The 72,089-nt window shown below is 39.6% G+C and overlaps 2 protein-coding genes and 1 pseudogene across 3 annotated transcripts; all 3 read left to right on the forward strand.

Moving 5' to 3' along the window:
- Nucleotides 1-256: 256 nt before the first annotated feature.
- Nucleotides 257-31,690, forward strand: LARP1B (La ribonucleoprotein 1B). Its single transcript, XM_080929502.1, has 10 exons — nucleotides 257-937; nucleotides 8,460-8,518; nucleotides 8,990-9,049; nucleotides 10,769-10,943; nucleotides 12,289-12,429; nucleotides 20,651-20,794; nucleotides 21,211-21,376; nucleotides 24,645-24,789; nucleotides 28,482-28,656; nucleotides 29,160-31,690. Exons 1-10 carry the CDS (start codon nucleotides 409-411, stop codon nucleotides 29,177-29,179), a joined length of 1,614 nt encoding a protein of 537 aa, XP_080785628.1. The 5' UTR covers nucleotides 257-408; the 3' UTR covers nucleotides 29,180-31,690.
- Nucleotides 31,691-41,673: 9,983 nt separating this feature from the next.
- LOC308430447 (RNA-binding protein 8A-like) lies at nucleotides 41,674-42,700 on the forward strand (annotated as a pseudogene). The gene is made up of 2 exons: nucleotides 41,674-42,180; nucleotides 42,625-42,700. The product of its transcript is annotated as an RNA-binding protein 8A-like (transcript).
- An 8,767-nt stretch (nucleotides 42,701-51,467) lies between these two features.
- On the forward strand, nucleotides 51,468-51,881 carry LOC308430361 (riboflavin kinase-like; the record flags this gene model as incomplete). The annotated part of the gene is made up of 1 exon (XM_080929503.1): nucleotides 51,468-51,881. One exon carries the CDS (start codon nucleotides 51,468-51,470, stop codon nucleotides 51,879-51,881), a length of 414 nt encoding a protein of 137 aa, XP_080785629.1.
- Nucleotides 51,882-72,089: the final 20,208 nt, after the last annotated feature.

Genomic DNA, 72,089 nt, shown 5'->3' on the forward strand with positions numbered 1-72,089 from the left:
CCTCGCCCTCTGCACGCCCCGCCCCTGGCTGCCTCGCCCTCTCCACGCCCCGCCCTCTGGGGCAGTTACCGGCTAAGGCCGCGCGCGCCTCCGCGGCTCGCCAGATCCTTCAGACTGGCTGGAGCGCCGAGTAGTCGCCCGCGCCCGCTGAGGGCTCGCGGCTCGGGCGCGCCCGGCGCGTGTGGCGAGCTCCGGCCGTGCGCTGCGACGAGGCCGGGCGGCGGGCGGTTAGCGCTCCGCTCGGCGGGCGGGGAAGACGGGCACGCCGGGCGCTGCACGCCTCGGCGGGCGGGTTCCGCGTCCCAGGACCGAAGCGGGTCGGTGCCCCCGTGTGGAGAGAGGGGCGGCCGGGCTCCCTGGACCCGGACGGCCCCGGGCTGGGCAGGAGGCTGGGACCAGGGGCCGGCCATGTCCGCTCGCGCCCCTGTTCCCGCCGCTGCCCCCCGGGAGGATCCGCCCGCCGTGGCCGGAGACCGGGACGCGCTGTTGGCAGCGGCGAGCCGGCGGGCGGAGCAGCCGGCGCCCGGCGAGCGGGAGGGCAAAGAGGCGAGGGAGGAGCGGGCCGCGGCCGCCACCAGCGCGGGGGCGCGGGGAGAGCCGTCGCCGGCGCTCGTGCTGGGACACAGCGTGCCGCAAGCGGCCGTGCCCGTGAGGCCGCTGGCGCTGCACCTGGCGCACAAGGCGCGTGCGCCCGGGGGTCCCTTCGGCGGGGAAGCCCCGCCGCCGCCGCCGCCACCACCACCACCGCCGCCGCCGCTGCCGCCAGCACCGCGGGACCCATCGGAGGACGTCCGCGAGGACCCAGTGGCAGCCGGCTCCGAGGACAAGCCGCCGCCGCCGCCGCCAAAGGGGAACCCGTGGACCAAGAAGCTGCCGCAGCACCTGTCCCCCGTGGGCACCGGCGTGCCGCCGCCCGCTCAGGACTCCCTGGAGGCGGGTGAGTGCGATCCGCGGGAGGTGTTTGGTTCTTAGGTGTCATTCACCGAGCCGATTTACATAAATGGACATCTGGGAGAAGGAGCGACAGGAAGAGGTGGGACCTCAGGTTCTCCTTGACGGGTAGGGGCACGGCGTGGGTGACTGGGCAGCGCGGCGGTGTTTGGCTCGTGCCTTCACGTGTCGGCGGCCTGGACGCGGTGAACACTGTGGAAAAGTTTCCGCGAACTTGCCACAGAGTGGAAGGCAGTCGGGACGAGTGGGTTTGTGAGTAAGTGGAAAGGCGATCGGGCTCGCTCCTGAAGCAAAGTAGTGAAGCGAAAGTCTCAAAAAGCTGCAAGGTAGATGTGGCCCTGATGGCAGCTGGTATGAGGTGTTTTTCGGTTGTGGTTCAGAATGCCTGAGATAGGACAGTTTATTCAGAGTCTGGATCGCACAGCTGGTCCCACGGTAGCCGGCGCGTTAGAAATTGGGTTGTGCCATTGCGTTCGAATGCTGACCAATGCAATATGGCCCTTGGGGCTTTATTTGGGTCGCAGGGACTGCAGTTTAAAAAATAAAACTGGCTTGTATTTGGTGGCAAATGCTTACTGGTGTAAAGGATTAGACGTTCAAAGCCAGACTGAGCAATTTATTTAGTAAAGTCTTTCAAAAAGAAAAAAAGTTAGAATGGAAATGCTGAGTAAAACTCTCCATTTGTTTTTAAAATTAAACTGCACTAAAATAACTGGGCTTTTTCTGTGGAAATTGCGGCTGTTTTGTTGGCAAGTTTTCGCTGGTCTGGGGAGAGTCGTTGGAACAGCCGAAGTTTGAGTATGTTTATGGGATTGTGAGGGTCAAAGGCAGGGAAGGGATCGTGTACAATTGTGATTGTTTTATCTCTCCTGTAGGGGGAGGTAAATGTTGAACCAGTTTAGTTTCTTAGCTTTTTGCACGGAGAAATGCTCACTAACTTATTTGTTTTTGCTATCTTGTTTGGTTTTTAAAACAATTTCTACTTGTGTTGCCCAAGAGAGGGCTTGGAATTCTTGCTCCTCCTGTCCCTGCCTTCTTCCAGTTGCTGGGATATAGGCATTCGGCTCTCCTCATTAATTCTTACTAAATTTTGACAGTTTCCAGAGAAACAAAACAAAAGCAATGAATTTTGCTCTCATCTTGTATTAGCATAATTCTGGTCTGCTCATAAGAGCTGTTTACTAACATTGCTAAGTAAAGAGAACATGGTATACCTAGTCTTCCTAAAACGTACTAGAAAAACCTGTTGAGCACTTTATTGACTGTCCCTCCATGTCTAGATTTACACATATATCATCAGGCATTAGAGTATCATTAATTACTGCCAAATATTAACTTAGTTTTTATAAACCCAGTTTTTTAGACTTTCAAAATGAAACTGGAGATGCTTTTACCACCACTCCCCCCCATAGGATAGGGGTGAGCACAGGGTTTTGCTTGATGGGCAAGTGCTTTATCGTTACGCTATATGTGCAGATTTTCTACCACCACCCCCCTCAAATTTTACTGCAAATTACTTGGAAAAATATTTGACAGTTTATCTTGTGCTTTGGTTTTCCAGTCCTTAGATTAAGGATCAGTAACTTAGTGGAAGTGTGACCCACACCTGTAATTCTAGCAGGAGGATTATCAGTTTGAGGCAAGCCTGGATTACACTCAAGACCAGGGTCTCAGAAAATCAGAAGTCAGGCCTTTAATTTCAGGGAGTGGCAGTGGATTTCTGAATTCAAGGTCAGCCTGATCTACTTAGTGAGTTTCTGGACAGCCAGGGCTCTGTAGACAGACCTTTCTCAGAATTAAAAGAGCTCAGCTCCAGTTGTACCAATGCCTCTGTATTGACAACTCCTACAACCTGGAGTCATTGCAATATTAAGGATGCTTTTCTTCAGGTCTATAGCAGGGTGGCAATGCTGACTCTAAGCTGTTCCTCTTAGTGTCTAATGGGTAACTCAGAGAATTTGCTGTAGGAATGTACTGCTGAAAGAAATGGGTGATAATGTAGTTATTACTAACTAGCTAGTTGAGTTTTGGCAAGTTTATTGGTCTTGTAAATTAATGACATGGATGGGTTCATATCTTTTATGGAAACCCAGACCTTCCTCTTGACCTTCCCAGTAGCTGAGGTAATGGGCATGAAGGAGCTTCTGCTCCCAAATCTTAACGTACTTAAACAAGAATGCTTTCTATATGCAAGCTAGATGCCATAGCCTCCCTGTTTTCCTAAGAAAAAATGAATAGGGTGAGCTAGAGCTTTGACAGATAGCTCAGGAGTTACAAGTGCTTATTGTTTTTGACAGCACCCACATCTGGTTCACCCACTTCTAGAGGATCTATTGCCCTTTGGCCCCTGAGGTTGGTTCACAAATGCAAAAATTAAGATAAGAAATCTTCTAAAAGATGAAATGTTTAAGGGGGGATAATAAGTTGTTCAGTGGCACATGCCTATAGTCCAGCTGAGACTGGAGGCCAACTACATATAATAGTTTGATTAAAACCAGTCAAAGCAATATAGTGAGGCAGGGCTGCTGAGGTGGCTCAGCTTAAGAACACATAGTGCTGTTTTAGAGGATATGTGTAATTCCAGCTCCAGAGAAGCTCAACACTCTCTTCTCACCTCCTTGGCCACCTGCACTCACAGACATTTACACACAGATAAACACATGATTAAAGTGAAATAAATATTTTAAAAATATAATGAGGCCCTATATCAAAAAGAAAATAATAGTAATGAAAAAAATCAAATATGCCTAGAGATCATTTAGGATTCAAAGAATGTAGATTGAGCTATATTTTAGCAGTCAATTGATAGGATGCTCATAGAATTTATTCAACAAAGTAGGATGTATGCTCTTGAGAAAAAGAGGATTTTAATCCCAACCAAACTATTCAATGAAGAGAATAAACTATATCTACAACTTTTTGCTATAAACATTATCAGGTAGGTGCATCATAGAAAGCATTGAGAGTTTTTTTTTAAGGATATGATTCTGGGCTTTATTCCTTACATTTATTTGTTTAGTACATGTGCTTGTACATGCAAGAAGATCAGAGAATAGCTTTCAGGGAGTTGTTCTTTTCTTAAATCATGTGTGTTCTGGGATCAAACTCAGGCCAGGCTTGGTAGTAAGTTCCTTTACCTACTTAGTCATTTCAGCAGCCTAGCTTTCTCTAGACAAAATGAGGCAGATTCTTGATGGCTCCCATGTTTTGAGACACCCTCCTCCACTTTTAGGATGACTCTGTTATATTGCTGTTTTGGGGAAACTAGATAAACACTTCAGCCAAAGTCAGGCCCACCTAGGAATATCTTCAGATCAGTATTAAAACTTCTGACCTGACATTTTCCCAAACCAACTTAAGCTTGTGTTAGGTAGTTTTAATTATTTTGTAAGCTCTTCTTTAAATAACAGTCTAAGACATACTTGGGCTTGTAGCTGTGGCTGTACAGTAAAAAAATCAGTCTTGTATAATTTCTCAGAAACACAGAATATGACAATATTAATATTTTGTCTAGTTTTTAAATTCTATGAACCCTATGTTTTGAGAAAGGATCTCACTATATAGCCCTGGCTGTCCTAGAATTCACTATGTAGACTAGACTGGCCTCACAGTGATCCACCTGCATTTGCCTACCTGGTGCTGGGATTAAAGGTGAGTGATACCATACCTGACTATGTTGCTTTTTATCAACCCACTTCCTCCCCCTTTTCAGAAACCATAAAAGTTTTCTCTTAGTGTCCTTAGTGTCTTTAGATGAGTCTTGCTGTATAGCTCAGATTGACTTTTTTTGAGTTTCTTTCTTCAGCCTTCCCAGTGCTAGGATTATAAATGTGTGTCACCAACCTGGATTTTTAGGTATATTTTTATTTCATGTGTTTGGGTGTTTTGCTTACATGTATGTCTATACCACCTGTGTGTATGATGTCTTCAGAGGTCAGAAGATGACAGTGGATCTCCTGAAACTGGAGTTATAGTTGGTGACCCACCATCTGAGTGCTGGAAATTGAACCTGTGTTTTTTGCAAAAGTAATCAGTGCTTTTAATTTAACCAAATGACCCATCACTCAGGCCCCCAAATAATTTTATTAAAGATTTTGATTTCTTTTCCCATGGCTGCCCCTCCCCCTTTTGTCCTATACTCTTTTTTCTTTTTAATTTCATGGAGTGCTTTTTTATTCCTTTATTTTTTAATTATACTATAATCACCTCATTTCTTCCTTTCTTCTAAACCCTCCTATATACCTCTCAATGTTCTTTCAACTTCATCACTTCTTTTTTCATTATTCTTATGCATTCATTTTCCTAGACACAGTACAACCTGCTCTATATCATGTTATTGTATGTATGTTTGCAGGGTTGGCCATTTGTTATTGGATAACCAATTGTGTTCATTCCTCTCAGCTCACTTTTGTAGTTTGTAACTGTGTAGTGGTTATTCCCTCTCCACTTTGGCATGTCTATTATAGGCATTGTCCTTTTTTTTTTTTTTTTTTTTTTTTAGGTAGTCATATTGGTAAGACCTTATAGCTGTAGTTTCTGACATTCCTGTGAGACCTGATCTCAAGCAAACTCTGATCCTCTGGCTCTTACTATCTTCTGCCCCCTCTCTTGAAATATTCTCTGAACTATAGGTAGGTTGGTTGTATTGTAGTTATATCCAATAGGACTGGGCTCCCTAACTCTGCATTTTGGTTGATTGTGGTTTTCTTAAAGAAAAGTTTCAAGTTTCCTAGATGAGGAGGGAAAGGTGCACTTGGGTATAAGGACAAATATTTAAAATATAGTTAGGGATTATGCTGGCTCAGTAAAATGCTGGTTGTACGTACTCCTCTGAGATCTATGGCTTCACTAACCCAGGATAGTTGACTTAGTTTCCTTTCCAGGCATGGTTTCCCTGTTTGTTGTTGAACAGATCTTGGGTCTTAGGTCCAGTTAAGTGTTGATATACTGCCAAGGTATATGTTTTATGGCATGATATGTTTTATCCATCCATACATGTAAGTGTGCACATACACATGCTATCTGTTCCATGGATTTGTAGATTATTACAGGCACATCCCACTATGCCATGTTACCAACTTTCTTTGATAAATATTTTTTTTAATGTTATAGTTAACTGGGCAGTGGTGTTGCCTGCTTTTAATCCCAACACTCAGGAGGTAGAGGCAGAGGCTCATATATTACAGCACATACTGATGGTAGACTCTCCCAGTGACAGGCTACTATGGCTAGTTGTGGTGGCTTACCCTGTAATCCCAAGACTAGGTAGGAAAGCAAAGAGGGGAGGGAGGATCACTGGAAGTTTTGAGACTAGCTAGTCTGTATAACCAGTTCAAGCTGGGGCTACAACATCCAGGCCCTGCCTCAAAATGTGAATGAATGAAGGAGTGGATAAACATAAAAAACACAACTGTAGTTTAAGCGCCTTGTTTAAAGACAATTTTCTTATTCTTTTAAAAATTTTTTATTGATTCTTTTTGAATTTCACATTGTGTACCACAATCCCAATCATCTCTCCATCCCTCGTCCACCAAAATTAAAAAAACAAAAACAAAAACAAAAAAACCCTACAAAAAACAAGTCTCTTTATGGAAACTATAGTATGTCACACAGCATAACCCTTTGCCTACACATTTTTACTTGCAAATGCTCATTGTATTGCGTCATTAGTTAGGTTCCAGGCCTCCAGCTTCTGCCACACTATCAATACTGGATCCTCAAGGACTATCCTGTTGCCCCATGTCGTGGAGATCCTTCAGATTTGGATCTATAGGACTGGTTCCTTCATGTGCTCCACCAGCTGGAGTAGATGTTGAGTTGGGCCAGTTTAAAGCTCTGAATCTGGGCTTGGGTGGTAGCTGAGTTGGTCAGATCGACAGCTCTCCCACACCATCAGGGCCAGCTTTCCCATATTGCCTTGGTTAGCTCACTCAAGGCCATATCAGGCAAGGGGCAGGACCAGCTAATACCCCCAGACCCCCCACTTTCACACCCTCAGGGCTAGCTCATCCTCTTCCCCCAGCCCCAGGATTAACTCTACTGTGCTGCCCATGTGAGGTAGTAGGGCCTGCTCTCCCGCACATGACCTGGGGGCCAGTTTTTCCTGGATCACCCATGCCCCCCTAACAGGTCCAGCTCTGTTGTGGTATCCAGGCAAGGTGCAGGGCCCCCTCTCCCAAGTGCTTTAGCTAGTAAGGAATGGGGCCAGTTCTGTACAACTTTTAGACAGACATTGATATGGTCCCAGCCGGCAACCAGAGTAGGGAATTTACATGGACTTTGGTGGTAATATGACCCATGTACATTGACAGACCTCTGCTGATGCACGGTTATGGACTCAGACATGGCCTCAGCACTGGCCTAGACTTCACTATGGCCGCAGGGCCATCTACTTATATCAGACTCTTCCTCTCCACCCCCAGTGGCCAGTCCTCTCTGCACAGTGCTCAAACCATCCCACTTCTCGTTCTTTCCTGTTCCCCACCACCTACATTGCAGTAGTTCCCACTGTAGGTTGGCCCTGTGGCTGGGTTATCTTCTACTGGTTTTTCCTTTTTGTTAAAAAAATATTTATTTTTATCTTTAATTTTGTTTTTTTCTCAAGACAGGGTTTCTTTATGTAGCCTTGGCTGTTCTACAACTAGCTCTGTAGGCTAGGTTGACCTTAAAGTCACAGATCCATCTGCCTCTGAGCTATCACCTGGGTTAAAGACTGTTGGGGTTTTGTTTGGTTTGTTTGTTTGGTGTGTTCGAATGTGTGCGTGCATGCCCACTTTGTTTTTTTGAGATACGGTCTTTCTGTAAAGCCCTGGCTGGCCTGGAATTTGCTCTCTAGACCAGGCTGGCCTCCAACTCTGCCCATCTCTGCCTCTCAGCTGCTGGAGTTAAAGGCATTATGACCTGCCACATGCTTTCTATAGAGAATGGCAGGTGAATCAATGGTTGTTGTGTTGCTTGTTTGGGGCACTGACCTTGTACATGTTGAGTAAGCTTTCTACCTTCCTTTGATCTACAGCCCCAGCCTATAGATTTCTACAGAGATCAGTTACTTTCTTTTATGTGGCTGGGTTCTGGGTGTCTTGGTTAGTTTGTTGTTTCTATTCTGTTGTATTTCATTAATAAAAGGACTGGATTGTCATTTTAGGGTAAATTAGTATTTTCCAACTTTTTTTTTGAGATAATGTTTTTCTGTATCCCTGGATGTCCTGGAAATTGTTCTGTAGTCCAAGCTGGCCTTGAACTCAGAGATACACTTGCCTCTACTTCCAGTGTTGGGAGTAAAGCTGTGTGCCACCACTGCCCAGTTAGTATTTTCCACTCCTAAAATGTGGGTAACATTTAAATTTGAGTATTACAGTGGATGTCTTTCTAGAAATTTGAGAACCAGAAACTTGGATTTTTTTGGGGGGGATGGTAACTATGCTAACTTGCTGAAATTGAAATGTTTATTCATTTATTACGCTTGTTAAATGAAATGATTGTAAAAACAATTTTGTATATTTTTTTAGAGCTCAGTTCCCCCAAAATTATAAAAGCGGGAAAACTCAAGACAAAGAAATCCAACAAGGTATGCTTTTACAGAAAGTACTTTTTAAATGGTTCTAAAACAGTGCTTCTTGAAGTCTGATTCTAAGATCACTGAAGTTTTACTTCATAGTGGTTGAAAGTCTATATATAAATATATAGGTAATTTTAACAATTACTATTGCTTTATTTGATTTTGTTATTTCTTTTTCCCCTGTGGTTGAGACAGTCTCACTAAATAGCCTTGGCTATCCTGTAACTCAAAGAAATTACCTTGCTGGGATTAAAGGCATGTGCTACTATATCTAGCTTGTTGCTTTTGCTGAGACAGGGTTGTAGCTCGGGTTAGCCTTTTTCACCCATGGTTGGTACTGAATCCCTGTTCCTCTTTCTAAATGCTAAGATTGCTAGCATGTACCACCATGCGTGGCTACAAAAATTACTTTTAGCAATTGTTTTTTCTGTTTAAAAATTCTGAAAATCATTTTCAATTGTAACACTTATTACCTTTTAGGCTAGTGACTTCAGTGATATGGCAAACTGGCCAACACCAGGTGAATTGCTTAACACGGGGGTAAGTGCTTTGTTTTTTTTGTTTTTTTTTTTTTTAATTCTGTTTTAAAAAGAAAGTTCTTATTTCAGCATTATTGGGATGGGTATACATAAAGATGTGGCTTATATCTGTAAGATTATTTTTACTTGCAGCATCCTTTCCTACAAAGTAATGTTAGTAATGAAATTGGTTTATCATTTACCCAAGAGTGCATTTTTGTAATAATAATCACCTATAAGTTATAATAAATCAAATTTGGATTTTATAACTATATCTCTTATTAAGAAGATGATCCAGACTTGACAGTTCTCCTTTCTATAGTTTTACCCAGTTATAAGATACTTTCATTTACATTTCCCTATCTGGCTTGTATCTTTAGGAGTTGGGGTGAGGTATTTTGTTTATGATTTCTTTTTTTCAAAAAGGATTAAATTATATATTTTTTAACTAAAGAAACTAGATTTACTTAATATGTTTAAGTATTTTGCCTGTATAGTCACTACGTGCATAATTGGTGCTTGTGGAGGTCAGAGAAACTGCCTGGAACTGTAATTAAAGGTGGTTGTGAGAAACTGAGTGCTGGGAACTGAACTCAGGTCCTTTGTAAGAGCAACAACACATGCTTTTAACTGTTGAGACATCTCTTCAGCCTGAATCATATTTTTGCAGGGGAGTTTGTTTCTTAATTTTGAGACAGGGTCTTTATAACTCTGGCTGTCTTGGAACTCACTCTGTAGACTAGGCTGCCTTCAAATTCGTGATCTCCCTTCCTCTGCCAATAAAATACTGGGATTAAAGGCGTATATCACCATACCCAGCCCTAATGTGATGGGTTGTTGTTATCAGACTATATGTAAGCCCATTTCCTCAACTAGAAAATGAATTTGGCTCCTGCTTGCTAGTGTTGCAGCCATCCCACCATCTAGCAAGTCCTGATAAGCGTCTGCTACTATACACTATTTCTGCGCCTGTGGAACAGTTGTAGGAAGCGCTGTTTGTGTCTTACTCAAGTACTATTGTCTTAGGATTGTGCTTTGTGTGGCAGTTGTAACACTGTCCATTCACTTATTTTGGTGGACATTTGAATTATTGTAAAATTGTAAATTATTGTAAAAAAACTATAAATTTTACACAGAAATTTTCTTTTTTCCCCACAGTAGGTAACTAGGGAAAAGAATCGCAAGATCATAGACTAGGTATTACTTAGTTTGTTAAGAAACTGCCAATATTACTTTCACTGGTATCTTAAATAAGAACTTCAGTTACTTCACAGTCTCAGTACTGTTAATTTGGCTTGTTTTATTTTTTAGAAATGGTTTATTTTTATTTTATGTCCATTGGTATTCTTCCTGCTTGTACATGGATGAGAGTTTCAGATCTTCTGGAACTGCAGTTATATAGACAGTTGTGAGCTGCCATGTGGGTGCTGGGAATTGAAGCCAGTGCTCTTAACCATTGAGCCATCTCTCCAGCCCAAGATGGTCAATTTTTGAAAACTGTATCTATTGTGGTAAATACATTTGTGGATGATTTGTACTTTGACTAGTGATGGCAGCATACTCATAAGTTGGGGATCCAGCCCCTTACCTTATGCACACTCTTAGACAAGTGCCCTATTCTCCAGGTTCTTACTTTGGTAAATTATTTGCTTTTGCATTTTTAAGCAACATTTAGAATAGGTATATTGACATTTCTAGTGAGATGCCAAAAATTCTATTCAGAACACTTTTTTTTTTTCAGTCTCAGAGTATTATCGGCCAAGGAAATAAAAAGCCACAAATTAGAAAAGAAAAAGAAGAGAAGATTGAAAAAAGAAGCAACAGTGAGAGCAAAGAGAACCGGGAAGCAAAACTAGATGGTCCTATTGAGAATATCAGCGAGGATGAGGCTCAGTCAAGCAGCCAGCGGAAGAGAGGTGAGCTGCTGCACTGTAACCTGAAGTTTTGAAGACTGCATGGTGACAACTTTTAGTTACGTGTCTCTGGCATCACATGTCCAACCTCCTGCAGTAGTAGTAACTGACTGGCCTATTTGGTCTTCTGGTCTACCCCCTCCTTCAGTTATTTTTGCATTTAAACTCAATTCTGTACAAAACAAATGGAGTGAAATTCTTTATAGATTTTCTTGCAGATATATTCTTGCAGATATATTACAGTATTTTAAATTCACATTGAAATTACTTCCTGCAATTCTGAGAGAATGGTTTTCTAAGAGAAAAAGTGAAGACAATATTAGTCAGTGTATTGAGAGTGAGGGTTCCTTGGCCTGTGCCTCCTGAATGCTGGGACTAAAGGGATAAAGGTGTGCACAACCATAACCAGCCGAGTGTTATATTCTACTAAACAACTGGAGCTGCAAGAGTTAAGGACTAGGTTCCTTTGATCCACTAAGCAAATCTTGACTTAGAACAGAATAAACAATTGTTAAAAATTTCTCCCTGTTCCTTAGCTGCTTTGTTTTGCCACTTAACATTTTTCCTGCTTCTTCTATAATATTCTTGGCTGTCTAGAATTCATGCATATGAAACACCTGTCATTTTGCTTTAAAATTTGTTTTTGTTGCTTTCTTTGAAATTGATTGGCTAATACTAAGTTAGGTGTTTTATATATAGCCAGATAAATTTAATTCATATTTAAGCCATGAATTGTGCACCTATTGCATATATGCTTTTTTCAATGAAGATGAGAATATTAACCTATATATATATATATATATATATATATATATATATATATATATATATATTTTCTTTTTCTTTCTTTCCTTTTTTCAAAGAGGAAACATCTTACTTTATTCCTCACATGCTTTTGAGAAACTTGTTAGTAGTAATATTGGACAAATGACTACTGAATTCTGAAGCCAAAGTTTCTGGGCTTGTTAAGATTTTTGTGTGTTTATGTATTTATGTATGTGCATGTGGTTTGTGTGAATACATGAGTGTATGGAGGCCAGGTGCTCAGTTTTATTTCTCTTACTGAACCTGAAACTTGCTGACCAGCAAGCCCCAGGTATTTACTAATGGCCATCTTCCCATTTTTTTTTTTTTTAAATTTACTGGCTTTTTACTTGATAGTGAGAAATTTGTACAAACTAAATCAAAGATTGGTTTATAATAATGAAAAGAATTCTTTTGGTACTCTACAGACAATACATTCAAAGGAAGACCGAATCTTTAATTAAAATTCTTAGTATTTTTCAGAGCCTTAATGAAAATTGTTCATTATCATGAAATGATTTTGTTTTGTTTTTTTTCCTTGAAGCTAATAAGCACAAATGGGTACCACTCCACTTAGATGATGTGAGACCAGACAGCCAGGAAAGACCTGGGTCCCGGAACAGCTCTAGATGTCAACCTGACGCAAATAAACCAGCTCACAGTAACAGAAAGAGTGACACACGAAGTAAGTGCCTTTTCAGCAGTCCCATGAATGTGGACAACTGGAGCTTACTGTGGGGACTGTAGAAATGGCAGACACATTTCTTTAATTCTATACATTGTCTAAAGAGTAGTGCAGTTACGGGATTTAACAACAAGGCTGTATGTTAACACAGTAACTGTCCATAATCTTATTCCAATGTTGGTGTTTCATCTTTTTGGTTTTAGGAGATGGGGTTTCTTTGTGCAGCCCTGGCTGTCCTGAAATTCTCTCTGTAGAGCCAGGCTGGGCTCAGATTCAGAGATCAGCTAGTTACTTAGTCTCTGCCTTCTGAGGGCTGGGATTCAAGGTATCTGCCAACATCTCCTGGCTTAATTTTATATCTTATTTTATATTTTGAGACAGGACATTGCATATTTAGCTTAATAACTAGCCAGGCACTTATTTATCTGACTTTATCTTCCAGCCTCAGCCTCTTGTGCTAAGATCACAAACAGGTGCTGTTGATTCCTTAATCTTCACCATTGTCCTAACAGTTCCTTTGCTTTGACTTCCTTACTTTAATTTTTCTTAAGATAATTCTATGATGGTGGTGATTGTGACTATCTTTTTGTCTGGGACTCACTGTGTAATACAGGCTGACCTTAAACTCAGAGATTGGCCACCTATGCTTCCAATTAAAAATTTGAAATTAAAGCATGAACTAATTCCCTGTAAGATAATAAGGTTTTTAAACAGATATTCTTTACTTTGAGTTATGTTTTGGATTATGCTTCCTTATGATTAGTTTTTAATTACAAATTTTCTTTTTTTATTTTATATTTTAATTTTAATAATACAAAATTAAGATGAGGAGAAAACATATAGAAATATTATAATAAATAACAGAAGGAAATAGGATTTTCTTGTGACTTGTCATATAGGAAAACATTCCAAGTTCAATCCATCTAGCATGGTGAAAATTGCCAATTTCTAATTTATATATGTACAGAAAAATATTAATTATATCAATTCAGGAAAAATGTTAACTTTTAAAAAACTGTTAAAATTTGTCAAATCTGTTTTCTTTTTTTTTCTTTTTTTTAATTGAGCAACTTTATTTTAAAAAACAAAGATAAATGTACAGATTTTAAATGCATTTTTGCATAAAAGTATATGAATACATTTTTGTTAGTACTTGATTTTTTTAAAGGTTTGATAGTATGCATTAAAATCTTAACTAGTTACAATGAGCATAAAGTACATGTAAAACAAGATGTAACCTGGAAATAGTCAAAGTTTGCTTGGTGTGTAAAGATTAAACATAATGATTATTCATATTTTTTTTGGCCTTTGTTTTTCTTGAACTTCATATAGTCTGTAAGTTGTTTCTGGGGTTTTTAGAGTTTTCTGGGGTTAGTATCCAATTATCAGTGACTGCATATAATGTCTGTTCTTTTGTGACTGGGTTACCTCACTCAGGATGATATTCTCTAGATGCATTCATTTTCTTTTTTTTTTTAAACTTTATTTTAAAACACAAAGATAAAAGAAAAAAATTTTAAACATTTTTGCATAAATGTATACAAATACAATTGTGTCAGTGCTTGGCTTTTTTTTTTCTTTTTTTTAAGGTTTGATACTCTGCATTAAGGTCTTACTAGTTACAATGAGCAAAAAGTACATGTAAAACAGGATGTAACCTGGAATTAGTCAACGTTTTCTTGGTGTGTAAGGATTGAGCTTGCCTTTTTTTTTGTTTTGTTTTGTTTTGTTTTGTTTTGTTTTGTTTTCTTGAACTTCACACAGTCTGTGAGTTATTTCTGGGGCAGTCCGAGCCTCTGGGGTTAGCATCCCACTATCAGTGACTGCATATTATGTCTGTTCTTTTGTGACTGGGTTATCTCACTCAGGATGATATTCTCTAGATGCAACCATTTTCTTATGAATTTGGTTAAGTCATTGTTTCTGATGGCTGAGTAGTACTCCATTGTGTAAATGTACCACAATTTTTGTATCCATTCATCTACTGAAGGACATCTGGGTTCTTTCCAGCTTCTGGCTATTATAAATAGGGCTGCTATGAACATTGTGGTGCATGTGTCTTTGTTGTATGTTGGAGTTTCTCTGGGGTATATACCCAGAAGTGGAATAACTGGGTCTTCAGAGAGTACTATGTCCAATTTTCTGAGGAATCGCCAGACTGATTGCCAGAGTGGTTGTACCAGTATACAACCCCACCAACAGTGGAGAAGTGTTCCCCTTTCTCCACATCCTCGCCAGTATCTGCTGTAATCTGAGTTTTGGATCTTAGCCATTCTGACTGGTATGAGGTAAAATCTCAGGGTTGTATTAATTTGCATTTCCCTGATGGCTAATGATATCGAGCACTTCTTAAATGCTTCTCAGCCATTCGATATTCCTCAATTGAGAACTTTTTGTTTAAGTCTGTACCCCATTTTTTAATAGAGTTCTTTGATTCTCTGGTGTCTAGCTTTTTGAGTTCTTTGTATACCTTGGATATTAGGCCTCTATCAGATGTGGGGTTGGTAAAGATCTTTTTCCAATCTGTTGGCTGCTGTTTTGTTTTCTTGACAGTGTCCTTAGCCTTACAGAAACTTTGCAATCTCATTAAGTCCCATTTGTTGATATTTGACCTTAGAGCATGAGCCACTGGTGTTCTGTTAAGGAAATTTTCTCCTGTGCCTATGTGTTCTAAGGTTTTCCCTACTTTTTTTTCTAATAGTTTCAGTGTACCTGGTTTAATGTGGAGATCTTTGATCCACTTGCACTTGAGCTTTGTACAAGGAGATAAGAAAGGGTCTATTTTCATTCTTTTGCATGCTGAATGCCAGTTGGACCAGCACCATTTGTTGAAGAGGCTGTCCTTTTTCCATTGAATGTTTATAGCTCCTTTGTCAAAAATCAGTTGGCCATATATGTGAGGGCTCATTTCTGGATCTTCTATTCTATTCCATTGATCCACGTGCCTATTTCTGTACCAGTACCATGCAGTTTTTAACACAATTGCCTTGTAATATAGCTTGAGGTCAGGGATAGTGATTCCCGCAGATGTTTTCTTGTTGTTGAGGATGGATTTCGCTATTCTAGGTCTTTTGTTATTCCAGATGAAATTGCACATTGGTCTTTCCAACTCAATGAAAAACTGGGTTGGAATTTTGATGGGATTGCATTGAATCTGTAGATTGCTTTTGGTAAGATGGCCATTTTTAAAATGTTGATCCTTCCAATCCATGAGCATGGGAGAGCTTTCCATTTTCTGAAATCTTCCTTGATTTCCTTCTTTAGAGATTTGAAGTTCTTGTCATACAGGTCCTTCACTTGCTTAGTTAGAGTCACACCAAGGTATTTCATATTGTTTGTGACTATTATGAAGGGTATCTTTTCCCTAATTACATTCTCCGCATGTTTGTCCTTTGAGTAGAGGAAGGCTACTGATTTGTTTGAGTTAATTTTATATCCAGCCACTTTGCTGAACTTGTTTATCAGCTGTAGGAGTTCTCTGGTGGGATTTGTGGGGTTGCTTAAGTACACTATCATGTCATCTGCAAATAGTGATGTTTTTACTTCTTCCTTTCCAATTTGTATCCCTTTGATTTCCTTTTGCTGTCTAATTGCTCCGGCCAGGACTTCCAGTACTATGTTGAATAGGTAGGGGGAGAGTGGGCAGCCTTATCTATTACCTGATTTTAGTGGGATTGCTTCAAGTTTCCTATCGTTAAGTTTGATTTTGGCTATTGGTTTGCTGTATATTGCTTTTATTATGTTTACATATGGGCCTTGGATTCCCGTTCTTTCCAAGACTTTTAACATGAAGGGGTTTGAATTTTGTCAAATGCTTTCTCAGCATCTAGTGAGATGATCATGTGGTTTTTTTTCTTTGAGTTTGTTTATATGGTGGATCACATTGATGGATTTCAGTATATTAAACCATCCCTGTATCCCAGAGATGAAGCCTACTTGATCATGGTGAATGATCATTTTGATGTGTTCTTGGATTCGGTTTGCAAGGATTTTGTTGAGTACTTTTGCATCAATGTTCATAAGGGAGATTGGTCTGAAGTTCTCTTTTCCTTGTAGGGTCTTTGTGTGGCTGAAGAACGAGGGTATTTGTGGCCTCAAAAAATGAGTTAGGTAGTGTTCCATCTGCCTTTATTTTGTGGAATAGTTTGGAGAGTATTGGTATTAGGTCGTCAATAAATCTCTGATAGAATTCTGTACTGAACCCATCTGGACCTGGGTTCTATTTCTATTTCTTTAGGTGTTAAGGAATTATTTAGACGGTTTACCTGGTTCTGGTTTAGCTTCATTATCTGGTATCTGTCTAGGAATTCATCCATTTCCTCCAGATTTTCCAGCTTTGTGGAGTATAGGTTTTTATAGTAGGATCTGATGATTTCTTGAATTTCCTCAGTTTCAGTTGTTATTTCTCCACTTTCCTTTCTGATTTTATTAATTTGGATACTCTCTCTTTACCCTCTAGTTCATGTGACTAAGGGTTTATCAATCTTGTTAATTTTCTCAAAGAACCAGCTCTTGGTTTTGTTGATTCTTTGAATGGTTCTTTTTGTTTCTATTTGGTCTATTTTTGCCCTAAGTTTGATTATTTCTTGCCGTCTACTCCTCTTGGGTGTATCTGCTTCCTTTTGTTCTAGAGCTTTTAACTGTGCTATCAAGTTGCTAGTGTATGCTCTCTCCAGTTTCTTTGGAAGCACTACGAGCTATGAGTTTTCCTCTCAGTACTGCTTTCATTGCATCCCATAGGTTTGGGTATGTTGTGTTTTCGTTTTCATTGAATTCTAGAAAATCCTTAATTTCTTTCTTTATTTCTTTTTTGACCCTGCTATGGTTTAATAGAGCATTGTTTAGTTTCCATGTGTATATGGGCTTTTTGTTATCTTTGTTGTTATTAAAGACCAGCCTTAGACCATGGTGATCTGATAGGATGCATGGGAGTATTTCAATCTTCTTATATCTATTGAGGCTTGTTCTGTGACCGATTATTTGGTCAATTTTGGAGAAGGTGCCGTGAGGCGCTGACAAGAAGGTGTATTCTTTTGTTCTGTAGATGTCTATTAATTCCAACTGGTTCATAACCTCTGCTAGTTTCACTGCGTCCTTGTTCAGTTTCTGTTTCCATGATCTGTACATTGATGAGAGTGGGGTGTTGAGGTCTCCCACTATTATCGTGTGGCGTGCAATGTATTTTTTGAGCTCTAGTAGGGTTTCTTTTATGAATATGGGTACTCTTGTGTTTGGAGCATATACGTTAAGAATTGAGAGTTTCTCCTGACAAATTTTCCCTTTAATGAGTAAAAAGTGTCCTTCCTTATCTTTTTTGATAACTTTTGGTTGAAAATTTACTTTATTTGATATTAGAATAGCCACTCCAGCTTGCTTATTGGGGTCGTTTGCTTGGAAGGTTTTCTTTCCCAACCTTTTACTCTTGAGATAGTGTCTGTCTTTGTCTCTGAGACGAGTTTCTTGTAAGCAGCAAAACGGTGGATTCTGTTTATGTATCCAGTCTGATAGCCTATGTCTTTTCATTGGGGAATTGAGTCCATTTATGTTAACAGATATTAAGGAATAGTGGTTGCTGTTTCCTGCTATTTTTGCTTTTAGAGGTAGAATTGTGCTTGTGTGTCTTTCTTCTTTTGGTTTTCTTGCTTTAGGTATTTTCTTGTTTTTACTAGGATGTAGTTTCCCTCCTTGTATTGGGTTTTCCACCTATAATTTGTTGTAGTGCTGGGTTTGTGGTCAGATATTGTGCAAATTTAGTTTTGTCCTGGAATATCTTGGTCTCTCCATATATGGTGATTGAGAGTTTTGCTGGGTATAGCAGCTTGGGCTGGCACCTGTGCTCTTAGGGGATCTGCATGATGTCTGTCCAGGATCTTCTAGCTTTCATAGTCCCTGTTGAGAAGTTAGGTATGATTCTGACTGGTCTGCCTTTATATGTTACATGGCCTTTTTCCCTTACGGCTTTTAATATTTTTTCTTTGCTTTGTGCACTTGGCGTTTTGACTATTATGTGTCGGAGGAATTTCTTTTCTGGTCCACTCTATTTGGAGTTCCGTAGGCTTCTTTTATGCTCATGCTCATCTCATTATTAAGGGTAGGGAAGTTTTCTTCTATGATTTTGTTGAAGATATTTACTGTGCCTCTTAGTTGATATTCTTCACCCTCTTTTATTCTTATTATCCTTAGGTTTGGTCTTCTCATTGTGTCCTGGATCTTTTGGATATTTTGGTTAGGAGCTTTTTGGCTTTTGCATCTTCTCTGACTATTTTGTCTATGTTTTCCATGTTCCCTGAGATTCTCTCTTCCATCTCTTGTAGTCTGTTGGAAATGCTTCCATCTGTGATTGTTGATTTCTTTTTTTAGGTTTTTCTACCTCCAGGATTGTTTCTTTTAGTGTTTTCTTTATTGTTTCCATTCCCATTTTAAATTTCTTCAATTCCTTCATCTCTTTGGTTCTGTTTTCCTCTAGTTCTTTGATTTCTTTGAGTGTTTTTCTTGTTTCCTCTTTAAAAGCTTCTGTTTCTTTATGCTTTTCCTCCCATTCTTGTTTAAGGATCTCTATCATCATCTTGAGGTATGATTTCGGGTCTGAGTCTTCTTTTTCTGGAATGTTTGGTATTCCGCTGTTTGTTGTGATGGGAGAACTGGGTCCTAATGTTGCCAGGTTGTCTTGGTTTCCATTGGGTAAATTCTTTCACTTTCCTCTTGCCAGCTTGTTGTCTTTGATTATAGTGGTCTTGTTGTCAGTGATTGGTTCCCGTCTTTCCTGTGTACCTTGCTGTTCCGGGTGGCAGATGGCCTGAGCGTTTTCAATTACAGATTTTTAGTAGAAATAGTTTTCCCGTTTAAAGACAGGGTCTCTGTATAAAGCAGAGATCCACCAGCCTCTTTTATTTCCCAAGTTTTGGGAATGAAAGTGTGTGCCACAGTGCCTGGCATCTAAATACTCTTTAATGTGACATTTATGTTTAAATAACATTTAACTTTTTGAGTTTATTATGATATAATGATTAAGGAAGGACTATTTGGTTTAGCTATTTTAGATTTCATTGAATATTGTTGCCCAGACTGGCCTTGAACTCAGTCCTCCAACCTCAACCTCCCAATAACTAGGGTTGTAGGTGTGTAACCAGTTTTAGCAAGAATATTTTAGGGGTTGGAGTGATAGCTCAGTGTTTAAGAATGTTTTCCTCTCTTGAAGATCAGTGTTAGGTTCCTGCACCTGGAAGACAGCTCACAACCACCTGTAACTCTTGTTACAGGGATCCAAGAGTATCTTCTAACATCTGTGGGCCCTTTATAAATCCATACACACAAATTACAAAAAATTTTAATTTTTAAATGGCCTTGGATGTCCTTTCTGAAGAATGCGTAGATGCTAGGGGTGTTGGGTGTTGTCTAATGAGAGAAGTGATGGAAAGCATCTGAATATCACATAATTCCATCTTTTGTCTAACCAGCATCCAAAGGATGATGTTAACTCCTTGTTGCAGGCCATGGTGGCCCACACCTTTCACCCTAGCACTCCCAAGAGGTAGAGGCATAGCCTCTTGTCTACAGAGTGAAAGTGGTAGATACGATTCCTCTTGTTCTGAGTCTGAATTTTTTATGTGATTTCAATTTCTCCTTTTTTAAAAACATGCCTTTTATTTGAATGGTAGTATTTCTTCCTTACATGTTTTAAATAAAGTATTTTTAGGAAAGTTTTACATGCAGATACAGTAGTGGAGGAGAATTGTAAATATGTATATAACAGCATATTCTTAGCAGAGGACCTCTGTCTTTCTAGTATGTCATTTTTACAGAATGTTTTGTATATGCTCAGCACCTCCTTCCCCACCCACTTTTTATGCTAAAGATATGGCCAGTCTCCTTGAATATCTTGCTGTTTAAATATAGCCTGACTACTATCAAGTAGGATGGAAGGAAGAATGTGGTAGCTCCTGCCGAGTAATCTCTTCACTATGGCAGGTTTATGTAGAAATTTCTAGAAGTTCAAGGCCAACCTGGGCCACCAGATCAAAAACTACCTACCAGAGAGGTTGGTAGTAGGTGACTAGAATCAAAATACATTGTAAACACGTGAAATTATCAAAGAATAAATGAAAGGTGCTTTTAAAATTCAAAGAGAAAAGAATGGAGGATAAAGTAGTTACTATATTTTTATAGAGCTTATTGTATTGTTTTATTGTAAATTTAAATGTATTAAATTTTTTATTTGAAGGTTGGAGACGGGATAGAGAAAAGAGAGATGATCAAGATGAAGTATCCAGTGTGAGAAGTGAGGGTGGTACCATCCGAGGTTCCACTAGAGGCCGGGGAAGAGGCCGGGGCCGAGGAAGAGGCCGAGGTCGAGGAAACCCTAGATGTAAGACATGCCATTTTTTTGATTTTTGTTTTTTCTGTTAAATTAGATGAACTTTGGGGGGAAAAATAGCAAATAGTCTTTTCATGTTACCCTATATTATGTTAATTTTTTTTACGTTTTTATTTTTATGTATGTGGTTTAGGTCAGGGTGTCATGGTGTGCATGTGGAAATCTGAGGACACATGGCAGGACTAGGTTCTCTACCATGTGGAACCTGGAGCTTATATGAAGGGTATTAGCTTGGTGACATGGGGCTCTCCCTGCTGAGCTATCTCAGTGGTCCTCTGGCATGATGGGTCAGCTAATCATTTTAGTTTGACAGTAAATTCAGTTCTTCATTTTGGATTTCTCTTTGGGTTATTGCTTATTTATTTCTTTAATTGTGCTCAGCTTTCTTTTACTTTGTTTGTATCCAGTGAACTTTGATTATTCATATGGTTATCGAGAGCCAGGGGAAAGAAGTGAGCAGCCATTTCCTACAGAGCTTAACACCAGCATGATGTATTACTATGACGATGGCACAGGTGTACAGGTGTACCCTGTGGAAGAAACCCTGCTTAAAGAGTACATTAAGCGCCAAATGTAAGTAGATGTCAGACAAACACAGGGCACTGCAGTCTGTTTCTTTGGCAAACTTATTATCACATTCTCAAAGCTGTAATCGTAAAATTACAGAATGGGAATATTATTTTGATTTTTTTCCCTAGGAGATTGACCAAATAGGTATCTACAAATTTTTCCCTTTGTTTATTATATTCATGTCATTTTCCAGAGTAGTGGAAATGTCACTGCATATTAAGTATAAAAAAATAAGACTAAAACTTCCATATATTATTTAAAATAATTACAATGTCTCATTTGCAAATAAATATTTATTAAAACTTGTAGATGAGCTGGGTGTGGTGATACATGCTTATAATTCCAGCACTAGGCTGTCTGAGGCATTGGGTTCAAAGCCAGCCTGAGTCGCAGAGCAAAACCCATATGGAGAACAAAGCAAACATGAAAAAGATAATAAAAAACACTCGTAAATGATTAAAATAGTGCCTGATATTTCAAAAGAATTTTTAATAGCAACTGATTGCAGTTTATCTTTTAAGCTCTGAATTCTTAATGATATTAAAAGAAATATTTTTAAATTATACCTTAGTCCTATGTAAGAAATCTGCTTATTTCAAACATACATCTTGCATATTTGCATTGCATGTTTATATCATGGAAATTACAAAAAAAATATAAAAAAAGCAAAAAGCCCATCCTTCCTAAGTAATTTGTATAACCAACTGGGTAAAATCTTAATTACTTTTCTGCTATGTATAATAAAGGAAAATGGTCTATTTTTGAGAGAGTATAAGCATTTAAAATATACATTTTTATTTAAAAAATGGGCCCTCCTCTGTAACTAGATACCGCTTTTTTCACTGGTGCCAGCCGGCATCTTTGGCTGCCTTGGTGGTAGATAAGATGGACTCCCAGTCAGAGCAACTTGCTTATTTTGTTTTTTCTTCCTTTGTTATGGTTGACACAAAACTAAGCAAAGGGTCTTTTTATGGCCAGGAAGTGCCTGTCAACTTCATACCATTATTCCTGTCTTCTTTTGTAACTCTTACTGCTAGGTCCCTTCTGAGACCTGACAGTGAACATGCAACTCCATGTCAGGATAACCGGCCTCCATTGTGCTCATGAGGGAGGGAGGAGCAGAGCTGCTTCCTTGTTGACAGTGTCTGGTCATGCAGTGTAGAATGCAGAGCTGCTAAGGTAGGACATGTATGTCCCCTAGGACACTGAGCAAAATGTCACACGTTGGTCGTGACTCCTTTTTGTTGTTTCAGTGGCAGGGTTTTTGACAAACTTCCATGGAGTGTCTTAGAGGTGGGGGTTCACAGTTTGCTCGCTGGAGCGGTCAGGCTATTTCTAGTCTAGTACTTAGAGAGGTGATGAAACAGGGTCTGCATTTGCGTTTTAGTTTCCACTTTAAAAATTTTTTTATTGTGCTTTGGTGCACAATATTTTACTATTACTACATTCTAGCCAACTGAGATAACTAGATAGACAACTCAGCTAACTAGATAGATGAAAATATATTTTAAAGTGACTTTACTTTTCCTAATGGATAGTCTGAGTCACTTTATAACAGTTTTTTGATGTAAGAATATTTAAATTTTAAGTTTTTAATTTTTTCCTTTTGAAACTTCTGGTCCCTCCTGCCTCAACCTTTCAAGTGCTTGCTACTCTGTCACCACACTGGGCTAAATTATTTCTGTTTAGAACAATCTCTTGTCGTTCAGACTTACAAATGAGTATGTTTGTAACCCAAAATAGATTATAGCTATAGTACAGTTTGATTTTCACAATAGATTTAAAGGGAAGCTTGCTACTGAATTCTGCATCAAGTACAATTTTAACTAATGACTACATCAGATGTCTAGTGTGATGTCTCAGGTTTTGTAATCTCAGACATTTCAAGATTCTGAAGCAATGGAATTAGGTATTTGAGATGGAATAAAACTCAGACTGTACAATGTACTAGTGTTGCTGAGATGTCAGTAAATGAACTGTGAGAACTTTGTACTTTAACTGATAGATAATCACACAGGACAGATTTAGATCATATATTTTTAAAGTAGGCTTATTTTCCCCTCTTGCACAAGTGAAATGTTACTCTAAAGCAGTTGATGTTTAGAGGTGCTTAGTTCTTCACAGTTAGAAATTGTCCTAAGTAGTTCAAGGTTACCAAGTTGTACATACGAGTGTGAAGCTGTGTGCTTTCTCCTAACTTTCTGCCTCCCGAGAACTTTGGGCTGAAAAGCTGCAGGATTGCCTGTTACAATATCACCATGGTTTCTCTTATTCTCTTCTGGGATCCTGATCTTTGTTTTTAGAGGCTTATTTTCATTTTATTATATGGATGCTGTAATTTAAATGTATGTTTTCAAGTTATTTCATTAAACATTTTTTTCTTTTTGGTCTTTTATGACTTATTAAGTTTATAGTCTTTGGACTGATAGTTGTCTGTTTAATCTGTCTGGGATAAGGTTAAGTGGGTCTGTGCTTAAATAATTCTAACCCCAAGCTGTCTAAGCATTCTCTGTTTCCTTACACTTCATGGAACTTCATAGTCAGAGATATTTCTTTCTTAGCTATATTATACTTCCATTTGTTTGGAAATGCTGAGGATCAAAGCTTGGGCATCTACGAGCTCTATGCATGATTATGCTACTGTGCTGTTACTGTTTTGTTTTGTTTTGTTTTTTTTACTTAGTTGTGTACTGGTTGCTAGGGGTCCTAACATACAGTGTTAGTGTATTGTTAATTTGGGGACAGAGTACCTTATGTTTGAGTATGAATCAACAAAAGTCACTTTCAAGTGCTCTGTTCTTCCCAGTATTTGGGAAGCAGTAAACTGACATGTCTAACTTTGTTATTATTTAGTGTTTAAATGAAGCAGGTGGAGGTAGGTTTGTAATGGAACCTTCAGTGAATGACTCATTGAAAAATTCAGGGCTGTAGAATTTTCACTTACCCAGCAAGTATATGGCTGGATTCTGAACAATATAAACAAATAGATTTTTAAATTATATTTTAATTTGTTAGATGTAAGTAAGTTTAGACAAACTATTAGCATTAATTTTTAGTAAGTTTCTGTTTATGTGTAAAAGAAATTATCAATTGAGCAGGGTTTTGCTTGGTCTTATGTTTGCCATGTGCTATATTAGGTTCTATGTATATTTTGCCTAACCTGTAATAAAATAGTAGTATTATTAGACAGAGGAGAATAATTTGATAACATTTGTAAGCAGTGGGTACATATCTGTTAGCGAGTGGATGAACTCATGTCCTCTTTTTTTAGTGAGTATTACTTCAGCATAGAGAACTTGGAACGGGACTTTTTTCTGCGAAGAAAAATGGATGAGCAGGGATTCCTGCCCATTTCCCTGATTGCTGGTTTTCACCGTGTACAGGCTCTCACGACAAACCTTAATCTCATCTTGGAGGTAAGTATTCATTTTTAAATATTTTTAAGTATTCTTTTTTAAAAGAATTAAAAAGTTAAAACTGTTCCTAAAAAGTGTTTAAAAATGAGGACCACTCAGTGTAGAACATTTGGCAAATATACATGAGATCCTGTGCTTATCCCCAGAAGTAGTGCACCCCCATTCCCCAAATTCCCCAAAAAGGAAAGAAAGAAAAGTGGGCTGCCAAGATGCTTCCATGAGTAAGGGTGCTTGCTATCAGCTCTGCACACACTACATATACTGTTTTTAAAAGTATGCTGACTAAAGTGTTTGCCAAGAATTGGGAAGTTCAGGACATGTCTGAGCTATAGAAGAAGACCCCTAGGACCTCCCCATTCCTAACTCCAGAGAAGTATGCTAGGCATGGAGATTTAAAGCTACTCAGAAGTCAGGTAGTACATACCCTGAGTCCATGTGTTCTACTTCAGCTGTCATCTGAAGATAATAAAAAACTGTCAATTTGAATGTTTCAGCTTTTCCATTTTTATAAAACTTAAATGCCTATCTTTGAAAACTTGAGCCTTTAGTATTCTTGGTTCTTTTCATCTTTTTTCAGACTGCTCTAAATTCACATGCAATCCTAGTTATTAAACATTGAATTTTCAAGTACTTTGGGAAAACTTCCTCATGCACATGTGCACATGCTCACTCATGGATGCAGGGTTTCAGAGCTTGTTTCAAACCTCTTGTCACTGTGGATCTGAGACTGGTCCTTATTCTGTCCCTACCACCATAGGGCTTCCATCTAGTCAGGAAGTTAATTGGAGAAAGCCTTTCTAGCTGTGGTAGTACTGCCTTTAATTAAATCTCTCTCTTTTTTGTCTTCTAGAAATTCTCTCAACATTTTTTATTGTCCATTTTCTACATATATGACAGTCCCTGTGTAGACATTCTTTCTCTCTTCTACATAGCCCCTAGCAAGAATGATGATCTTTGTTTTGTAATTTTTGTTTTTCCAAATACCATATAAATAAATTAGAATTTTGTAGCCTTTGTTTAGTTCTTTCTCTTTTTTCTTTTCTTTTCCCCTCCATAAAGCCCAGGCAAGGATCCTCCTGCCTCTTCCTCTGTCTCCCTGGTGCTGTTCCTGATCTCTTTGACTTCTCACAGTGCCTTTGAGATTGCTTTGTCCTATGTTTAGCCCCTCCCCCTTGTGCTGCTGATCACTGTTCTATAGTAAGTATGTCCCTCAGTGTATCCATGCACTGATGGATGCTTGTGCTCCATTTTGGAGACTGAATGTTTTCATTTATGCTGGGTGAATTCCTAGGACTATGGATGCTGGGATATCTACATAGCTAAACATTATGAATCAATTTCTCTAAATGGTTACTAGGCTGGCCTAAAACTCACAGAAACCCTGCCCTATCCTCCTGAGTACTGGTATTGCAGATCTGAGGCTCATGAGATTCATTCAACTTGCATTTTGATTCTTGTCCCATAACTTTTTCTTTATTCGTAGGTTCAATTGATCCTGGTTCTGTAGCTTACCAGCTCTGTAACTGTAAGGTCACCGTAGGGTAACAGTAGTTTATTTGTTTCCATCTTAAATCTTGTGTTCTGCATCAACTGAATTTGTGGCTGCTCATTCTCCTTGCCTCAGGTTCTCACAGATGCAGGTCTTCCAGCACTAAGGGATGGATCTCTACAACTTGTCATTGGTATTTGGCTATTTTAATTTAGCATGGTGGTGAGTGGGCGTGATTAGCCATGGTGTGTGTAGATCAAAGGACATCTTTTAGGAGCTGGAGCTCTCTTTCCATCATTTGGGCTCCAGGGACTGAACTCAGGTCATCATGTCAGGTGTCTATACCAGTTTAGATGTCTCATTAGGCCAGGGCTACTTTGTCTTCCTCGTCCTCTGCCTCCTACCTTTCCTTCCTCCATCCTCTTCCTTTCTTCTGAATCAGGGTTTCTCTTTATAGTCCTGGTTGCTATGGAACTTGCTATATAGACCAGCTGGCCTTGAACTGACCTTGAGATCCTCCTGCCTCCACCTTCCCGAGTGGTACTGAAGGTGTGTACTGCTATCACTGTTTTTTATCAGCTAGTTAGAACTTGATGTCCCCAAATATCAGTTGATAAGGATCTTATTAAAGTCAAGCTTTGGAATTTATAAAAATGCCAGTTTTTTGTTTTTTTAAGATTTAAGATGCATATAGTCATACCTTTTAGGATTTTGTCTGCTTGTTTCTTTGAACAGGGTAGTAGTAATCCTCTAATCTTCCTATAGTGTTGACATTATAGGCATGTACCATCATCCCTGGCTGTTTTTTTTTTTTAAAGAAGGCATGAATAATGAATAACTAATAATAATTTCTTTTGATTTTCTCCTATTCATTTACTAAGAACAGAATTGTTTTAATTTTTAAAAATTTTTGGCAGCGGTGGGTTCACTACCTGCCTTAATGCTTAACTGAATAAAAGATACACAGCCTTTATATTTTGATATGCCTTAATCAGCACAATAGCTGGGCTACTGTTTAACTTCCACTACTAATAGAATCTACCTCCCTCTGATAATTCTTGAGTTACAACTTACTAAATTCCGTGTTCTCTTGGCAGCTCTCGACCCAGAGGTCTGCCCAACTTGGCCACACCTGGCTCCTTTACACATTATCTCTCACTGTCTCTACACTATCTGGACATGGCAGATTTTCCTTTCCTTCTCCCCTTTAGGTCCCAAACCCAGGAATCTTAAAAATCCTGCCTCTATCTGCCCTCCCTAGCCATTGGCTGCCAGCATCTTTATTTACCAGTCAGAACCCTCTGGGGGTAGTTTGCCAGAAGCTACATGCAGACACTGGTGTAAGCAGTTTTGGAGATCCAAATTAACATCAGAATACTACACAGAGTGCAAAGTCTTGTGCTTGGACTATTAAGTGATTCCATAGGTTGTTTTCTCCATAGAAGATGAATTCCACTGGATCTGTAACACAGTTTTTATTTCACCAGTAATAAGCCAATTGTTTCCTTGTTAGTAATCAGTGTGATTTCTTTTTTGTATATTCCTCTTGAAATAGGGTCTTACATAGCACAGGTTTGACTTGAACTCATATCAAACTCACTATATAACTTTGGATAACCTTTAATTCTTGATCCCTTTACCCCTACTACCTGAGTGAGTGCTGGATTCCAGGCATAATCGACATAATTTTCTTGGGGGTACTTGTGATAAAACCCAGGACATCAATCATGTCCGGGAAGAACTCTAAGAAGTGAGCTCTATCTTCAACCAACTTGTTTAGTCACTGTTTTGATGGTGGGAGCTGGAGCACAGGGTTTCCTGCAGTGCAGCCTGTCCTCAAGCTCACTTTGAGAACTTTGCTTACCTCCATTTATCTCCTACCTCATTTCCTGAGTTCTGTTTCTGGTTTTGTCTTCTGATAGAGTCTTACTATTGACCCAGAGCTTTCTGAATAGACCAAGCTGGCCTCAAACTTGGCACAATCATTTTGCCTTTGCTGCTTGATCACTGAAATTACAGACATGGGCCAATATGCTCTAAAAAATTGTTCTGTTGCTAACACTAACTTATTAGTCTTAGACACATTAACTATATTATTACAGTCTACTAACTTGAAGCTTTTCAATATTTAGAATAGAAATATAAGGCATATAACTAAGATCTTTTGAATGTAACTTTAATGCTTAAATTTTTTTATTGCCAGGCACTTAAGGATAGCACAGAAGTAGAAATTGTGGATGAGAAAATGAGGAAAAAGATAGAACCAGAAAAATGGCCAATTCCAGGCCCTCCTCCACGAAATGTGCCACAAACAGACTTCTCTCAGTTGATTGATTGTCCAGAGTTCATACCTGGCCAGGCCTTTGGCTCTCATACAGGTAACTGCATTTTATCTAGTTCAAACAGTGGGCTACTTGTGAGGTTTCCTATTTACTGAACTTTTATAGCAAAACTAAAGCTATGACTCTTGGTCCTCCAAATCCTACTAATGTTATTTCCCAGGCAGACTATAATTAATTATGCACAATCATAGTGTTTCTTGATCTTACAGATTTTTTTGTGTGTGTTGTCTTGTATGGACTTTCTTCATACCATTTTAAAAATTGTACTCAATGGCTGTATTTCACATCACTTCTCTCCACTTAAAACTGAAAGAGCCAAAATTTGTATTCAAGGCAAGCTAGCCTTCCTTTACTTTTGTTACCAATGAACTTCAACTTTGTCTTGAAATGTAACCCATATTCTAAAATAGTACTGGGATTTTTTTAACCTGATTCTTTTGAGTTTCCCAAAACTACATTAGTGTTAAGAATTTTTTGCCTGGTTCATTTTAAAGATAATTGCTCTTGGGAAAAAATATATGTGCTTAACCTTTTTTCAGTCAGGGTGATGATCTACTGATGCTCTTGGATGTCATATGATCGGAATATACAGTGGAGTAGGTGACTCCCTGAAATACCATGTAAATATGAGAGCAAATCGTGCTGCAGAAGTGAGAATGACCATACTGTCTTCTGTGCAAGAATGTCTACGCCCACCCCCTTGTGGAGAAGGTTGGGCCAGCCTGCAGTGAAGAAAACCACCTTTACGATAATGATGTGAGACAGACCAGAGGACTGCTGTTACTATAGGAGCTTCTCCTTTCTATGTCATTAGCTTAGGCTGCACGGGCTACTTCATTCATGGTGGGAAAGTTAATTGTTATCATTGGGGAAATACTGCAAATTCTATCTTTTGTTTCCAGGCATTTATACTTTGCCCAGATCAATAAAGCAGAAAAAGAGAGGATTGAGTAGCATTTCCAAAATTGTTAGGTCCTTTGCTATTTGACTTGCTCTTTAATATAGTATACTTTGCATAACTCACATGTTGTCATATTTCACATGTACTATAAGATGTATTAATGTGAATACTTAAGGGGTAAGAAATTTAAGTTAAATAAATAAGGGCATTTTTCCTTTACGCTTCAAAATTGTTTTTAAGGGCTTTTCTTTTTATTGTTTTATTTATTACTGTGTACATATGATATGTGTGTTTTTTGAGTGTGGGCATATGTGTGCCATGGTGTGTATGTGTGGAGGTGAGAGGACAACTTTACAGAGTTGGTTCTTTATATCCATTGTGGGACTCAGGTATTAAACTCAGGTGGTTAGATTTACCCAGCAAGTGCCCTTACCTTCTGAGCCTTGTTGCTGGCTTCAAAACTGTATTTTATGCATTGCCATCAAAGTACAGCCTGCCTATCTATGTTCCTCAAACTGTAAACCAGAATAAATCCCTCTTGTCAAGAATTTGGGCACAGCAATAAAAAATAACTAATAAAGAAAGTTAGTACCAAGAAGTCAAAAGTGTTGCTGTGGTAACCTGGCTGTGGTGTGTAGGCCTTTAAACTGGGCTTCAGAAGGAATGTGAAAGGCTTGGATGCAGAGCTCAGTGGGTCATTCTGAGTGGCTTCTGGAGACCAGCATGCCAATGAAAAGCTAGAAAATGAACATTATGCTCAGGAGTTTCAGAGAGGGGCAAGTACATTGTGAAGAGTTGCACTAAAAGCTATTTGCATTTTCTTCTGATGGAGAATATGGGTGTGTTCTGCCCATTACTGAAAAATGTAAGTCATAGAGTGATTTGCAGTTTGTTTGGCAGTGGCACTTTCGAGACAGAATTATGTTTAGGCTGAGGCATGTTTACTACTCACTGTGCTTATTCAGATCTATAGCAGGAAAAAGCAGAAAGATTGGAAAATGTGCAGTTTAGGGAAGAAAGGAGTGCACCAAGCAGAGTGGACTCAGCTTTTTATACTTAGGGAAATTAGTGCCAAAGTGAGAAATCTAGTATTGTGTACTACTAAGTCAGGACAAGTACCCTGAGGGTAAAACCTGTGCAAGCCTCCTACTAGGGAAATAGAAATTGATTTGAAAGAAGAGAAACTAAGACTTCTATGGGGTTTGGAAGCCCAAGTGTGTTAAAAGGCTAGTTACAGCTTTGTTAAGTTACTTACAACTTAGGGACCAGACAGTATCTCAGTCTGGCAGTAGAAAGAACTTGGATGCTTTGTCAGATGTAAAATGCAAGTTACAGGGTTATGGAGATCATTAGAAGCCACTAACACTGTGTGGCAAAGGAGATTCTGAAACACACTGTAAAGTCAAGTTGGACAGTAGACATCCAGGCTATTGGAAGTTCCAAGGAAAACTGGAATAGAATCATCTCATGAGAGAGGTGGGATGATACTACACTACAGGTGACAAAATTGGAGGGTGGGACTGTCCATAGTCATTGGATCCCAGATGATAGTACCACAAGCCCCAGATGCTGATCATGGTATAGTGTTTTCCCTGCTAGGTTTAGGTGTTGCTTTGATCCAATTTTTCCTTGCCATGCCCGATTCCTCTGTGTTGGAATGGAAATGTTTACTCTATGTCTTTGTACACTGGAAATATGTAACTTGTTTTCTGAACTTATAAAAACTCAGTTAAGACCTTGCCTTGCATCTCCGAGCCTTTGGGCTTTTGAACAATGTTGGGACAATTAAAGACTACGGTGACTTTTGAAGTCAGACTGAATTTATTTTCTTTATGAGCCTATAGGAGTCAGAGATGAAATGTAATGGTTTAAAAGTGATTTGTGTGAGAATCAAGTTGACAAGGAGTATACTTGGAATAATTAGTCTTCATTGTCAACTTGACTCATTATGTCTGTGGGCGCATTTCCAGAGAGTCTTAACTGAAGAGCGAAGACCCACCCTAAACATTGGCGGGGTGCTTAGCCTGAATACCAGCATTCATCTCTCTGTGCTTCCTGACTGCAGACGCAGTGTGACCAGCCACCTCATGTTCCTATCACCATGCCTTCCCTGCCATCATGGATTCTGCCCCTCAAACTGTGAGCCAAAATAAATCCTTCTTCCCTTAAGTTGTTTCTTGTCAAGTGTTTTATTACAGTAACATACAAACATAGACTGCCTGTCAGTAACAGTGCCTAACAATGGTGAATAATTTTAGATATTTCTGTTGAAGACCAAATATCTCCTTTTAAAGTCCATATGTCCTTATCATAAAGAACATTTTTTGAATATAATTGTAAGCCATACATAAAATTATGGTTACTCTTTAGTCACAAAGAACTAGTTCTTGTGAGTCTTTAAATCACAAAAAACTAGTTTCTGATGTTTTGTAACCCATGGTTTTTATTTTTCCACAGATGTTTTCTACCCATAATTTTGTCTCTCTGTAGTAATTAGGGTATATTTTTAAAGAGAAGTGAAACTTAGGTTTCTATTCCTAAAGACTGAATGAATAACTGAAAAAAAAAACTGTGTAAACTTAGGATCCTTTTAACCAGCTTATGAACAAACGAGTTGGGAACATTGGATAATAAAGAAAATATTTTTATACAAGACAGCTGTAAACTTGGGATTCAAGATGATATTTTAACCAGCTTATGAACAAGTAATTGGGAATGTTTGGTATTAAGTTTTATACATTTTACCTTTTCAACATATTTTCAGATGCATATGAATAAGTCAGTGTAAATAAATGTTGTGTTAATGTCAGATTTTTTTATATTATAAAAGAGCAAGCAGATGCTAAATGTATGGAATGCTGATAGAATCGTGCTGATTCACATTAGCTCACTGTAGAAAATCTGTCCTCCATTTCCCACAAATCTTCACATCTGGCCTTGTTAGTCCACTTGTACATTGCTTGGAGAAATATTGTGTCACTGTACACTGGAGAAGAAATAAGGTAGGACTATAGACAGCCTTATGCTACTATAGTTAGGGATGAGTTGTGAAGCTTTTATCTAATACTAATACCCTTTAATTAAGAATATCTTAACATTAGATTGTTTTCTTTCTTTGCCATTTGTGTGGTAAAATATTTTAGCCTAATTGATCTTATTATCACAGAAATTTTAAATATCTACTTTTTCCTCTTTGGAGGTTGAATTGTGTAGCATGGGTTGGCATTGCCAATGAGCAGAAGATCTTAATCAGCACAAATGGTTGATTTTGAGACTGGTAAGATGACTTCTGGAATGCAGGGTTTGCTGTGTATGCTATGAGAGGAAATGGTTACTGAATAGGCTGTGGGGCTTCCCTTGAAAGCTGTGTGTAGAGGTTCTTCAAGAAATCCTCATTGCTAAGAACTGTAGTCGACCTAATAATCTAGCCACCCTAGATCTAAGTATACATTTTTCTTTGGAGAGGTAGGCTGACATTTTTCATTTAATATAAAATTAGCAAAGGTAAATTGTCTATAATTTCAAATTGTACCCAAGGTGTTATATGGCCTTATCTATGTAAGCTTATCTATGTAAGTTAATGTCATAAACTCTAAATCTTAAACTTTTGATTTTATTTTATGAAAAATAAGTGATTTAAAATAACTAAAATAAGTAATAAAAGAAATTAGGGGTCCAGAAAACATGACAGGGTGTATGTGTAAGTTTAAGCATAAAGTAAATGACTTTTCATTCTAATATTAATTTTTCTCTGCCAAATATTTTAACATTCAATTTCTAAGCACATAAATTCTTAGTATAATAAAACAACTATAATTTTGTAACTGTGAACCTATAATTTAAGCATAGACGGCCTTAAGAGATGCATGTGTGTAACTGTTAGGTGGGTATAAGAAGGATAAGCTTGTGCAGTAAGACAGTAACTCCTGGGGCTGCAGAAGGTGGTTTAAGTGTTAAGAGAGCACTTGCTGCCCTTCCAGAAGATTCCGTAGGGCAACTCACAACTCTAGCTCCTGGGGATCCAGCACCCTTTTCTGACCTCCTCAGGCACATGTGTCACCACTCCCTTAAATAAAAATAAACATAATAAAAACCATAGTTTTGATTTCCCCATAGTTGTTCCAGTTGCTATTTGGACATTTAGAGCCTATTTATGTGTAGTAATTCAGTTAAATTAAATGATACTTATGTAAGGAACTAAGTCACCCCATCCCCCCACATTTAACATGATAGTGTTTCTTTGTGTTCTTTAGTCATTGTGTAAATATTTGAGCATTAAGAAAAAAGGAGTTTTTTCCTGTACTCTTCTCTATCAGTGTGAAAATTGTAATTTCTTGTTTCGCGTGTGTAGCTTGGTTTTATGAGTAATTTGGTGATAAATGTAGTTAGTGTTTATGAAGCATCTCTGTCCTGTGAGGGATTTGTGAACATAGAAGCCTTAAATAAAGTACTAAATATTTGCCAGGTGTTGTAACATACACTTTTGATCCAAGCTCCAGGACATAGAGGGAGGAAGATTTCTTGAGTTCCATCCAGCCTGGTCTACCTACTAAGTGCTAGGCCAGTAGGGCTGCATAGTAAGACTAAACAGCAACTAAACAAAAACATTTGGTTTCAGTAGTATTTTTGTAAATACTTTTATTTAACATAGCTACATTATTACAATATGACTAATGTACATCTTTCCTCATTTGGTTTTTTTTTCCTTAAAGCAGCACTTTAAGGAAAAAGACAATTGTCTTGCCTATTTTAGAACTGGCCTCACTTCAAGTTCTTCTCTGCACATAACTAGAATTTATTATATTGTACAACTTTTCATTTCTTGTGGTTCTGGGTGTCAAATCTAAAGGCCTGCTATGAGTTTGCAAGCCCATGCCTACTGTATTGACTAGAATATTCTGGAGCCTTTTCTATTGTAAATCTATTTGCTTTCTAAGACATAACAATGATTTGGTGATTAGAGTTAAGGGGAAGACAAAGTCCAGTCTGGTGTGTTTATGTGTCTATGGGATAAACCTTGGAGCCTCATCACACACCCTGCTCTCTGCCTCCAGTTCGGTAGCACAAGGCTCTGTTCGTCTACCTCAGATTTCTGCATAAAGCATTCCCTAATGAATTCAATCTGAAAGTAATGATGCTTAGAATTTTAGAGCATATACTTGTAAAAAAAACTTATTTTGATATTCTGACCCAGGGGTGGAATTGTAACAAATTTTTAATAACAACTTAGAGAAAACAACTTGGGTTTTATAGAGTTTATATTTATTTTGATTAAAAATAACTGGAAAGGTAAGGTGAAGAATGGTCTTAATTTTTAAAAAGATTCATTCATCTTTATTGTGTTTTCTTGCCTGCCTGTATGCATGCATCTATACCATGTGTGTGCCTGGTGGAGGTCAGCAGAGGGAGTCAGATACACTGACACTGAAGTTACAGTGTTTGTGATCTGCCATGCAGAAGCTGAGACCTGAAGAGAACACCGGGTGCTCTTACCCACTGAGCCATCTCTCCACCACTCCCCAACTCCAAGAAAGGTCCTTGAAATTCTGACACTTAGATGTTATTGTTGGAGCTGTGTGCTTTACTGTGGTGACTTGTATTTCCCATTGTTCACAAGAGGTATACAGTAAGCAGGCACACTAGTGTGTCTTTCCTGCAGGGAATGTGGAAGTAGGAGTAATAGCTACTGTAGTTTAGATCTTTGTCAGTTTGTCAGGAAATTGTATGTACTTAGAGCACCCGAGACTTATAGCAGTTGAAATCTTATAGTCCGATGTTCAGGTTGAAGACTTTACAGGTTTTTTTTTTCTTTTTCTTTTTCTTTTAATCAGATACTGTGTATTTACATTTGAGGTGTTATCCCCTTACCCTGCCCTGCTCCCATCTACCCTCCCCCTCCAGTTGCCTCCCCATCTCCACCCCATTGCCTTGTCATTCCCCTACATTAGGAAAATGTGCCATCTCTGGACCAGAAAGAAGCCTCTTCTCACATTGATGCCAGACACTGCTATTTTCAGCTACATATGCAACTGGATCAATAGGTCTCTCAATGTGTGCACAAAGGTTGGTGTTTTACTCCATGGGAGTTTTGGAGGGTTTGGTTGGTTGATAATGTTGTTATCTTCCCATGAGGTTGAAACCCCTTTCAGCTCCTTGGGTCCTTTCTTTAGCAACCTCATTGGGACCGATGGTTAGCTGCAAACATGTTCAGCTGTATCTATATGACTCTAGCATAGTCCCTAAGGAGGCATCTCTGGTTCCTGCCAGTAAGTGCTTGGATTTGGTGGCTGCATATGTGGTGGATCCCCAGACTTTACAGTTTTGATTCTCAAGCGGATTGACCATCATAATTGGTGATTCACTGATATTCTTGAAGCTGTAACGAATGTGATGTTCTGTGTAAGTTTTGGTGAAATTCCTTCATTCAATGGATTTCCTTTTGAATATTTAAGAGTGAGTCTTGTAAGCCTTTCATACTTGAAAACCATGGAAAGGTCTTGAAATTGATTATCATATTTTGTGCAGGAAAAATCCATATTAAGGCAAGATAAAATACAGTTTATGGGTAAGAAGAGTTAGTATTTTAATTGCAGAACTGATTTAAAATTTTTAGATCATACTCCAGCATATTCAAGAATTGGAAGTCCACTGATCCCAAAGAAAAATACTGAAACAAATAGCCTCCAGGTGATATCAGGGGTTTGTCTACCAGCATACCTGACCTCGACTCTGGACCACGGGTTTTGAAAGATGGTGAATGTGAATCATCGCCCATCCTCAGTGACACTGAATGTAAGTGTACACACCCAATGAATGTGTGCCTTGGGTATAATATATAATTTTCTCTTTGTCATATACTTAGATTTTGAAAGGTTTTAAAAATTGGAATTGTAGCCAAGAAAAACTTTGGCTAGTTTTGTGAAAAGTATATTTTCTCTTTTTTTTAAAGATTTATTTCTTTAAAAATTATTTTTTATTTAATATAGTGGTTTGCTTGCATGTATATCAGTGTGAGGGTGTGAGTTACAGACAGTTGTGAGCTGCTATTTGGGTGCTGGGACTAGAACCCAGGTCCTCTGAAATCACAGCTAATACTCCTAACCACTGAGCCATCTCTACAGCTCCAAGATTTATCTCTTATTTTTAACACACTTGAGAATGCTTTGATTGGTCTTTTCATTTATTACTAAGTTTTTTCTAAGTGACTAGTTGAAGTTTGAATAACATTTCTCTTTTCTTAATGTTTAATATTATTCATAAGGCTCTTAAGGCACATTGCAGGCTTCGGCATGTCAGGATGAATTATTTAAAAAAAAAAAAAATCAGATGGTTGTAAACAGGCCAGAAGAAACTTCTTTGCATTTTTTGATTGTTGACAGATAATACAACTTACTATAAAATATTGTCACTTTTGCTGAATAATTAATTAGTATAAGTAAAAGTTGGGAGACAAGTAGAATTGTGGCTTATGTGGTTGTGAGTAACTTGTCCTGTGATGGGTGCAGTGGTTTTATAGAGAGCTTATTTTTATAAAATGGAGAAAGTGGGTCATGGATGGGTCAGATCTACCATTTCTCACAACTGTGTGAACTTTGCAAAGTAAGTTGCAGTATACAAAGTTCAAAACAAGTACTGCTTGGATGCTCAGAAGGGAAGCTCTCTAAGGAAAGGTAATCAAAATCTGTGGCCAAACTGTGGGAAGAAAATGCTGGAATTTTAAGGCTTATAAACCAGGTTCTTTTTCCTGGCAACCAGAGGTACAGAGAGGAAGGTGGGATTTTTAAAGACTGCATTTGTCCAGGTCAGTAAACACGTTGTTTTGTGACTAGGAGGATATACAGTGTCTGGTGAATGATGTACATCTGTGCACAGTTGATGACCCTCAGCGCTCTAAGGGCCCTATGAGTTCTAAAGTATTACCAAGTCCAAGGTCAACAGTACTGATTTAAGAAACATTCATAAGCAGGGCAAAACCTTTAATCCCAACAAAGGTAGGCCATTCTCTGTGTTCTAGGACAGCTAGAGCTGCACAGAGAAACCTTTAAAAAACAAACAAACAAAAAACAAAAAAAAAGAAGAAAAATAAATGAAAAGAAAGGATGTAGTTAGGCCATTTTCAATTCAAAATAAAAATATTTAAAAATTTTATTTATGAAGGAAGGGCATGGATATGGGGGTCAGTCAGAAGATAATCCGAGGAGGTCAGTTCTCTACCCTAAGGGTTGTGAGGGTTGAACTCAAATCATCAGACTTGGAGGCAAATGCTTTCAGCTGCCAAGCCTTCCTTTTAGCTCAATATAAAAATCTCTTAATCATTCCTTACAAGTTGAAAGACTTTAGTCCATAGCTAACCATTATTAATAATTTGCTGTTTAATCATTTATGCTCCCCCCATATACCCTGCATATGGCCTTTAAAATATATTTAGGTTCACTTACTTACTCACTATATGCATGGGTGCATTGCCTGCCTTTATGTGTGTGTATATGTTTGCAGTGTCTGCAGAGGCCCGAAAAGGGTATTGTACCCCTAGAACTCGAGTTATAGTTGGTTTGAGCTACTAAGTGGGTGCTGGGACTTGAAGGTCTTCTGTAAGAGGACCCAGGTTAGGGAGATTGTTCAATTGATAGTGGGCTTCCCTCATGATCATCAGAACCTAAATTTGTATCTTCAGCACCATGCAAACAGTTAGGTATGATGCTGTTGTGTACCTGTAACCCTTGTTCTAGAAAAAACGGAAATAGGAGGCCCAGCCTAGCCAGAACCCCAACCTCCAGATTCAATGAAAGAGGCTGTCTCAAAAATAAATAAATAAATAAATAAATAAATAAATAAATAAATAAATAATATCTGATAGATAAATAAATAAAATAAAGAGGAAGAGCTGGAGCCACACTTCCAGAGGCCCCGAGTTTGACTCCAAGCGTCCATATGGTGGCTCCCAATCATTTTCAAGTCCAGTTCTATGGGATATGATGCCCTCTTCTGGCCTCTACAGGCACTGCCCAAATGTAGTGCAAACATATAAAGGCAGGAAAAGCATCCATACATAAATAATAAATAAATAAAAGAAGCAACTATGAAGAATCTGTTTGAATTAAAGAATTAGTAATAATTTAAAAAACGAGGTGGAGAACAATTGCTGTCCAAAACATGCACATGTACATAAATTTGCATATACATACAACATATTTTTGCTTTTTAAAAAAAGGTTTATTTACTGTATGTATGTGAGTACATGGTCACTGTCTTCACACATACCAGAAGAGGGTATTTTATCCCATTACAGATGGCTGTGAAGCACCACGTGAGTGCTGGGAACACAGGACACCTGGAAGAACAGTCAGTGCTCTTAACCACTGAGCCATCTCTCCAGCCCATACAACATATTCTACATTTTATAAAGTATATTTGCACATGACAGTTTTCCTAGGGCAATGCCTGGCTCACATTGTCAGCTAACTAACTAGAAATCTACATGGCTAGGAATTCTGAAAGAAAAGGATTACTATGTTCTAGGCATATGGAGCTGAAAGGGGAAGTTGAATCAGAAGAGTAGCATGTGACAGCAAAGCAGACGTGTTTAGTGTGCTCAGATTTAGGCTAAGCTAGATGTGGGACTGCCAAAGGAAGTTCCATTATTGCTTTTAGTTAGGCCCTGCCTTTTTAGGGAAGATGCCTCTGATATATCATGTTAAATGACTTAAAACTTGGACAGTTTTCTGTCTATCTTGCTGCTGTAGGAAAGAAGTATGTTTTGTTTGTTTGTTTATTTAATTTTACATGCATTGGTGTGAGGGTGTCAGATCCTGTAACTGGAGTTTCAGACAGTTGTGAGCTGCCATGTGGGTGCTGGGAATTGAACCCGGATCCTCAGGAAGAAGAGCAGCTGCTCTTAACTGTTGAGCCATTTTCTCCAGTCCAAGAAGTATGTTTTCATGAAGTTTAGATAGTAGGGTTTTGTTCATAAAACAATTAATTGAAAGAGGGTGGGGGAATGTGTACTCATGTCACAATGCGAGTGTAGAGATCAGAGGAAAACTTGAAGGCACTTCAGCTCCCTCCATATAGGTCCTGAGGATTGAACTCAGTTCCTCAGGCTTGTCAGCGAACCTTTACTTGCTATCTTTCTCACCCTGTTGGGCATGGTGGCACAAGACTAGTATCCTAGCTACTTGGAAATTCTCCCAGCAGGCGTAGTGCAAGTTCAAGGCTAGCCTGATCAATTTCACAAAACCCTGTCTTAAAATAGAAAAGGACTGTGGCTCGTGGTAGCTGATTAGCATGATTGAGGCTATTTCCACTCCACAATCACTGTCCTTGGTTCTGACTTTGTGCTGATGTGCAATTTCTAATTCTCCTGTGGGTCAGCTGAGTAACAAAATTCATTGATTGCCAGACCGTCCCAGACACTGCTAGTCCCTAGGCATAAGATAGGAGGTTTTGAAACTGAACAGACATTAAAATAAGTTCCCAATAGTTAGCAGCAATTACTGTGAGGTTAGGTAGTCAGAGTGGGCCCTTGGAAAGGTAAGAATGAAACATGCAAAAAGCAGGGAAAGTATTTCAGGAAGAGAAAAGTCAGTAATGTATCTAGGGTCTGAAAGGGGGACAACGGCTGACATATTGGAGACACTAAGAAGTCAGTTTGCTCATAGCTTCTAAGAAGATGATTCTGTCTGTGAAGTCAGGCTGGGCTTTGTAGTCTGTGCCATGGCTGTAACATGATCCTATTTTATTTTTAAAAGAGCACTCTGATCCTTATGACAGAAAATAGGTTATAAGGGAAAAATGGGCAGGAAGCTTAACCGAGTGTGGTGCCACATGCTTTTAATCATAGCACTTGGAATGCAGGGGTGGCAGATCTCTTTGAGATCAGCTTGTGATGTATGGTGAGACTGTCTCAACACCACCACCAACAAAAAGAAAAAAATTGAAATAATAAGCATAAAAGTTGATTGATGGGTTGATAAACAGCAAAATAGATTGAGCAAAAAACACGAACACTGCACGCAGGAAATTGGGAGCAAGTAACATGAAAAGCAGGCACAAAGGGATTGTGCACACCATTTTTCTGTATAACCTAGTATTAAGTAGATTTTACTATAAGCTTTTTATTTTAAAAAATGAGCAAACTACAAACTTGAAATATAGGGTGACAGCACAGGAAGTGGTAAGAAAGAAAAGACATGGGTCCCTGGGTGGTTTGTTTTAAACACAAATATTTAAGTAGCTGATGTAAGCAGGTTGTCAGAATTTCTGCAAAACACTGACAAGATGAAAGCAGAGGTGGAGAGGAAAACTGCACTCACTAAGCAGTTAACATGGTGATCAGAAATTCATGTGATGTTTTGAATAATTCAGAATAGACAAAATAATGTTTAAAAACAACAAAGTTAGGCTGTAGATGCACTTCACTGAGAAAATGATTTCTTTGAATTCTAGTGACTGTCTTGTCTTCTTAGCAAAGCAGCCAAAGGATAAAAGAAATTTGAAGCCTGAGCTGGAGAGATGGCTTGGTGGTTAAGAGCACTGACTGCACTTCCAGAGGTCCTGAGTTCAATTCCCAGCAACCACATGGTGGCTCACAACCATTTGTAATGGGATCTGATGCACCCTTCTGGTATGTCTGAAGACAGCTACGGTGTACTCACATACATTAGATAGATAGATAGATAGATAGATAGATAGATAGATAGATAGATAGATAGATAGAAATTTGAAGCCTAATACTTTGTTCTTTAGCCTTATTAAAAAGCTACAGTAACCAAGACAATAGTACTGGCATAAGGATAGATATAAGGGTAATTGGAATATAATTGAGTTCAAATAAAATAAGCTTATGTGTCAGAAACTATTATTAACCAAGTTAAATATTCAAGGCATTTAATGGAGGAAGAATATTAGTTTGAACAAGTAGTGATGGGTCATCTGAATATCTACATACAAAGTAATGAAACTGTAAGCCTTCCCTACATCACATTAAAAAACAAAACAAACAATAAACAGGTCGGGCCTGTGATACATGCTTGTAAATCCCAGCATTTGGTTCATAGGTACAGGCTGGAGAGTCAGGAGTCCCAAGTGATCCTCAACTACAGCAACTTTGAGGCCAGCTTAAGTAAATAAGAGAGAGCTCGGAGAGAAGCAAGATGGCAGACGTGCTAGATCTTCACAAGGTGGGAGGTGAGGATTTCGCCATGAATGAGGACAGGGATGAAAGCATCCACAAACTAAAAGAAAAAGCGAAGAAACGGAAGGGTGGCGGTTTTGGCTCTGAGGGGTCCCGAGCGTGGATGTGAGAGTATTATGGCAGTGTGGAGCAGGATGGCGATGAATCCGGACCACAGTGCCCTGTTGAAGGTTGGATTCTCTTTGTCACTGGAGTACAGGAAGAAGCCACTGAAGAAGATATCTATGACAAATTTGCTGAGTATGGGAAATAAAAAATATCCACGGGATACTAGCTGAGTATGAAACATACAAGGAGGCTCAGGCTGCCATAGACTAAGTGTTCAAGATTTGATGGGACAGCCAATCAGTGTCGACTGGTGTTTTGTTCGTGGTCCACCAAAGGGCAAGAGGAGAGGTGGCAGGAGTCCAGACCGGAGTGCTGTTGTTAAATCCTCTGTTGACCAAGTGGTCTATGAGTCCCTTTGGTTATGCTGCTTTGGGTTAACAGGGCTAAAATGGACCTTGAGTTTGTATATATTTAATTTCTTTCTCTGTCTACTTGGTATTGCTTTTGAGTTTAAGAAAAGAAATAAATGTTCCATTTTGTTTGTTACATTTAAAACTTTTACTGTTCTTGAAACTCTAGGAAAGTGAGGCATTCTGAGTGGTTGTGAAAATACTTCTGTCTGGTGTGGCATTCTGAGTTCTAGAAAGGCTCAAGGAAACTGCTCAGCATTTCTTTTTCTTAGACATGAGAGCAAGCAGGGTAATGAGATTTTTCTTATGGTATCAAGGGATGAATATTACATACTCTTGTGAGCAGATGTTATGTTAGGTTTTTTGCTTCTTGTACAGCCCAGGCTTTCCTTGAACTCACTGTACTGCCAAGAATGACCTTGAACTTCTGATATTTGCCTCTTATTTACCAGGTGTGCTAATATTGCGCCTATGGGCCATACCCAGTTTATGTGGTCCCTAGAATTGAAACATGGGGCTTTGACATAGATACTCAGCCAGCTCTACTTTGAATATGGCGCTGAACTGAAGTTTGTTAGTGCCTACAACCTAAAAACCCAGTTTGAGTACTATGTAACAATATGCACACCTTTAATCCCAGCATTTGGAAGGCAGGTAGATCTCTTGAGTTTAAGGCCAACCTGGAACTCATAGAGTTCCACAAAAGCCAGGGCTACATAGAAAAAGGAAAAAAGAAAAGACAATCCTATCTCTTTATCATAGTTTTAGTCGAAATGACTTTTCTGGTATGTCTGTAGTAACTGATTTATTTTGTCATCTGTGTGGTGCCTACATGGCCCACACTGGCCTCAGACTGATGCTTCTGTCCTTATCTCCCCAGTGCATAATGGCAGATATTAAACTTAACATTTTTTCAGATGCTATTGGACATTCCCTTTCTTTTGGTAAATTGCTGGATGTTTTGAGTTAAATTAGTTAAGAATTTATTTTAGTGTAGGGTGCCTTGGTGGCTTATGGTAAAGTACACTGAATGAATGTTAGTTTGGTAAGGGATAAGCCTGGTTCTCAGATTTCTAGCTATTCTAAGATATTTGGAAGAATTGACTGAGCAAGCATGAGGGTCAGGAGGGGTAGTGAATGCTATCAGCCAGAGAGACAGTAGATGAACTGTTTGAATATGACATGATTACTTAACAAGTTGGGAAGATCTTTTATCTTGTCCTTACATTTCTGGATGTTCCTTGTGCTTTGAAAAATATAAAATGTAGCTCATAAGGAATAAGGGATGTGGCTCAGTAGGTAGAATGCCCTTGTGTGCACAGCCCTAGGCTTTAACAGGAGCAGAATGAACGTGGCACTCTCTGGGAGGGTGAAGGCAAAAGAATCATAAGTATAAGTGGTCCCCAGCTACATAGCCAGTTGGAGGTCAGCCTGGGTCATATGAGATCTTGGGGGAGAGGAAGTAGAAAGGGGAGGAACTCATCAGTTTATTGTGTGGCCTTCTAACTCTCCTTTTTCCTACAGAACTTAACCATGTATAGAAGAAACCCTCTTTTTAACTACTATGACTTGCTATTTCTAATGTCATTCTTTCTATACCATAAAAATTTCAAATTTCATATGTGTTAGAAATATGTCAGTTTTTTAAAATTTATATACTTTGATTTTTATGTTAAATAAGATCCTAATATCACAGGTTGGATTTATAGCCGTACAATAACATGTATATGGATGTTTACAGAAGTTTTAATCAATCTGAAAAGGCTAAACAATGTATGAACTCTAGCTGCAGCATTCTAGAAAATTACCTGGAGACAATAAGAACTGCTTGCTACTAATGTAGAAAGGGGTGAGAAGATTGGAGAGGTCTTCCTTCTAGGGCAGTATAGCCAGTGTCAACGATAGTGTCATGGTGAAGTTTGTCAAAATACAGAGTTGCTCCATTTGAATGGACTGTGGACTTTGAGGTCAGTTGTAATTCAGTGATAGTGGGAGGATGTGTTTGTGTGGGTGCAGATGTGTTGCAATAATTCTGCTTCTGCCAAGTGTTGTTAAAACTACACTAGATACAAAGACCTATTAGAACACGACTGAGGTTGAAGTACTTAGACATTTGTATGGTAGGGCACTTATAATTAAAATATCTGAAGGTCAGTCTAACAATCCACCTCAAAAAACTGGGGCAAATTTAAACAAAAAGATGTATATTATACAGCAGGAAAGTGAAAACCTGAATCAATGGCCAGATGCCTTCTCACAACAATGGCATGGTTGTTAGTATATACAGAAGACAGATACTGGAAATGCCATTGAGGACAGGGAGGGATCGTAGTGTCCCCAGGCACCTGTATATAAAATACATCATCTACTTTGGTAGTTTGGTTATCACATGACAGCAATTCCATTGTTCCATGTGTGAACCAATAGAAACAAAAACATGTCCAGTTTTTTTTTTTTTTTTTTTTTTAACAAAATCTCAGTTGTTCAATTTTACCAATGAAGACTCAGCTCAGAGAGAAAGCATCCAGCTAGCTGGTCCTCCTCAGCTGATGCCCCTCCAAGAATGGCCCTCTTTCACAGTCCCTTTCTTCTATGTCCTGCGTGTCTCCCTCTTACTCTTTTTTTTTTTTTTAAAATCCATGTTCTCTTGCTGTCAACTGAAAGCTTGCTTGCTCCTCCCCTGACTTTACTTAATCTTGTTTATAATATTCAAGCAAAAAGCTCTTCGATAAAAGGTGTGTGCTAAGGCTGAGCCACACTACAACTCAAACTAGTTTGACCAGCTAATAACACAATCTTAGGGTTTTCAGAATAATCAATATCCTGAGACAACAAATACTTATGCTGTGTACAAATACCCATCATGGAATGTGAAAAGTGAAAGTGCAAATCTCAACAGCTGACAGATGCAGAGTATCCATACAGCAGAATACTTGGGTAGTCAATGTGAACTGGTGAGTGGCCTAACATGACAGATTCTGGAGACAGTGAGTTAGGGCACTCCTAGAGGATTGTTTATAAGGAATATGCAGAACAAGGATGCCCCCCTGTTCAGAGTATAGTGGTTTCCCTGAAAGTCAGTTGGGGTATTGGCGGGCTTATATGAAGTGGATGCTGATAGGAACTTGGTTTCTTTAGGGATTATGAAAATGTTCTAAATTTAATGGTTGCAGAGATAAATATGTAAAAATCGTTGAATTATATATTTTAATTTTATGAATTGTACATTTTTAAGGTTATTATATGAAACGACAGGAAAGTCTTGCAGTGGTATGAAGTTCCAGTTTACATGTGAAACAAACAGGAATATTGTTTGAGACCAACCTTGGTAACATACATGTAAGACCTTGTCTCAACAAGATTATCAACAAAAGACACACTTAAATTGATGAATAACATAACATTGTTAGTGTATCAGTACCATTAAAACAATCTAGATTCTCCAGTCCTTGTCAAAATCTTGGCAGGTCTTTTTCTTCTTTAAGACATAGAAATATCTTGGTGTGACTCTAACCAAGCAAGTGAAAGATCTGTATGACAAGAGCTTCAAGACTGAAGAAATTGAAGAAGACCTCAGAAGATGGAAAGATCTCCCATGCTCATAGTTCACCAGGATTAGCATAGTAAAAATAGCCATCTTACCACAAGCAATTTACAGATTAGAATCCCCATCAAAATTTCAACTCAACTCTTCACCAAGATAGAGCAATTCTCAAATTTTATCTGGAATAACTAAAAATCAAAGACAGTGAAAATAATTCTAAACAATGAACTGGAGCAATCACCATCCCTGACCTCAAGCTCTACTACATAGCAATAGTGACACACACACACACACACACACACAGTACTGGTACAGAAACAGGTAGATCAATGTAATAGAATGGAAGATCCAGAAATGAACTCACACACCTGTGGTCACTTGGTCTTTGACAGAGGAGTTAAAAACATCCAGTGGAAAAGAAGATGGCATTTTCAACTAATTGGTTCAACTGGCAGTCAGCATGTAGAAGAATGCAAATTGATCCACTCTTATGTACAAAGCTCAAGTCCATGTGGATCTAGGACCTCCACATAAAACCAGATATGCTGAATCTTAATAGAAAAGAGTGTGGGAAAGATCCTTAAACACATTGGCACAGGGGGGAATTTCCTGAACCCAACACCAATGGCTCAGGCTCTAAGATCAACAATTGACAAATGGGATCTCAAAATCAAAAAGCTTCTGTAAGGCAAAGGACACCGTCAATAGGACAAATCAGCAACCTATAGATCATCCCTACATCTGATAGAGAGCTAATATTCTTTTTTTAAGATTTATTTATTTATTATGTATAAGTACATTGTAGCTGTCTTCAGACACACCAGAAGAGGGCATCAGATCTCATTGCAAATGGTTGTGAGCCACCATGTGGTTGCAGGGATTTGAACTCAGGCCCTTTGGAAGAGCAGTCAGTGCTCTTAACCACTGAGCCATCTCTCCAGCCCCGAGAGCTAATATTCAATATATACAAATTCAAGTTAGACTCCAGAGAATCAAGTAACTCTATTTTAAAAAATGGAGTACATAGCTAAACAAAATTCTCAACTGAGGAATCTTGAATGGCTGAGAAGTACCTAAAGAAATGTTCAGCATCCTTAGTCATTAGGGAAATGCAAATCAAAACTACTCTGAGATTCCACCTCACACCAATCAGATGGTTAAGATAAAAAACAGGATGTGGAAAAAGAGGCATACTTCTCCATTGCTGGTGGATTGCAAGCTGGTACAACCACTTTGGAAATCTGGTGGTTCCTCAAAAAACTGGAAATAGTTTTATCTGAAGACCCAGCCATTCAACTCCTAGACATATACCCAAAAGAAGCCCAAACATATAGCAAGGACACATGCTCCACTATGTTCATAGTAGACTTATTTATAATAGCCAGAAGCTGGAAACAACCCATATGTCCCTCAACAGAAGAATGAATACAGAAAAATGTTGTACATTTATACAATGGAATACTTACTCAGCTATTATGAAATACTTCATGAGATTCATAGGCAAATGGATGTTCCCAGACCCAAAAGGACACAAATGGTATGTACTCATAAGTAGATATTAGCCCAAAATGTCAGAATACCCATGATACAACTCACAGACCATATGAAGCTTAACAAGATAAAAACCAAAGTGTGGATGCTTCAGTCCTACTTAGAAGGGGAACAAAATCATCACAGGAGATGGAGTAAGGGACTTGAGAGGAGAGGGGAAGGGTGGGGGGGGAGGGCAAGTTCAGGTATGGGAAGAGACAGAGGGTCAGGAAGATGAATATGGGAGTAAGGATGGGGGGGGGCACTAGAAAGTTCCAGACACCAGGGAAGGGAGTGATTCTTAGGACTCAACAGGGATGGCATTAGCTGAAATATCCAACAGAGGGGAGACAGCCAGGTCCAGTAGATAGGCATGGCCTCACAGTTGAGGGATGGGGCTACCTACCCATATTAAAATTATTAACTCAAACAAAAAATGGAACAGAGACTAAAGGAGGTTCTGCCAGCATCTGACTAAGATGCAGTTACAACCAACCATCTGACTGGGTCTGGGGACCCACCCCCAATGGAAGAGTTAGAGGAAGGACTAAAGGAGCTTAAGGAGATTGTAACCCCATAGGAAGAACAATATCAACTAACCAGACACCCCCCCACACACACACACACCAGAGCTCCTAGGAATTAAAGCACCAACTAAAAAAAAGTATGCATGGGTGGGTTCATGGCTCCAGCTACATATGTAGCAGAGGATGGCCTTATCTGGCATTAATGGGAAGGGATGACATTGGTCCTGTGAAGGCTTGCCCTAGTGTAGGGGGATGTTAGAGGAATGAGGTGGGAGTGGATGGGTGGGGAGCACACTCTTAGAGGCAAAGGGAAGGGGAATGGGATGGGGTGCTTGCAGAGGCAATGCTGGGAAGGGGGACAACATTTGAAATGTAAATTAAATAACAGTAATATCTGACCTAAAATTTACTGAATGCTGTAAAATATTCTCAAAGAAAAAGAAAGTGTAAGCCTGTGATGCCAGCACTCACAGAGGAAGGAGAAAGTTAAGGCTGTCCTGAGGTCTGTGCAATATAGTAAGGACTGGTCTAAAAGAGAAAGAAAGTTGATGAGGCTGCTCAGCAGTTAAGAGCACAGGTTGGTCTTACAGAGGACCTGGACATATTCAAAGCACCTTTTCTGGGCAGATCACAACCAACTGTGACTTATCTCCAGGGTATCCATTGTCCATCTTCTGTACTCTGAGCACTGTGTCTGCACATGATGCTTAGATGTACACGCAGGTGCTCACACATAAAAATAAAATAAAAAGACAACTTTTTTTTAATAGTAGAAAAAGGAAGTTATTTCACTCTAACGTGATTTCTAGATTGTCCACAAAATCACAGCAACCAAAATAGTTGGCCAGTGGGACAAAGAAGAAAGTTTGGAAGACTACCATGCTTGTACCAAATGATTTTAAATATATTGTATGATCATGCAAACATTCATGTGTGTATGTGTGTGTACATGTTCACATGCACATTTAATTATATTTTAAAATGAAATTGGACTTAATGTTAGAACACTTAGAAAAGTGGTTCTCAACAAGTAGATTACAATCCCCCTTTGGGGTTAAAAACAATTTCACAGGGTTCATATATTAGATAACATACATATCACATATTTACATTATGATTCATAACTAGCAAAATTACGGTTATGAAGTAGCAACAAAAATAATTTTACATTTGTATGTCACCACAACATGAGAACACATTAAAGGGTTGCAGCATTGGTATGGCTGACAATACTGACTTAGAAGTACTTAGTACTTTCACATCACAAGCTACAAAAAGGTAAATTGGATTTTGTGAAATCTTAAACCTGCTATGCATGTGAAAGTACCACTGAACAAAATTCAACTATGCGATGAGAAAAGACTTTAATAAATTGCCCCACAGTTGACCCATGATTGTTCTTGTCTGAGAGAACTCAGTAATGGAAATGGAGAAGAGCCTGAGGAAAAGGAAGTCCAACAACAGGTCTAAAGTGGGATCCAGCTCAAGGGGAGGCCCCAAGGCCTGACACTTACTGAGGCTATGGAGAGCTCTTAAGTAGATACCTATCATGACTGCCCAAGACTCAACAAGCAGCTGAAAGAATCAGATGCAGATATTTTCACCCAACAGAACAGAAGCTGCCGACCACTGTGGTTGAATTAGGGGAAAACTGGAAGATGTTTTTCCTTTTTTTCTTCTTTTTTGAGGGGGTGGTGGTGGTGGAGGGCTGGCATCAAAATCTGTACTCTCTACTACTGAGCTAAACCCCAGGAACCTCCTCTTTCTTCTTCTTTGTCTCGTTCTCTTCACCTTCCTACCCTTTTCTTTCTCTCCATTTCTCTGCTTTCCTTCTTTTATTCTTCCTTCTGGCACAGTCTCATTATGTAACCCAGGTTAGCCTTGAAATCAAGATGCTATTAGAAGTTGCTGTTTGCTAGGATAATAGGTGTGCACTATCCTGCCTGACTGCTCTAGTTCCCTTTTTGATAGACCATATATAAATGCATAAAAAAAGAACAAATACAAAGATGGGTTTAGGTGTGCATTCCATTAATGGGCATCCCATCTTCTCCTGCTGAGCACAGTTAGAGAAGTGGAATTTTAAGAAATTGATTATGGTTGGAGAGATGGCTCAGCAGTTAAAAGCACTGGCTGCACTTCCAGAGGTCCTGACTTCAATTCCCAGCAACCATATGGTGCCTCACAACCATCTGTAATGGGATCTGATGCCCTCTTCTGGCGTGTCTGAAGACAGCTACAGTGTACTTATATATAATAAATAAATCTTGAAAAAAGAAATTGATTAGAATAAACTGAAGAGCTAACAAGACAGAGTCATGCCAAAATCTGGAAGAAAAAAATATTTGGGGAAATACAGCAGGAATTTGGGCCTGCATTTCACTTAAATACTTCTGCCAGTTCTAGAAGTGACCAAAAACTGAAAGTATATTCCTTAGAGAACACTCTTCTAGCAAACCACATGCTTTGGGACCATAAGGAGCTGCTTCCTACAAGTTAGAATGAGGAAAAGACTGCTTCCAGAGGGTCAGCTCCTGAGGTTTGATCAGCTTAATGGTGCCTTCAGCCACCTTTCTGAGGCAAATACCATGGTGACCTCAAGTTTTTCAATAAAAATAGTGGCACTGAGGAGGTAGTAGATCATATTGCTCACAGAGATGAATGAGAACTCTTCCTCAAGAATAACAATTGAACAGCCACCGAATCAGGCTCAGCTTTGTTATCTTCTTTGCAGCAGGTGAAGGGGGCTCTTTTAGTTTAGCTCACCTATGTGATTCTCCAGAACTGCCCACGACAGTTTGATTGGCAGCATACCACTGCTGCCCTGGGGGAAAATGAGGGGTGGAAATGGTTACATTTACTTCTTTTCCCTTAAGGAGTTATTTTTATGTAGGTTTGTCCCTACGTGAATTTGTGTGCATTGTGTGCATGCAAGAGCCCACCGAATGAATGCTGGGAACCAAGACCAGTTCTAAAAAATCAGTGTGTGCTCTTAACTGCTTTTCCATCGCTACAACCCTGCATTCACCTCTTGTAGCTCAGAGTTGTAAAGTGGATGCATCCGTTGAAAATAAATTACTAATTTTGGCAAAACCATGTCACTTATGGTCTTCCCCCTTCTCTCTCTCTCCCCCTTTAAATAATGGCCCAGGATCTCAAACTTGCTGCCTTCTTACCTTACTTCTTGAGTGCTGGGATTAATTTGGACATGCCACCATGACTGGAATTTTCAAGAACTCTTGAAGAAGTTGATGAGTGCCTCAAAATTTAGATTGTGTATCCATCATCTATAGTGTTATCCCTTGAGTGTTTAAGTTTATATATATATATAATTCATCTTTCAGTATAGCTACTTAAAAGAAAATCTAAAATAATTTGAATGTGAGTCAGTTAATTACAATCTTATTCAAAGCTTCAACGTCAGCTCTGTTAGCATGATGGTTACCTTTAGCCAAAGAACACAATAACCTGTGATGTGTTAGCTACAAGAAAAGCATTAGGGAAGCCAAGCAGGCCAGTCTGGGCCGCAGACCTGTGTGGTCACCGTGGTTGTCACAGTTCTGGCTGCCGCTGGGTTCTGGGGGCTGGCGGCTGGGCACTGGGAGTGGCGTGTGTCCGTCTCCGCCGGCCCAGGTCCCTCGGGATCCCAGAAGGCACGAGGCAGGAGCATCCCGCGTCCTCCGAAGTCAGCGTCATGAGGAGCCTGCAGTTCTGCCGTGTCCAGGTGGTGCGCGGCTTCGGCCGCGGCTCCAAGCAACTGGGCATCCCCACAGCCAATTTTCTTGAGCAAGTAGTAGACAATCTTCCAGCTGATGTGTCCACTGGCATTTATTATGGCTGGGCCAGCGTTGGGAATGGAGATGTGAGCATAGGATGGAATCCATACTACAAGAATGTGAAAGAGTCAATGGAAACCCACATCATCCATACCTTCAAAGAGGACTTCTATGGGAAAATTCTCAGTGTGGCCACTGTGGGCTACCTCGGACCTGAAAAGAGCTTTTCTTTAGGGTCACTTATTTCTGCGATTCAAGGTGATGTTGAAGAAGCTAAAAAACAACTGGATTTACCAGAACATTTGAAACTCAAAGATGACAGTTTCTTCTAAATCTCTAAAGGCAGAATTATGAATGGCCACTGATGGGAAGTCTCTTACCTGTTCACCCACAAGTGTCTTGTAATGAAATAAAGTCAGTGAGTGTGGGTGGAGAAGCAAATTACCGAGGAAAATGAGGACTGGCCAAAGTTCTGGTGACCTTGTGTGCTGGCACTAACGAGCCCAGCAAGCACACACTCCTCAACAAAAGCTTCCCAAGGAATGCACGGCACACGTGGCTTACCTACCCAAGGAGGGAAATTTACACTCATTATTTTGTGCATTAATATATTTTTACAATCCTGCAAACTTTGTGAGCCTTGAATCACTCATTCCCCATGAGGTCACTTCCTGGTAGTGTTCCAATGCTCTGTGTGGAGTCACTTCAGGTTGAAGTGGCCTTGATCACCCCACATCAGGGCTTTTGCTTTTCTGCACAGTACTGAGGATCCAACCCGGTGCCTTACATGCTAGAGAAGTGTGACCACTGAACTAGGCTTCTCCCCCTTCACTTTTTTAAGCTTATGATGTCTACATGTTGTCTTTTTGAAGAGTAGATGTTTTGCTCTTTAACATTTTTTTAATGACTTTGGTTTATTATCTTCCCATTTGGCATATCCAACAACCATGTGGCTTAGAGGTTGCTTATGTGTGCTCAAAACGATATTGTGGTCAGGTGCAAGTATGTGTTGGATGTTTAAGAGAAGTAAAACAAGCCGCATTTATAGACTTGCTTGGAATTGAAATGGACACAGCCAGTTCCTACCCAACCCAGCCCAGCCTTTTTTTAAAGTGTGGTCCTATGTTTTCAAAGTGAAAATTAGTTTTCTAGACCAGGTACTTAAATATAATTTAATATTCATCTAAAGTCTTTGTAGCTTCAGAACAGAGAAAGTTTTAGTTGCATATCTTTATATCGCCTGGTTTCCCTTTGCTCTAACTTGGTGGCTTGAGTTGCTTGTGCTGGCAGAAGGCTGACATTTCAATTGCTTTGGGCTCATTGATGCATTGAATCATTTGTTGAATAGCAACAGGCTTGCTGAGGCAGAGCCTCTACCTAGTGGGAGTGTGTGCATTAAAATAGGTAATTTTAACAACACGCACACACACACACACACACATATATGTATATATATTTATACAACACAGACTTAATCTCTGCATGTGTGTGCGGTGGGAGTGTGGCGGGGGTGGGGATGGAACTCAGTCCTGTGAATGTGTTCTGTGACTGAGCAATATCCCTAGCCTTCAAAATAGAATTTATGATGTTGGAAATCCCATACTTAAAGGAAGCCTTAATTATCAATGGATTTATTAAGGAAATTAAAAAAAACAAGTATAGACATTACAAAATAGTTCTCTCTTTTTTTTTTAAAGTAAGAATAGCTTGTTAGTTATGTCCTCATTAAGTATATCAACACTCATGGGTAATATCATCTTACATTTTGTTAAACAGTTGTTACTTTGGAATTATATAATATGTGGTTTAGGGCTTAATTCTCTAGACTTCAAAAACTGTATTATTGATGTATTATAAGAAAGTACAGTACCTTGATTAATTAGTCTGAATGTTTGTAGGCCTTGGAATAAAGTTTGATTTATTTATTTTTTTCCTCTTCCCGTCCAAAAAAAGAGCATAAGAGGGTAGAGTGATAGGAGCCCAGGATCCCTAGTGGCTCATTCACTCCATCGTGCTCTTAAAATCAGTAAGTTGCTTTATCAATTAATTAACAAACATAGCTCCCTAAACTAGTATGCTAAACTGGATCTATATCATCAAACAAACACAACCCAAGAGGATTTTATTAATAGCAGATCTTGAAGAAAATACTAAAGGGAATATGTCAGATGGAGAAACATGGTTCCAGACAAAACTCGGGAATATGGGAAAGAGGGAAGAGCAAGGGGAAGCCTAACTCTTAAGTGTGTGTGGAATTGAACGAAAATCCAGTGCTGCTGCTGATAATCAAAGGACTGAAATTAAATCACTTTATCACAGTGAAAGGTAAAAATGTCACATAGCCAAATTAAAATAGCCATGCTAGCAAATACCTAGTCCAAAACTGTACATGTCACAGAACTTTTCCACAGTTAGAATGAACATCACTTGCATTTTTATGGACTTAATGACCACAAAGAGAAAAGTTATGATGGAGTTAAAACTAGGGGGGAAAATTAGCTCATGTCCTTTTGCTTCTTCATCACCTGGTACTGCCCTGTCTGATCTCCTTTCTAAATGGTATACTATGTCCACACCAACAACTGTTTATGTATGTACACATATCCATAAGTTAGCATCCATATATGAGAGAGAACGTGAAGGTCCCCCACCCTGCATTTGGGTTACACCATGTAATACCGTGCATTTTCAGTTCCATCTATTTTCTTGTACATTTTGTGGTTTCCTTTTTTATAGACCAGAATAATACTCCACTTTGTACATGTAGCAGTTTTCCTTATCTGCTCCTCTGTTGGCACACATCTAACCTAGTTCCATTCCTTGCTATTAATCATGGGTGTATAGATATCTCTATAGCAGAGTGTACAGTGCTTAAGGCATTCACCAGGAACGGGAGAGCTGGGAAGTTGTCTTTAATAGGCAGTAGGAAATTACTCTTTTAACATTTTGATGATTATCCAATCTGATTATCATAACATCTATTAGTTTACACTCTCCTAACAGTGAATAAGAAATTTCATCTGAAGCTCAAAAGTAGGTTTAATGTGCATTCCCTTCAGTGACTAGAGACATTGAACCCTTACTAAATAGTTACTAGCCATTCGTGTTTCTTCTTTATTTTATGTGCTTTGCTATTTTGCCTATGTGTCTGTTTGAGGGTGTTGGATCCCCTTAAACTAGAGTTATAGACAATTGTGATCTGCCATGTGGATGCTGGGAATTGAACCTGGATCCTTTGAAAGAGCAGCCAGTGCTCTTAACTGCTGAGCCATCTCTCCAGCTCCTGTGTTTCTTTTGAAAACTGCCTGTTAGATTTTGTTGGCCTAGTTTGTTGACTGGCAGTTTTATTTCCCTCGTATTTGTTTTTTGAAGTTCTTTGTAAATTCTGGATGTCAGCCCTATATAAAGTCTGTCTAGATGAGGACTTCTCCCATTCTGTGTGCAGTCTGTGTTTGCAGCTGATGCTTCCTCTCCACAGCAAAAGAAACTGACAACAGACAGGAGCAGATTTTTATGATAGAAAGAATTTCTGTTAAGGTGGTTAACTGAATAAAGAGCTTTCCACACATGCCTGAAAACCTGACTTAGTGCCCAGGACCTATACAAAGGCAGAAGGGAAGAACCAGACCCACAATGTTGTCCTCTGACCTCATACATCATGGCACACCGACACCCAAACACATCATGTACATCATAATAAAATAAATACATAATAAAGATATTTTTACTATATAAAAAATAGACATTTTATAATCACCGACTTAACTCCAAAAGTTTCAGCCTCTAAATGTACATAGATGTACTAATACATAAAATTTCAAATACATATATACAAACAATATTAGGTACATAATATAAAAATTTACAAAAAGACATTCAGTTTTTTTAAAGAAAAAACAAAGACGTAACTTTAATATTTACAAGCCACTGGAACTTTCAGAAAGTAAGATGGCTGAAGCTAAAGGCAGAAAGAATGGGAGTTTCATGCTAACCTTGTCTTTGTACTAAGCTTGAGGATGATCGAGAACAAAGCAAATATTCTGTAGTCTCCCAACCCCGACAAAGTGTTGGGAATCTTGGCTTATGCCTCCAATCCCCTCATGGAGGGCACTAAGGGGGGATTATGGTATGTTCAAAGCCAGTCTAAGGTACATAAGCCCATAGTTAATGTTTGTCAAAAGGCTTTGAACTTTTACCTATTTCTTAGCCCAGTTCTGGGTTCACAGCAAAACGTGCAGAAGTCAGATTTTCCACACACCTTATCCCCCATATATACCTAGCCGCCTCCATTATCAATACCTTGACCACGGTGGAACATTTGTTACTGTTATGACCCTATAAGGCTGTCCCTCATGCTCCTTTGTTTTATGTGGGTTTCTTTCTTTGTCAGAGTGGCTGGATTTTAAGAGCTGGTGTTACGAAGTGTTGATGCAGAGGTAGAGGGCTGAGGCCTTTACCACACTTGTGGTGAGATGCACACAGCAGCCTAGAAGAGCTGGGACTTTTTCCTTAAAGCTAAGGAGGTGCACACTGACTCCACAGCGCCTCCTGCAAGTAAATACCCACCCCCCAAAATCGTGTCTTTGTTCATAAAGGAGGTTTTTTTTTTTTTAATGGGATATTTTAAGTATTTACCTTTCAAATGTTATCCCCCTTTCTGTTTCCCCCTCTCCCATTCCCCCACCCCGTCCCCTGCCTTCACAGTACCAAGGTCCTCTCCTCTTATTGATGCTAAACAATGCCATCCTCTGCTACATATGCAGCTGGGGTCATGGGTCCCTTCATGTGTGCTCTTTGGTTGGTGGTTTAGTCTCTGGGAGCTCTGGGTGGGGGGGAGTGTATCTGGTTGGCTTATATTGTTGTTCTTCCTATGGGGTTGCAAACCCCTAAAAAGGAATTCTTAAGAAACACACTTTAAAAAAAGTAGCAACTTAGTTGCAGTAGCCACAATGCAGAGAGGACTCCATACAACAGCAGAACAGGATGGAAGTAAAGCAGTGCCATGTGTTTATCTGTGGCAGCTGCTCATTTCTGCAGTCTCACTGATGAAGCTCTTCTGCTAAGCAAATGAGTGTGCCTGTGTTCCAACTAGTGAGAGCTTGAGTCCCAGTACGGACGAGAGCCAGCTCTGGCCTTGTCCAGGTGTGTATACAGCTTGCCAATTTGGTCTGTAGCACCATAAACTGTTTCTATTACACATACAAGTGAGCCACACGGCCCTGCATGACAAACCATTATCTATGGTGATAAAGTCAGCACCCTGGCTATCGCTGGGGAAGGAGAAGCAGAAAGCAAAATGATAGGTAGAGGCATGGAAGGAGTTTTGAGTGGTCTCTCTGAGAGATACCTACACTGTTCTATTTGTCATGTGTATATAAGGGGGATTGTTAGGAACTGTATTGAAGTCTCATACTGGACAAACACTACCCAGCTGAGCCATATCACTAGCCCCCTGTTGATTACTATTAAGACCAATACTTTTGATTCCTGTGCTTAGTTTTTATCAGTTCTCCAGTCTATATCAATTGTTTTAAAATTTGAACAGGGAACATACTCTGTCTAGGTCTGACCAGTTTGATTGTGTTTTTAAGTCTGCCATGTTATAAACATAGAGTAATTCTTTATTGACTTGAATTTGGACTTGCTAATAATGACCTTTGGGCAAGGAACAGTGAAAAACAATTTTATTTTCCTTCTTTTTTTTTTTCTTTTCTGGTGTTTAATTGAATAACATATACTAGATATATTAGGCAAGCCGTCTACCACAGGCTGAAACTAGAGACCCTTCCCCATTTTTTCCCAGTGCTAGGGATGGAATCCCAGTGCCTCATGTGTAGTAAGCTAACTCCCCTAGACCCTAGAAAAGGCTTTTGGAGTAGAAATAGTGGCCTAAAATAAGAATCTGATATAATTTCTTAGGATGCCCTTTAGATATATTTATAATTCTTAGAAAAATTCCTTATGTGAATACCATGAAATACATCGATCGTCCAATCCCTTTCCATCTCCCCCACATCTCCCCCAACACATTCTCTTTCCAAACTCATCTGCAACACCAGCAGGATTTAGTGGATGAAGCCAGTTGGTAGTAATCTAGTGACATTCTGTGGCTAGATATTCAGAGCAAACTTCTACAGCTGTTCTCTATGATGTTTTTAGTTTGCTTCCATCTGACAAACACTTAACCCTTGCCCATGTTGTACACACATTTTTCTCATTCACGTATTTATTTTCTAATAAATATGGTGCCTTTTCTAAGTGTCTTGTGTCTGCTTCCAATCCCTATTTAGAATGCTTTTCCCATCTTGAAAACTCTCATCCTTTAGGAACTACGTTTGTCCCATCTCTGCTATGATATCTTTCTACTGATCTTCAATCTAATACCAAACGCCACTCTCATATTTCACCTGATAATCATTTCTTTTTATGTGTATGATAATTTTGAACTTTAAAAAATAGATTTTAAGGGCCAAGAGTGTTTAAATTACTTTGTGTCTTACTTAGGGTTTCATTGATGTAAGGAGACACCATGACCAAGGCAACTCTTATAAAGGACAACATTCCGTTGGGGCTGGCTTACCTGTTCTGAGGTTCAGTCCATTATCATCATGGCAGGAAGCGTGGCAGTGTTCAAACATGCATGATGCAGGAGGAGCTGAGATTCCTACATCTTGTCTCGAAGGCCAATACAAGAAGACTGGCTCCCATGTGGCTAGGATGAGGGTCTCAAAGCCCACCCCCCACAGGGACTTCCTCCAAGAAGGCCACACCTTCTTCTATAAGGCTACACTTCCTAATAGTGCCTCTTCTTGGGTTAAGCATATTCACACTACCAAATTATGTAAATTCAATAATGCCCAGTATTCCTGTCTATAAATACCCAATACATAGCTGATGGTGAATATATATGCTCTTACAAAGTTTTTAGTTATAAATATTTAGTGTTCTCTATACCTCTTAAGCTTTTAATATTGTTCTTAAATATAATGCTAGATTTATTAGTAGACCATCATTTTTTAAAAGACTTATTTATTATATATAAGTACACTGTAGCTGTCTTCAGACACACCAGAAGAGGGCATTAGATCATTACAGATGGTTGTGAGCTGCCATATGGTTGCTGGGATTTGAACTCAGGACCTCTGGAAGAGCAGTCAGTGCTCTTAAACACTGAGCCATCTCCAGTCTGTAAACCATCTTTATTAAGGTAGAGTTAAGCCCTGTTCTAAAGCTCAGTTGTTTTGAGGTTGGTATCAATTGTTGTCTGTTGGCCAATTTTTTAGCCAGTTTCATAATTAGATTCCCCAATTCCATTTCAGCAAGAAGTTGAGAACTTTAAGAAGGTAAATCTCATAAGTAAATAGTAGTTTGAAAACCTAACACCTGAACTTCCACCAAGAAGTTCCTGTAGCACCTTCACAGTCCTGGAAAGGTACATACACCTAGTTTTGTGTGTGTGTACTCTTAAAGAAGTTTCACATTGTTTTAAAGGATTCTCCAGCTATCAAGAAATACTAGAATTTAAAACTGAACCTCTGTCTATATTAATAACTTCTGAACATTTTAGAGATTCGAAAATACAGACTGTGAACCTGGGAGAAGGCAGTCTAGTAGTGAAGTAGGAGGTCTAGATGGATTGCTCTTACTTTGCATCAGTGGGCAGGTCCTGATCTGTTGCTGCACGGTGCTCAGTGGTACAGAATGGTTGACTCTTAGTGTATCTGATAACAGTTTTTCAGTTTGTTGGAAATGTTTCTCTTTGGGTAAAATCCTAAATGGAATCTGACATTTCCAGGCAGGTGCAATTGATTTCTTTATAGTCTTTTTCTCTTTCTTTTTTCAAATGCTTTATTTCTTTTTATTTTATGTGCACTGGTGTTTTGCATGTTTTGTATCTGTATGAAAGAGTCAGATCTCCTGGAACTGGAGTTAAAGACAGGTGTGATCTGCCACAGGGTGCTGGGAATTGAACTTGGATCCTCTGGAAGAGCAGCCAGTGCTCTTAACTGCTGAGCCATCTTTCCACTTACCACCCCCCCTTTAAACTTTTATTCTTTTCTCATATATTATATCCTGACTGCAGTTTCTCCTCCCTCCCCTCCTCCCAGTCTCTCATCCCAACTTTCCTCTCCCCCAGATCCACCCCTCCCACTCTCCTCAGACACGAGGGGACATCAACCAAACACGGCATAACAAGCTACAGTAAGACTAGGCATACATCACCACATAAAGGCTGGACAAGGCAACCCAGTAGGAGAAGAAGGGTTCCACAAGCAGGCAAAAGAGTCAGAGACTCCCCCACTCCCACTGTTAGGAGTTCCATGAGAACACCAAGTTAACGATCATATATGCAGGTTGGACTTTTTCACGATCCCCGATCTCTGCAAACCTTCCTGAACCCCAGTCAGTTGATTCTGTAGGCTGTGTTCTTAAGGTGTCTGTGACCCAGATGGTTCCTCCACAGAGCTCACCTAATGCTTGTCTGTGGGAATCTGCAGCAGTTGCTGGATGAAGTCTCTCTGATAATTACGCTTGGCTCTGGTCTCAGAACACACTGCAGGCATCATGACAAACTAACTGTAGCTCGGAAGTTTTGTGGCTAGGTGGTATCCCAATACCTCCACTTGAGCCCTGCCTGGTTATAGAAGATGGCTAGTTCAGGCCCCCTGTCCCCCATTACTAGGAGTCTTATTAGGATTACTCTCTAATTAATTAATTAGATTTCATGATGTTTCCATTGCATTAGCTTTCTACCTTAATCCTGAAATGCCAGTAGTTTCTCCCAGTATTCCCATCCCCCCCCCCCACACACACACACAATTCCTCCTGTTCTTGACTCCGCCCACCCCAGGCCACAGATGAAATCTATTCCATTTCCTCTTCCCAGGGAGATCTTTGCATCCTCCTCTTAAGCCCTTCTTGTTACTCAGCCGCCCTGGGCCTACAGACTTTACAGCTGATACCCACTTACAAGTGAGTACATACCATGTGTGTCTTTCTGAACCTGGGTTACCTCACTCAGGATGATCTTCTTTTTCTTGAAGATGCTTTGAAAAGTGAGTGTTTTATCTCCATCTTTGGAGCCAGCTCGAGAATCATCACACCCGGGTGACGTTTACATCTCTACTGGCTGGGTCCTCATGCTTAATAAGTGTACATGTAAGCTGCAAACACTAAGTCTCTCTAGTTGAGAAGTTCGTGCTATGTACATATAGTAAAGCCTGCCGTCTCTTTCAGCGCATTAAGGAGAAGTGAGGGTGCTTGTTCTAGGAAGTTTCCACCTGTATTTTGCAAGTTGCGCTGCTGTGGTCACAGTTAATCTGTTTTGTATTCCCACAAGTTTGATATGGAGGGATGATTTGCTTGACACTCAAACTTTTGCACACACAGTGAGGTAGTGACTACTGCTGACGGTGAGATGGGAGTCTCACTAGCTTACCCAGGCTGAATTTGAACTCTCCAGCTGGAGCAATCCTCCTGCTTCAGCTAAGCACTTGAGAGACCAAGACTACAGGTGTGCACCACTGAGCTAGTTAAGAAATTCCTGATGTCTCTCCCCTGCCCAGCTGTGCCCCAGCTCCTGTCCCAGAAGGCAGGGCGTTTCCTTTGCGTTCCTGTTACTGCTTAATCTCATCTTTTTAGTTTTTCCTGAGAAGTCCTGCTCTTTCTCTGGTCCCGTTAGTGTCTGGTCTTGCTCCTGTTCCTCTGCCCTGGCGTGGTTTGCTTTGCTCCTCCTCGTGGCCTGTTGGACTTGGCTGTCGTGGTGCAACTGAGTTTGATGCTGAGAGCACCCAGTGCTGCAAGTTTCCTATTAAGAAGAATGCTTTTCACAGATTTCAAAATATGCTTTTATTTTCATTCCTAATATTTTGTGATTAAACACATTTTGACCTATCAACTATTTCAGTGTTTATTTTAATTTCTTAGTTTGAGTGTTTTCATAAGAAATTTTTATGAGGGAGATGTTTAAATTACTGAATGTAGACTTTCTCTGCTAATGAAAGCATTTAATCCTGTTATTTTCTTCTCAGTACTACATTAGCTGCAGTCCACACATGTCGATATAGTGTATCAATGTTCATTTGTAATGATTTCTAGAATATTTTAAGATTTCAGCTTTCATCTCTACTAAGGAATGTTGCTTAATTTCTAAGCAATTGAAAGTTTTTCTATTTATGATACCAGTCTTATTTTAGTTTTATTATAAAGAATATATTCTACATTATTTCAATAGTGTTGTAGCTGTGGAAGTCTAACTTGTTTGCATGTGTGTGTTTTCTGATGGTTAAACCCAAGCCCTCTCATGTGCTACCAAACCACTCTAGCGTGGAGGTTCATGCTGTGTTTAGTGGAGTGTTCTATAGTATCTGTTCCATTCAGTTGGTTGTTGATATTGGTGAGTTGATTCTTGTCTCCTCCTCTGCCTCCTGTGTGTCTGCTCCTCTGTGTAGCTCTTCTGTCACGTACAGTCTCATTGTCTGGCTGGTGACGCTGACCCTCAGGGATGTGTCTTGTCCTTCTTTACCTGCAGCAGTTCTCTCTGCTCTGATTTTAGCTAGGCTACTCCATGATTCTATTGTTTTTATGCTGTGTGATATATCTTTTTCTATCCCCTTTCTTCCTGTGTCATGTTTGAAGTTGCTATATCATAGAGTTGGGTAAAGTTTTGCTTTCAATCTGACAATGCCTTTTAGTTGGTATATTTAGATTACTTACTTTTAATTACTTCTTTGTTCATTTGTTTTTTCAAAGCGGGGTTTCTCTGTGTACTCCTGGCTGTCCTGCAGACCTGGTCTTGAACTCAGATCCACCTGCCTCTGCCTCCTGAGTGTTGGGGCATTCTTACACTTTTTATTTTGAATTTAGATGTGTGTGTGTGTGTGTGTGTGTGTGTGTGTGTGTGTGTGTGTTTAATGGTTTTAGTCATTGCTCTAGGATTTGGGAAACATAACTTTTCATAGGTTATGGACAATCTGTATTTTACTATTGCAATGAGATTGTTTAAAAACGTCTTCATTGTTCTGTCTCCCGACCACTATCCCCCCATGTGTGTATGTGGTGTGTATGTGATGTGTGTGTACAGTCACATGGATGCTGGGACATACCACACGAGGTCAGTCAAAGGGCAACATTTGGGGAGTTGGTTCTCTGTTCACCTTCCCTTTGAGATGGAGTGTCTCTTGCTTCCGCCATCCTCCGTGCCTTGGGTTAGTTTCCCTCCAGCTTTGTGGACAATTTTTGGTCTCTGTCCATCTCATCTCAGGAATGCTGATGTCCGGATCTTGGTTTTGTTTTTACATGGATTCCAGATATTGAACTTGGGTTGTGAGTTTGAACAGCAGATACCTTTCTTTACACACGGAGCCATCCCACTGGCTCCCTATTGTTAAAAGGATTGTGTGGGGGAAGTGTTTTCCCTGCATGTGTGTATGCACAATGCTGTGCCACAGCCTGCTGACCACAGAGAGAATATGGGATCTTTTGAAGCCACATGGCTGCTGAGAGTGGAACCTGTCCTCACAAAAGCAGCAAACGCCCTTCACCGCTGAGCCATCTCTAGCTCTCTCCCATATATTTTCTTTTCTTTTTTAAGAATTATCTATTTATTTTATGTATATAAATACACCATTGCTGTCTTCAGACACACCAGAAGAGGGCGATGGATTCCATTACAGATGGTTGTGAGCCACCATGCAGTTGCTGGGAATTGAACTCAGGGCCTCTTAGCCGATGAGCCATCTCTCCAGCCCCCATATATTTCTTTACACAAGAAAAAATAGCTTTCTTTTTATATCTTTATACAATCAAACGCCCGTTGGGCAGTGAACATCTTTTATTTTTCAACTTTTAAAGATGTTTTAGAGAACTTAATCAGAGCATAGAACATTATGTCTGCCCCACATTTCTCTTGCTTTCTCTCCATTTCTGGTGGTCTAGTTTCCTTCTGGCATCCTTGCCTGGTTTATTAAAGTACTTTTCTTAGCAACTCTCTCAGTACATTCGGTGATGTCCCTTCTCTGCAGACACTTGCTTTCACTGATACAGAGTTCTGGCTTGGCAGCTTTCTCTTAGCATGTTAAACCACTGTGGCGCTTCTTTCTGGCTAGCATGGTTTCAGACACAGAAATTCAGTCACTTGTTCAGTACAGACAATACTGTTTGCCTCTGGCTTTCCTCTCTGGGATCATCTAGGATCTAGGACATCAGGATGGCTTCTTAGGAATTACGGAGGTTCTGCAGTGTCTTCTAACTGTTTCTCTGCCGTTAAACAATTTCTATGGATTGTGCTTGATTTATTTTCACCTTGTTGATTTTTGTCACCTATTTAAAGACACTTAAGTATAGGCGCCACAGTTTTCCTTCTTTGCACTTCTTGTACTTTTACTGGTTTCTTTGATTATTTGTTTGTTGGTTTTGAACCTGGCCTGGAACTTGCTCTGTAGACCATTCTCCAGAGACCTGCCTACTTCTGCCTCCAAATGCTGCTCAGTAAGGTTTTGTTTTTTACATAATCGTAATTATATATTTTAAGTGTATTTTAGAAACGTTCAATTATTTTAAGTTACAAAACTAAACTAGGCTAGGTATGATAAACACCAAGCTAATGCAGTATGGTCTCCAGCATCAGGCTGGTGTGGGCTACGTAGCAAGTAAATATGTAAATCAGGCTGTTTTGAAAGAGCTGCTCCTTACTAATGCCCTTGCTCTGTGTGGAGCTCGATGTCAGGATGTATCTCCCCACCCCCAACACCAGTCCTCTCTTCTTTAGGGTATTACTTTAGGTTTTAGTTGCAGCAACTGTGGTTTTCCACCCTACAAGTCTGACTTAGGTCCGCATGCTCTCTCTTTTTATGATGCTCCTGCTGCCCTGTACGTTATTGAATTAATGGAGTATAGATTTATGTTAAGGTGATACATGATTGGACAGTGGAGAGGTAGATGGAGAAAAGGCTAGAAAAATGGAAGAGGGGGTGTCTTAGTTAGGGTTTTAGTGCTGTGAACAGACACCATGACCAAGGCAAGTCTTATCAATAAAAACATTTAATTGAGGCTGGCTTACCGATTCAGAGGTTCAGTCCATTATCATCAAGGCGAGAGCATGGCAGCATCCAGGCAGACATGGTGCAGGAGGAGCTGAGAGTTCTACATCTTCATCCAAAGGAAGCCAGGAACATACTAGGCATCCTCAGGCAGCTAGGAGGAGTGTCTCCAAACCCATTCCCAGAGTAACACACTTCCTCCAACAAGGCTACTAGTTGCCACTCTACTACCTTCTACTAGTGCCACTCCCTGGGCCAAGCACATGCACACCATCACAGGGGGAGAAAGAAGATTCGAGGGGGAATCAAGATGGAGGAGGATGTAGATCCAGGTGGTCTTAATTGGCGATAGGGAGATATGAATATTTCTAAGGGTTTCTAGAGGTCTTTTTTACCTCATATAGAAGGGCAGTTTGTATCTTTGTCCATTGGATGTAAACTTACTGTGTAGAGGGTTTGTGGATTGAGAATTTAATATAAAAACATGCTTGAAAAGCTACCGGGCTTTGGTGTCATGTTTGTGCCAGGCAGTGGAGTAAAGAAACTCGCAGGGGCGGTCGTATCCACCGGGGCAGAAGCAACAGGGCAGCGGAGTGAGCTGCCTGGGAAGGGAACCTCTGGAGAGGGTGGCTTGCATACTGTGTGACAGAGTCCGTGCGCTCAGCTCCACAGAGTGGCGCCCGCAGAGCAAGACCACGGGGACCGGTAAAAGATTAAGCCATCCATTCTATTATTTACCGCAACAATGGAGTATAGTCACAACTTGTTTTTTCATGTTTCTTTGAGATAGGGTCTGTCTCTCTGTGTAGCCCTTGGCTGCCCTGAAACTTGCTCTGTAGACAAGGCTGGCTTCAAACTCAAGAGTGCCACCTGCTTGGGATCAAAGGTGTGAGCTGCCACCACCCAGCAACTTTTTCTTTAACAAGTCAAGTCCAAGTCCAGAGTTCCTTGCTATTCTAGTTGAGCCTGTGGTCCGCATGTTCTGACCCATGGACCCTGTGGACCAGTTAGTTAGTCATTCCTTCCATTATTAGGACTAAAGGCTATTTTCATGCCACAGAGGCAAAGCCTGAATTATTTCAACAGAGGCCTTCTGGACAAAAAGCCGAAAATATTTACACTCTGTCATTTGCTGAACTTGGCTTTAGTGACATCTTTATTGATTTAAAAACAAATAGACAAACACAAGCCCTTTGAAGTTTCTGTCTCTCGTGAATGTGTTGCTGTTATACAAGACAGCTCCTGAGGGTAGCAGCAGCGTGGGAAGGGATTGATTGCACTTTGGTTTGGCAGAAGTAAAATTTGGAAAAACTCAGCTTGTAGAAAAGTAGACTCAGTCAGTGTCTTTGAATTTAGCAAGCACTAGATTATTCACTGGGAAACCTGGTAAAACAGGGCTCCATACCAAGCTCGTGGTTTAATAAGTTATAGGTGGAATCTCAGAGGTGCTGTTAGGGTCTAGCCACTATTTGGCTCACAAGATTAATTCGTTTATAAGCTTTTAGAAAAATCTGGATGGATTATAGATGGATTGCAGTATGGTGTTCTAGAGAGCAGGTGACCTGATTTGTTTTTACAGGTTTTTTTTTTTTGAAGTATAGTTTGCATATTAAAATTTGCCCACTTTAAGGCTGTCGTTTGAATTTCAGTAAATGCTACAGTTGCATTTTAGCAGCCCTTCCAGTGTTCAGCAATGCCACAGTGCTGACACTTCTGTATACAGAAAATGTATACAGGTGGCTCATACTATAAGTGGCTATGAGGGCAGCCTTCAGGGAATGGCTGATCTTAGTCATTGTAGAATGAGGGTCATTCGACAGCCCACTGTTTCAGTCCTTTCTATCACTGACAGTGCTCTGTGTGTATAAACACTGATTAACAGGTAGTAGATATTTGGATTGTTTCCGGTTTTCTCTATTCTAAGCAATACTATTATGATCATTCATGTATATGATAAAACCTACAGTTTAATAATGATCTATTCTTCCAGGCTAGTAGTTGATAAAAATGTTAATATGCACTCTATTTATAAATACATATTTTAAATGATTTATTTTGTCTGTTTATGTGTTTGATTTTCATGTATGTGTATGTACCACACACATGTGGGCTTGCTGCCTATGGAGGCCAGAATAAGGTGTCAGATCATTGGGAATGGAGTTAGTTACACTTGGTTTCAAACTGCCATGTGGGTGCTGGGAACTGAATCTGGGTCCTCAGTGCTCTTAGCCACTAGCCATCCCCCTAGTCCCTATTCTGCATGTTTTAATAGTATTTTAAGTCCTGCTATAAATATCTTACTTGAATTGAACTATTTTTAAATTACTTTATTGGATATTCTCTGTGTTATCCCCTCCCTCGAGCTCCCATTCCCCTCCCCCTCCATTTGCTTCCCTGAAGGTGCTCCCTCTCTCAATCACCCTCTCCACCTCACTGCCTTGGCGTTCTCCTTCACTGGGAAAACACGACTTCACTGGACCAAAGGCCTCTTCTCACATTGATGCCAGACAATGCTATCCTCTGCTGCACATGCAGCTGGAGCCATGGGTCTCTCCGTGTGTGCTCAATGGTTGGTGTTTTAGTCCATGGGAGTTGTGGAGGGTTTGGGTGGTTGACAATGTTGTTCTTCCCATGAGGTTGCGAATCATTTTAGGTCCTTCAGTCCTTTCTCTAGCTCTTTCATGGGGTCCTTATTTTCAGAATTTAACTATTTTTAATAATTTTATGTCAAAGTATTATAAATAATGGTCTATAAAATTTTGAAAAATGTTTGAATTAAAAGGCATATATAGGTCATAGTCTTAATGAAATTGCTATATCCTTACTGATATATCAAATTAATATTAACCCCTGAGTCAAGTTAAAATATGAAATAAAAAATCTTTTCTTTTGTGGGCAGTCAAGATGACTTATTGTGTAAAAGTGCTTACTACCAAGCCTCATGACCTGAGTTCAAGCCCATGTGATAAGAGACAGCCGAACAGGAGACATTTTCCTGAACAGAACACCAATGGTTCATGCTCTAAGGTCAAAGATTGACAAATGGGACTTAATGAGATTGCAAAGTTTCTGTAAGGCTAAGGACACTGTCAAGAAAACAAAATGGCAGCCAACAGATTGGGAAAAGATCTTTACCAACCCCACATCAGATAGAGGCCTAATATCCAAGGTATACAAAGAACTCAAGAAGCTAGACACCAGAGAATCAAACAATCCTATTAAAAAATGGGGTACAGAGCTAAACAAAAAGTTCTCAATTGAGGAATATCGAATGGCTGAGAAGCATCTAATGAAGTGCTGAACATCATTAGTCATCAGGGGAATGCAAATCAAAACAACACTGAGATTCCACCTCACACCAGTTAGAATTGGTAAGATCAAAAATTCAGATGACAGCAGATGCTGGCGAGGCTGCGGAGAAAGAGGAACACTTCTCCACTGGTGGTGGGGTTGTAAACCTTTCACCGTGGACTCATGGAATTCGCAATCTGCTTCCTGTTAGCCTGCTTCAGCTGTGTTTAGGTGTCATAGTGCTGCTAATTGGTGGGATTCCTAAACCTCTCCCCTTTGACCTTTGCTATTATTAATTCATGTTCTTGTTTCCATAATTTAGTGTTATTGGGTTGTAGGCTCAGGATTTCCAAGGCTTATGTTCGCCATTACCTCAGACATTATTTCCTTGTGCAAATGCCCTGATAAGTGGGAATCAAAATCAGAGATCGCTGCCCAGAAAGCTGTTGATCCTAGATGTGTGGAATTTCTTTCACCTTTGTGCTTGATATAAAGTCTTCCCAGTTTGTGTTCATTCTTATTTTCAAGATTCTGTGATATTTTGGCAGAAATAAAATAGCATAAACACACTTGAATCAAGGTTGACATTCCTTCCGGGAGCCACTCTGACAGACACTGGCATTGGGTGAGACTGCGGCTGTGTTTTCGGGGATGTAATGAGATGGCAGATAGGAGTAAACATTAACATGATAATGAAACCCACTCAGCTTTCTAATGCTCAGACAAAATATCTGGGAAACTTATACTAAGCAGAAGTTTAAGCTTAGACTTTTAAGAATCCAGTCTATGGCCACTTGGCGCTCTTACCTTTGGACTTGTGGGAGCTTGTGAGGAAAGGACAGAGCATGGCCCTGTGTGGCTTGACTTCCCATGAGGCTCTCCTTCTGCACTAGTTTCCACCATCTCCAACTGTGCCAATATGGGTAGCAAGCTATTCACACATGGGCCTCTGGGAGCTATCTCTAATGCAAGCTCTAGCTGAGGCCTGAACTGTATAAAGCCCCGTGGACTCAAAGCATAGTCAGTCTGCTGGCGGGAGGTGCTCAACATGTGCCTCCCATGCCCAGCATCTGTACTGGGCATTGAAAGACCAGTACCAACTGGCTACACATAAGATGAAGGGCAGGGCTTTCAGAGAGAAGGGGGAACCCACCTGAAAAATAACATTGTGTGTGTGTGTGTATATATATATATATATATATATATATATATATATATATATATATGTGTGTGTGTGTGTGTGTGTGTGTGTGTGTGTGTGTGTGTGTGTGTGTGTGTAGTAACAGACTTAAACACTGAGCTTATGAACCGGGTCATCTCTGAGGAGGAACATCAGGAAGGAAATGGAATTAGAAATGATAACAGGGATACAAGGCTTCTCTCAGAAGCTGTATTATTTATGTGTCTGAGCATGTGTACGGGTGGAGGTGCACAGACAGCTGTAGTCTGTTCTCTCCTGTATCATGTGGGTTCTGCAGCAGAACCCGGGTCTGTAAGACAGAACAGCGTGTTGTAAAACTAGGTAATGCTACCAAGTACTTTTTAAAAATTCTTTTAAAGATATTTGAAATATTTGAATGAAAAACTCTTGGGCCTAGAGTTTTTCAGATTTGTCTTTACTTTCAAAGTAAAATGTTTTCCTAGCATCTAAATAATTTAAAGAGCCACTTTGAAGACTTGACTAGTAAATGAGCCTAGAAGCTGTTTGATCTTTCAGAAATGACTCCAGCAATGGTGACTTGCACAGTGCCCTCTCCGGTGCTTGCTTCTCCCAGGATTTATCCAAAGCACATCAAGTGTCCCAACTGCAAGGTCCTAACAAAACATGGAGAGTTTTGTCCTGTTGTCAAAGGACCAAGAACCATCAACAGAAATGTACAAAGACCCAGAAATATGAGGCCTGAATTGTATATCCTCTAACAATGCAAGAGGTGTCTTTTTAGCATGTGCATCTTTAAGTTGTAACAACTCACTTTAAAATGGTATTTCCCATACTGTAGTGATGTCTTTAGGCTGAACTGTGTCTTCTTTTCAAGGACTCATGTGATTAAAGACAATCAGGATGTAGTGGATTATTCTGTGTTAATTTCATTTAGCCTTGTACTCACACTAAGTCAGGGTCCTTCAGGTTAAGCTTTGTAACTTGTGTGAGACATGTTTGGGTTTTGTGACTTCATGTGATTTCACAATGTGCCATCTGCAGTGGGAAAGTGTGAGATGGTTTGCGGTCAAAGGGTTTTAATTTACTTGTGAAGTTCATACTACTAAAAGAAATTGCAATGTTTGCCTTCTTTTTCTATAGAGTCCACAAAAGATGAAGACGAGTCATGGCACAACCCCCCTCTAGAGTATCCCATTGGGTGGGTGATGGATTCCAGGGACCATGGGCCAAGATTACCCTCTGTCACGTACCTGGTTGTCAGCACTGTCTCTCACATCCATTTCAAGTTTTCTGAAGAGTACTAAGTTGCTATTTGGAAGCATTTGGAAATTAATATATAAAGAGTTACACAACAGTGAGCAACCACAGAGTGGGAAAGGAGCACAGGTCTGCAGGGAGCATGCGCAAGAGAGACCTCAGGATGGTGCTCCAAGGGGTTCACAGAGCAAGGCTTCTGTGTCAGATGGTTCTCACAAAGGGTGGGTGTCAGATTTGTAAATTGTGAAGTTTCCTTAGAAAGAACCTAGAGTCTTCATGATATTTAGTAAGTTCCTCAGAGGTATTCTTAAGAGAATTTTTGTCCTAAATGGTTTTCTTTAAATATATTAAGAGTTTAGAAACAGAATATTTTAAATTTTGTTTTCCTCTTGGGAAGAAGTAATTTAGATAACCTATTAGCAGGATGTGTTTTTTCTTTTAGCTTTAACTTAAAAAAAAAAAAAAGAAAAAGACTTATCTCAGAAGTAGGTAAAAATATAAACCATTACAAAGTTGTATATTTTAAAGCTATCTCATGCGCCCCTGGGTAAAGGCCCCTGCCACGAAGCCTGACAACCTGAGTTTAACCCCCAGAACTCACAGGATGGAAAGACAATTAATAATCTTAATCTGTGCTCTGGGTTTATGGCATGTATGCAGGTGTGCCTGCAAACATGATAAATACTAAAAAAAAAATTAACTAAAGCCTATTTCATGCTTGCAGTGGATTTTTCAGAATTGTTGTCTGATCATTTTTCTGTTTTAAATTTTATCCTGCTGAGCCATTTTACAGGAGCCAGGAAATATTGATTTTATGAAAACAAGTGCTAGGGGCTTCATCTTAAACTCACAATCTTGAAACTTACTTTTCTCAATACTTACTTAGAGTACTTTATTTAGAGCTCAATGCTCTTATCAAATATACTGTCCTTAACAGATAAAATGTGTGTTGTTCAACACACTGCTTTGATGGGGTTTTGTTCTATGAATTTGTCTGTGGCTTTGTTACAGCATGTTTGGACACTAGTAGGGAATGGTCAGTGACATTTAGTTTAGGTAGAATGTCTGTCTGTCTGTCTATCTATCTTTTCAAGACAGGGTTTCTCTGTGTAGCCCTGGCTGTCCTAGAACTCACTTTGTAGATTAGGATGGTTTCAAACTCAGAGATCTGCCTGCCTCTGCCTCCTGAGCGCTGGGATTAAAGGCATATGCCACCATGCCTAACAAATGTGTTTGTAAGAGCCACATTTTATCATGTTATATTTTCATGCTAATAATTAACATTCATAACTTGTTCATTCCCTGTCTCACTCCATAAATGTCAATAGTGATGATGAATTAAACTTGTATCCACCCGTAAACACAGGTCACTCCCATATTGTGTTCCTACTAGGTATTCCTTCTATCCAAAGGCCTTATCATATGCTAATGTAGCTGTGCTGTTTACTTTTGTTTATTTGGGATGTTTTGCTTTATTTTTGAAATTCCTTTATGAACTCACCCTGATCTCTAGCTGGTCCTACCACACCAGGACTATGTTTTTAGTCTCGCGGTGTGCCTTAGACTGACCTTGAACTTAGTCCTCACACCTCTGCCTCCTTGTGTGAGATTCCAGTTACAAACCACTAACCCCGACTTTGTCATGTTCTCCATGGCATTTAGAGTCACACACAAAGACAGACATATATTTGTATGCACGTAATATTTACCCTGCTACATTGCTCTGACAGTTCTAGTTTATTATATTCAGTTGGGAAACATTTCCACTGTCTTCAGTTTTTTAACTTATT

This window comes from Micromys minutus (assembly GCF_963924665.1).
Source record: "Micromys minutus genome assembly, chromosome: 15".
Lineage (NCBI taxonomy): Eukaryota > Metazoa > Chordata > Mammalia > Rodentia > Muridae > Micromys > Micromys minutus.

Excerpts from the sequence above, each read along its gene's own strand:
- LARP1B (XM_080929502.1), top strand. The coding sequence starts at position 409 with ATGTCCGCTCGCGCCCCTGTTCCCGCCGCTGCCCCCCGGGAGGATCCG. Across the intron at positions 24,790-28,481 it reads ACCTTAATCTCATCTTGGAG|GCACTTAAGGATAGCACAGA; the intron begins GTAAGTATTCAT and ends TTTTATTGCCAG. Across the intron at positions 28,657-29,159 it reads GGCCTTTGGCTCTCATACAG|TCAGGGTGATGATCTACTGA; the intron begins GTAACTGCATTT and ends ACCTTTTTTCAG.